At 45.5% G+C, this 72,089-nt stretch overlaps 1 long non-coding RNA gene across 1 annotated transcript; it reads right to left on the reverse strand.

Moving 5' to 3' along the window:
- Window positions 1-43,866: 43,866 nt before the first annotated feature.
- On the reverse strand, window positions 43,867-45,395 carry LOC146866085 (uncharacterized). Its single transcript, XR_014976758.1, has 2 exons — window positions 45,013-45,395; window positions 43,867-44,301 (listed from the first exon to the last, which is right to left on the reverse strand). It is a non-coding gene; the product is annotated as an uncharacterized LOC146866085 (long non-coding RNA).
- Window positions 45,396-72,089: the final 26,694 nt, after the last annotated feature.

Raw genomic sequence — 72,089 nt, forward strand, 5'->3', positions numbered from 1 at the left:
CTGGCGCTATCAAATAAGGAAGATCAGCTGTAGCAGACTAAGGCCTAGATAAGTTCCAGGCAAAAGGCATCCGATGTTCCAAAGATCCATGTCTTTAGTGCCTTTTTAAACTGCTCTTCCTGTTCCATTTGTCTGAGTTCATTCGGCATGCAATTCCAAGCCTTTGCCCCTAAAACCATGGCAGATTTCCCTCCTCTGGTTTTCAGTTTGAAACCTGGCCGTTCGAGCAGGTTTGCAGAGCTGGATCTAAGTGTCCTCAATGTCATGTATGACTTGAATCTTGTCGAGAGGTATACAGGGCCCAGTCGGCGAATTGCTCTGAAGGTCGTCAACAATAGTTTAAACAGAATTCTTTTATGAACCGGGAGCCAGTGAAGGGTCTTCAGGGCGGCAGAGACAGAAACTCTACGAGGGAGCCCTAGGACCAATCTGGCTACTGCATGCTGTACTACTTGTAGTCTCCTCAGGGTAGCTTTGTTAGTCCCTGCCAGAAGGCTATTACAGTAGTCCAGTCTAAGATCCACTGCCACTGTTTTCCTTGCAGCAAGCGGAATCAGGTCAAATACTTCTTTCAGAGTTTTAATAAGGCCAAAACATGTCCCTGTTACCTTTAAAACATGGGGTTTGAAAGAGAGGGAAGAGTCAAACCACACTCCCAGATTTTTTGCAACCTCCACCGTAGATGGGGTCGAATATGATGTAATCTTATAGATATTTTTATATATCAAAACCAGTAATGCCTTTTTCTTTCAGTTTTGAAAATGTTGTGTTGTATAGGTGACAATGCATACCCCTAAAAACCATAACTGGCCAACCCTTTCCCAGTCAAATGAGGTGTTATTCAACACACACCAGAATGCGCTACACTTTTCAATGTCCCCTAGGTCTCCTGAAACTGGGATTTTACTCCTGTAAGTACCCGACAGGTATATATAGGAACACAGAAACCAAAATATCGCCTGAAAGAAATATTGTCAGGGGCGGCACCTCCGCAAAGGCAGAGGAGAGTAGCCTCACTGGCTCAGAGCCAGCAGCGAAAAAATAAAATGATATTTCATTATTGTTTTATTTTGCAGTTAGCTCAGCCAGAATGTGCAGGGAGGTGCGGAGCAGGGGCATGGAAGCGGGGGGGGGGGGCGAAGGAGTACTATGTGCACTCTCTAAGTGCCCATGTGTGATTGGCTGGCTGTCTCAGGCTGGCCAAACACACATGCACACTTAGGTTTCTGTAACCCAGCTGTATTGAATAGCCAGGCTGGAGAAACCCCACAGACTCTTTGACCTGAGCGGAGCATCTTTTCAGTTTGCTCAGTCCAATCCCCGCACTGCTTGAGAACAGCGCTGGGATTGGACAGGGAGTCTGACGTAGTCCTAGTGTCTGCTAGGATAAGAACAAACCAACAAACAAGTGTGACACCAGAGGACGCCAGCAGCAGGTAAGTTTAACTTATTATTTTTTTCAATTATTGTTAAACTCACTCCCCCCCACGCTCTCCCTCCCGCGCTCCACCACTTTTTCTTTGTGGCGGCCACCGCTGAATATTGTGTCATAAATACTATTTCCATAAATATCGTCCGAATGTAGTTGCCAGTAGAAAATGTACACCAAATGGGACAATAAACTAGTAAACAATTTTTAAGGCACAATATTTCTGTCAGAAATTCTTTTCGCTAAAGATATTCTAAATTACAACCACCGGAAATGACACGTCATGTTGTAGTGCTGTCCTTCATGACATCCCACATTATGACAACGTGGCGAGTTTTCGCCTTAACTAACACTGCCATGCCTGATAGTGTGCAGACTGGTTTTGGAAGGGAGGGGAAGGAAGACAATAACTTCTTTCTCTGAAAGAACTACATTAAGTACTTTTGTGAATTCTTCGACACGTGTCCATAGTTATATTTTTTATTCAATTTCAATTATTGTGCATGGACATATTATTTCAAATGACATAAATAGTCCTATTTTTTTAGCACAGTTTGCGCAAACAACACGTTTCCTAAGTTGCACATCTTTTTTTTATTATTAGAAAACCACTAGTTTTGTTACAATAAATTAAAAAAAGATTGAAAAGAATCCTGCCTACAACACAGGCACCATTGTACCATTGTGTAAGGGAGCCTGTGTTGGCGCTAGGCTGCCTAAACGGCGCCAGCGGAAGGACAAAGGACAGGAGTGCCACAGATAAGGCACATTGCTACCCTTTCATTTTGACAAAGGGCAGCACAGAAAGGTGTTTTGCTGCACTACCGTTTGTTTAGGAAATTTTTCTCAGCTATTTTTTTCAAGAACAAACACGTTTTATATAGCCATAATCACTGACAAGTGAGAAGTTAAAAGTTGTTTTAATTAATAAATAAAGAATATATTTCTAAAGGATAATGTTGATCTTAATGTCAGTATAATGGCAAAAGGGTGCAGCAGACAGAATTTCAAGAAGTGCATGAAGTGCAAGAAAAGGGATCCTTAAAACAGACTTGACTTCGAAATCCATCTGGTAGGGTGACTCCCACGTGGGTGTGCTCCTTCATTAGTTCGGTATTAGACCATTGGACAGTACATGGCAGAAACCCTTAACAACTTTCCAAGTAGGATTTACCAGTACCAAGCTCATTAATATCGACTCAGGAATATTGTCGGACAATAATTTAGCTTCCAAAATGTTGTGGTATCCAGGAAATCATGCAACATAATATCAATAGTAAAAATAACGTTTTTTTTTAACTTTAAAACAAATATATTGTTGTTTATCACATTGTATTTAATCATTGAAAGTAATGTTGGTTTTTTGATTCATTGTTATACGTTTATTATTTGTTCAATTTCATTTTGTGTTATATTGTTTTTTATTATTTTAAGTATGTTTAATCCTTTTTAAAATTTACTTATCACTTTTAGTGTTATTTTTTAAATTACATATTATGTTATTTATTATTTTTATGCATTGTAGCTTATTAATTATTTTTCTTGCTGCATATATTTATGGAACTTTTTGCTCTAGTTGTCGAGCTTGTGGCAGTAGGAGGGAGGTAGAAGGCAGCTAAATTGGGTCTTTTGTTTTCAAATTTTAATTATTTTAAATGATTTTAAATGGGCTGTTAGGTTTTTTGGGGAATAAGGTGGAGGGATTTTTCAACAGTAAATTAGTGAAGTTTATATGTTAGTTATAATTTGATAGTTAGTTTGTTAATTATTTTGGTAAAGTCACTATTTAAGTTATTAATTTTATTTGATAATTTATGGGTTGTCATGGTTGTAAGGGAATAGGGTGGCAAGCACATAAATTAAAATAATATTTAAACTCTATCAACCGCTTCAACTCCAAGGTCCGGAATGATTTTTCTCAATTTCCACCAGATGAATCTTCTCAATCCTGTTAATACCAAAAAAGGTAGGTAAGTCTGCATTGTCATTCACGCATTTAATCAAAATGTCTGCCCACAGGATAAGCAATATAATTCTTTCTTATAGCACTAATTTCTCAAGAATTATTTTCCTAAGTAGAAAAATCATACATCACACTCCAAAATCTAAACACAGAAATCCGAACTACTTGTGATGAATTTGGAAATCATTTGGATATTCCCTGGGGCAATGAGTATTTGTTTTAGTTACTACTGTGACAGGCATTACAGCTCCCCCCAGTTGCAAAAGCCACTGGAGCTGTCAACCATGTTGTAAGTGTAGGCCCCTCAAAATGGCTGAGTAGTAAAACAACTTGTAAATCCTTGGTTTCTTTGATATGTCATGAACACATTTGGGCCTATCATAAGTCACAAAATGGAATACAATTTTAAAATATTCCAATGGTTATTCATGATATACGTCAAGTGCCTGATTTATTGTTGAAGTCTATAATGAATCTGATCACATTTTTCTCAGGGGTGTTCTCTTTTTCGTTCCTACTGAAAAGTAGATTATCATGTTTTTATTTACAACTTTGGTGGATGCCTCCCATTAAACCATGTTTGCATAACCTCTCTCCATGAACCTGCTGGGACCTGTTGTTCTTCCAAATAAGTCATTATAAGAGCAATTCTGTTTACATTAAAAACTCCTCATAGGGGATGCCCTATTTTAAGCTTCTAGATTAGTGAATATTAGCCTGTAGTAAGCTGTTCTTCGCTGTCTCCATGCAATGCAGTGTGGTAGTGAGGGTATCCTGTTTCACTTCCAAATGGTTATCTAGATATTCCATTCTTTCCCCTACTGATTTTGTAAGTGAAACTGAGATTCATCTCCAGATAAACTCCTCCACTTTCTCCCACTCTTAACCTTAAATAAAGAAGGGATCATCAATATACCACATCTATAAAATAATGTTTGAGATGTTTTGGTCATTCTCCTCTGTCCAGACCACTTGCTTCTCACACCAGCCCATAAAATGCTTTGTGAAGCTGGTGCGGAGCAGGTGCTCATTGCAACTCCCAATAGCAAGTGTAGTGTCTTGTAAATAAAAGAATGCTGGAACTCTTTTGGTTCCCACTGTATACCGTAGGCCTGTAATGTAAACGTTAGAGAGATGAGTTGAAGTCAGGCTTAGAGCGTTGCATTCTGACTTACACGCAGTGGAATAAAGAAGTGAATAATTACTCTCTGTGTGTGGCTGTTGACGAGTACCTGTGCTGGCAGGACTCTACAACAGGTGAAGAGATAGGGGATGTGAAGCCTGTACACTAAAAGCACTCTTCCAGATGGTTTGCTGTGGTCTAGTAAACTGCTTGGGCCCGATTCACAGAACTAACTTAAGACAAAATTCTAAACTTACTACCATTTTGGTATTCACAGAAGGCACTTACTCATTTTGGTATTCACAGAAGGCACTTACTCATTTCGGTATTCACAGAAGTTAGGAGTCCTAACTTTAGGACTCCTAAATGCCTTCTGTGAATACCGAAAGCCTTAAAATTAGGATTTTTTGCAGTTTAGTAGTAGTATAGTTAGGACTCCTAACTTTAGGACTCCTAAATGCCTTCTGTGAATACCGAAATTCTTAAAATTAGGATTTTTGCTCAATTTAGTAGTCCTAAGTTTAGGACTCCTAACTTTAGGACTCCTAAAAGCCTTCTGTGACTACCGAAAGCCTTAAAATTAGGATTTTTCTCAGTTTAGTAGTAGTATAGTTAGGACTCCTAACTTTAGGACTCCTAAATGCCTTCTGTGAATACCGAAAGTCTTAAAATTAGGATTTTTCTCAATTTAGTAGTCCTAAATCTAAATTTAGGACTACTAAATTGAGAAAAATCCTAATTTTAAGACTTTCGGTATTCACAGAAGGCATTTAGGAGTCCTAAAGTTAGGAGTCCTAACTATACCACTACTAAACTGCGAAAAATCCTAATTTTAAGACTTTCGGTATTCACAGAAGGCATTTAGGAGTCCTAAAGTTAGGACTCCTAACTTCTGTGAATACCGAAATGAGTAAGTGCCTTCTGTGAATACCAAAATGAGTAAGTGCCTTCTGTGAATACCAAAATGGTAGTAAGTTTAGGATTTTGTCGTAAGTTAGTTCTGTGAATCGGGCCCCTTGTGCTTGTCAAGTGTGCTGTAGATATAGTGCATAATCGCCATTGGCACCGGTGGAGTCTAAACGCAACGTCAGCCTATATAAAACACTTAAAGTTGAGGAAAGCAACATTGAAAGTCTATTTGTCAGTGGCCAGAAACTGAATGAAACAGCTGCAAATAAAAGGTACTGCGCCATTACCCAAATACTAATGTCATACACTATATGGAGTAATAACCCTAAAGGTGGATGCAACCAGGTTACAAAAGCAGAGCACTGCAATATTTCCTTACAAATCAAATTGAAATTCATGTGCTACGAACCCGAGGTTAACGCGGTGTTTGTGAAGAAACATTTTAGAATTAGCACAAAGCTGACCAATATAATCTGCTTTCATGGACTTGTAGTGTACAAAGTTTTATCTACTTACCGAAACCATTAACAATTCATTGTGCCACAATTTGCTGCATAGTAGCCCCAAAAGAAGGGTCAGAGGAGTTGTGCTTGTGGAGCTGTCCCCGGACAAAGCAGCCCACCACTGAAGCTGCCTCATATGAGCCCAGAATAACTCCACAGACTGCCATCAAGTCAAGAGCTCCATTGGAGAGCCAGGACGAAACCCAAGCTCCAAAAGTCATTAAGACTGACCTGAAGGCCAGCACATCAAGAGCAGCTAGCAAACCTCTGTTTGATCAAGTTTCACAAGAAGAGGCTGAGAGACCACCACAGTCCACCAATATATATACAGCTGCTGCATTCTTACAACCGCCAATTGCATTTGATACTGCCAAGAAACACAATATTGGCAATAGTTGGACTGCATGGATAGAGATATTTGAAGATTTCATAGATGCAATAGATGAAAAAGATGAAAAAAAGTTCATAAAGTAACTGAGAAACATGGCTGGTGAAGGAGGGAAAGATGCCATCAAAAAGATACCACAAGAAGGTGAAGTGACGTATGATAAAATCAAAACAGCCTTGAATGTCAAATTGAATCCAGTGCCAAATGTGGAATATGAAAGATACATATTCAGTCAAGAACATCAAAGACCAGGTTTGTTGAGAGACTTGATGTTCCGGTGAAGCACCGTAAATCCAATTAAATGAATGATTAGGAAGCTACCCGTCTCAGAAAATATCGATGGATGTCTGTCAGATTCCTTTTGATAATGAATGCTGAAAGAAACTCTGAGCTCAGAACGAGTCCTCAAGACTGCCCATGTTGAAGAGCGTGCTGGGAAGTGACTGGCATGGAGGCAGGAGGCACCCAAAGTGCGTTAGTCATGTACATGAAACGTAAGCTAAGATACAAGGCCAAGGGACGAGTTACAGATGTAGACAGTCATTTCCATATGAAGGTAAGTGTCCCACCTTTGGACAGATATGCATTGGATGTTTTAAAGTGAATCATTTTGTGACTACTTGCAAGGTGAAGAGAAAAGTAAGTGTGTCACAGTGTGAAGACAAAATGGCTGGCCAAATGCGACCTCAGTGACGTTGGACGCACTACCACAAGGCTAGGCGCTTACACCAACTGAGGCAAATTGACACTAAACAAAGTTGGTTGTTGTCTAAATCATTGACAAAGAGTTCCTCAATATCAGTTTCCAGTGAAAGTGACAATGGCAATTGTACAGTGTCAATGTGTACTTCAAAAGTGCATGCACATGTGGGACTAGGAAAACTCAAGGTAAAGAAAAATCGAAATGAAAAAGCACCAAAAGCATTCAAACATTGTCTGAAGATCACTCTAAAGATAAACAAGTGTTCAATACCATTCATAATTGACAGCAGTACGTAGATAAATATCATGCCTGAGAAGTACCAAGAATTATCTCTGCTACCACAACTTACGAAGTCAAAGACTAAAAAATACACATGGCCTGCCTTAACATCCTTAAAGAGTCAAGCCGTGATGAAACATAAGGAACCTGTGGCACAAGTGCCTATTCATGTACTTCAAGGAATAGCTTCAAGTGACTGTTTGCTGAGTTTCAACACTGCTATTGATATGGGACTGATATCAGTCAACTACAATATGAATGTTCATCATGAAATTGTCAGCCAATGACCTCTATTATTTCATGGGTTAGGAAAACTCAAAACAATTAAAGTAAAGTTACACATAAATGAGGATGTTCATCCTGTTGCTCAAAGACACAGATGAGTTGTGGTTCACTTGCAAGAAGCTGTTGAAAAGAAACTTAATTCATTGCTTAAATATGACATCATTGAACACTTCACTGGTCCGACACCATGGGTTTCTCCCATTGTAATCGTGCCTAAAATAGACCGTGAGGAAGCTGTACGCATATGCGCTAACATGCGTCAGGTAAACAAGGCAATTGAGCGAGAGAGACATTGCGGTCCGCATATTGCTGATATGATAACTCAATTGAATGGTACGAAATTCTTCTCTCTATTCAACCTACATAAAGGATATCTCCAATTGGAGCTTGAAGAAAAATCCAGGTACACTGCAACCTGTTCTAGACATATTGGTTTGTTTTACTTCAAGTGATTGACTTTTGGTATATCCTCTGCTGCAGAAATTTTCCAAGACATCATTCAATGTATCATACAGCCTGTAGTAAATGCATTTAACCATAGTGATGACATATTGGTTTTCGGAGCTACACAGAAAGAGCATGACGAAGCTCTCATGCAAGTATGTCATTTGCTGAATGATGCAGGCTTAACTCTGAATGCTGATAAATGCGCATTTCACAAGAAAAGCTTGACATTCTTTAGCCATGTATTTTCTAATGGGGATATGAAACCTTGATCCAGCTTAAATACAAGCGATGTCTACTGTAAATCCCCCACAAGACATTTCTATGTTACGATCATTTCTTGGAATGGCCTGCTACTATTCTAGATACATATGAGACTTTGCTATGGTAAGTGCACCGTTACGAATACCAATAAAAATAATGTGACTTTTCATTGGTCACAAGAATGTGAGAAGAGTTTCCAGGAGATCAAGAAAGCTGTTGAGAGTGCCACTGAAATAGCAACTGAAATAGCATACTTTGATTCCAAACTTCATATAGAGGTTGTAGTTTTCGCTAGCCCTGTTGGGCTAGATGTAATCCTTGCACAGCACAATGAACAGCCGAATGCCCGCAGATGTATTGTGGTATACGCAAATAAAAGCCTGTAAAAAACTGAATGTGTTTACTTACACCCTGAAAAAGAAATTTGGCAGTGGTCTGGGTTTGCGAATATTTCCATGTGTTTTTGTACAGAAAACCCTTCACAGTAATGGCTCCTAGAATTGAAAGCTGGGGTTTGAGTTTAAAAGAATGCAACTATACAATTCATCATTGTCCAGGGAAAGATCAGAATCCTGCTGATTATTTTTCAAGAGTGCCATTGCAATGGTCTAGTACCCCATCTAAGACAGCGGAGGATTACATCAATTTTATTGTGAAATTGAGTACTCCAATTGCCATGTCTTTAGAACAAATTGTCACTGTCGCGAGCCAAGATAGTCACATGTTAAAGTTAAAAGATATTATTGCTCATCAATCATGGAAACAGCACTCTAGACATCTCAGTACTGACAGTGAGTATTTGAAGTTCAAACATGTAAGAGATGAACTTTCAGTGACTCAAGAGGCCTCATTCTGAGACGTACGCAAATTGTTATTCCTGAGAGTCTTCAACAGCAAGTAATTGAAGAGGCCTATGATGGACATTGTGGAATAGTGCCACTAAGAGAGCTCTCCATGGCCGGGTCTGGTTTCCATATCTTGACGAAAGGGTCGAAAAGGAATTCAAGAATTGTCACATATGCAACTGTCTTTTGTCCGAAGTTATTCAGCATGCTTTGAACATGTCAGAATTGCCACGTCATGCTTGTGAGAAATTTGCTATTGATTTCTTCTGTCCTCTTGAGCATGTACATCATCTTCTAGTTATTGTTGATGAATACTCTTGTTTTCCTTTGGTAGAAGACCTTTCATCCACAACACATGAAAGGTTATTTAAATATTAGATGGCATCTTTGCAACATGGGGTGTACCTGCAATAGTCGAGAATTCAAAGACTTTCTAAATCACCTCAATATAAAGCATCAAAAAAGCACTCTTTATTGGCCCCAGACCAATGGTCTGGTAGAATGATTCATGAGTACTCTAAAGAAAGTTGTTCATCCTGCTGCTTTGGATAAGCTCGACCTCAATGTTGTTTTGAACACTACTCTTTGAGCTTACCATTCGACCCCTCAATCAACCACAGGGGAAAGCCCTACAACTCTATTGGTTGAGAGCGCCACGATGACCAAGCTGACGTCAGTGAGCAACCTCAGATCCAAGAATGAGGAGAAAACTCTAGCTACTGTGTTTGGTCGCAAACAGAAGATGAAAATATCTGCTGACATGTAAAAGATGTCACCTTTACAAGAGGAGATCGAGTGCTTATCAAACACCACAGAAAATAAAAGTCTGTTGTTCCTTTTGAGGCTCAACCCCTTGCCATCACTAACACCAAAGGACACAAGGTGACTGCCCTGCATCCTGGGAAGTATGAGATATTCCTCTTACTTTCGACATGTGTCCCATCACTCACCAAACATGGATGTCAACGTAGAGACTGGGTCCCGACAGACTGTTGGTGACTCTGTGTCTGCTGATAATTCCCCCTCACTTGTGCAGATCACTGACACTTTGTCTGCCAGTTCCCAGGTTCCAGTGACCCAATCAGGACGTGTGATTCAAGCACCACAATGCATAATTAAAGAATTATAATTGCCCGTATATCCATGATTATCTGTGTATTTATTTTTTATCTACTTATTTGTCTTTTTTGAAAAGTTGCTACTTTTTATTTAACAAAGTGGGAGATGTAGTGTTTTGTAAATAAAATAATGCTGGAAGTCATTTGGTTCCCACTGTACACCGTAGGCCATGATTCAAGTGTTGGAGAGATGAGTTAAAGGCAGGCTTAGAATGTCTGACTTAAATGCAGTGGAATAAAGCTATGTAAAATTACTCTCCGTATGTGGCATGGTTATTAGCAAGTACCTGGACTTCCAGGACGCTACAACAAGTATCACCAAAAATAAGATGTTCTCTTCACGGCAATACTTCCTTCATAATGAATCTCAACACATGGGTGTGATGTAAAGTCTTCCACCCTTATGCATCAAGCCAAAATCCAGTCGGTAAAATACCGATTCGGTAATAGCTCCCGGTATTGTGTTAAAAATACCCAATCCCAATGCATCAACCCAAAACCCGAGCAAATAACGAATCGCTAAATAAATAACCTCGGACATACCGAATCGCTAATACCCAAAATGCTAATTTACCGAATCGCTAAATACCGAATTCGCAATTACCGAAATCACTATTAGCTCCCGGAAATTGCCAATAGCAAATAACGAATCGCACCCCAATGCAACAAAACTCGCTAATAACGAAAATCCCAAAAATCGCTATTTTGCCAGAGCAAAATAAGGGGAATCAAAACCTGGAGGTAAAGTCACAAAAAAAAAAAAAAAAAAATATTCCTACATGTGCAAATGATTGAGGCAATCACTAAACCCTTAAATTTGGCCCAGGAGACCCTGTTGGCTCCCACAAAATGGCTGCTCTCTACGTGCTTGCAAGGAGGATGCGGATCAATGCAGCAGGACAGCGCAGGAGAAGGGTCCAGGAGCGAGTGTTCAGACTGCGCATAACCCTGCTCGGCCAGAATGAGGACGAGGTGTACCAGAAATATCGCCTCAATCGCGCTATGATCATGCGCCTGATTGCAGACCTGGAACCAATACTGCAGCACCAGACCCACCGGACAAATGCAATCCCTGCGCACGTTCAGGTACTATGCAGCCTGCACCTACTGGCCTCAGGGAGTTTCCAGGGGGTAATTGCGGTTGCCGGAGGTGTCTCGCAAAGCGCACTGTCACGCTTCTTCCAAAAATTCCTAGATGCCATGCTGACAATGCTCCACAGACACATCAGCTTCCCCACAACCCCACAGCAGTTGGACCGCACCAAACAGGCATTCTACCAGGTGGCACAATTTCCACATGTGATTGGATGCATCGACTGCACGCATATCCCCATATGCCCTCCGTCAGCAAATGAGTACCTTTTCAGGAACCGCAAGTCATACCACTCGATCAACGTGCAGGTTGTGTGCGATGCCAACAACATCATAACGGACCTAGTGGCACAATTCCCAGGGAGCACACACGACTCATACATCTTCCGCAACAGTGGAATGCACAGGCGACTACTCAATGGCGAATTTGGAGAGGGACTCCTGTTAGGTAAGTAGAACTACGCTTCCCCACACCAACACCACACATGTATGTACATCACCAATGCTAAGTCTATGCTTCTATCTTCTAGGTGACAGTGCTTACGCCCTGCGGGAATACATACTAACCCCATACCTAAATCCAGCAACCCCGCAGGAACATCGCTACAACGCTGCACACATCAGCACGAGGAATGTGATAGAGCGGACTTTTGGGATTCTCAAGAGCCGCTTCCGTATCCTCCACAAGACTGGCGGCGCAATGCTATACCAACCAGACACATGCTGTCGAATAATTGCTGTATGTGCAATGCTGCACAACATTGCCACCAGAAGGGGGATACCCATGGAGGTGGACAGGGATGACGACCCCCAGGCTGACCAACCACCCGCCCAACGACGACCGGCACACATCCCTAACACAGCAGAGGGCCATAGGAGGCGGACAGACATAACGCAAAATCATTTTTGACCCTGGGTAAAATGAGACATTACAAGTTGGTGTTGGGTGCAACTGTTTAATGCACAGTAGCACAGAGGATTGTGCAACAGAACTAGCATTGTGAATCATGCTCCGATTGCATAAATGTAAATAAAAGGTTCCTTAAAGTCAGGCCTGTGCAAACAGAATAATTGGATGGCCATGGTTGCTCCACCATGGACCTGCAGCATGTCCAAATTTCTAGTGCCGCTTGCCACGTACACCAAGCCTCCGCTCAGGTGCATCCAAACCCTCACCACGGCCTGTCCCCGTGGAGGCACGCGAACTTCGGCGCCTGGTGCTGGCCTCTGCCAGTGACACGCTGCTGACACTGGAGGCAGCCTCACTGGTGTCATCCCCTCCCAATGCTGCAGCACTGCATGTGCTGCTCTGCAGTTGTTCCACAGCAGTGGTGATGTGTCCCAGTGACTTGGCAACATCACCGCAGAAGTGCCCAAGGTCCACCTGCAGGGAGACTGTGCGGCGTGCCAACACAGCGGTGCAGTTGCTGTGCCGTTGTATGGCCTTGGTAGCGGCGGCAGAACGCAACATTAGCTGCCGGTTACTCCTCCTCTGGGACTCATGGCCCTCCCTGATGGCACGGGTGAGCTCACGTACCTCCTCCCTGAGCTGAGCATTGCCATCAGCAACCGCAGTGGTCTGGTCCCTGACCGCCGTGCCCATGTCCCTGACCGCGGAGCCCATGTCGGTGACTGCTGCAGTCATGGCGCGCATCTCCCTCGCTAGGCGCACGATGTTGCAGCTGATGCTAGCCACATGTCTTCCCTGCAGGTTCTGTGTGCGCAGCATCCTCTCCTCAATTGCAGAGGTTGTTGGGACATCCTGGTCAGCTGAGGAGACGGAACTGCGACGGGCCCTGTGACGCCGTGCGTGTCTTGAGCCTCCATGTGGTGCAGCAGGTGGTGTGGATGTGCGCTGCGTGGGTGCCAATTGCGGGGGGGGGGGTTGCCATCTCCTGCAAGGGCGCAACTTGGTGCCTGTGCCTCTGCGGTATTGTGGCTGCACTGGCTGCAGGCTGGCTTGCTGGTGCCGTTGCTTGTGGCGCAGGTGGTGGTGCCTTGGCTTGTGGCACTGGTGCTGGTGCCGATGATTGTGGCGCTGGTGGAGGTTGTGCTGGTGGGGTGGCAGGTGTTGGCGGTGCGTGCGCATCCTGCACAGTCTCCTGGTCTGACTCCACGGGTGTCTCAGATATGATCAGCTGGTCGCTGTCGTCAGAGTCCCCAGGTGATGCATCTGTGTGTGAAACAGTGCATGATTAGTGGGATGATTACACCTACATAGTGTTGTACCCATCAATGTCCCTCTGTGGTCCAACAAATGAACAGTCTACAGCCATGTACAAAATATGTGTTGTGTGAGGATTTACGCCTGTGCCTGCACTCTGGGCTGACTAGACTACAACTCCCAAGATGCAGTAGTGTCATGTGTGGAACTGTCTGTGCCAGAGCTGCAGACACAGTGAGATTGGGCTGGGGGCATGGGTATGGATTTACGCTATGCTGGGTGTGGCACAGGCATGCATCTTACCTTGGGCACTTGTGGCTGCGCCGGACGTGTCCATCTGGATCACCCCCACGACGGCTTCCCGCTCTATCGTCCCTTCCACAAGGTCCTCCAGGGCTGTGTTGGATGGTGCAGTGCTTGTTCCGCCTCCAGTCCTTCTTGCCTCCCGGAGCCTCTCAGCAATCCTCTCTTTTGCGCGCTTCCGGAGGTCATACCACCGTTTTTTGAGATCGTTGATGCTGCGGCTAGTGACGCCAACCGCATTGACCCTCTCACGGATGCGCTGCCAGATGCGCCGCTTCTCGGTCTCAGGCACCTTGAGGGACAGCTTGCCAAAGAGGCGGTCGTGTTTGCTGGCCACTCCCTCGATGAGGTACTCCAGCTCCCTGTCTGAAAACTTCTTCTTGCGCTTGCGTGCAGATTCAGCGCTGGATGGCACTTCCTGCGACATGATGGATGTGTGCTGTGACTGGCAGAATCTGTGTGGCCTCACTCTGCACAGCCTGTCCTTCTTTCCAGCTCCTGTCTGCTCCTCTGTCGAGGCTATGTGGGTGGGGCAGCAGTATTTCCTGGTTGGTGATGTCATCAGCCTGTTCCCGGTGCGACGCGGCAATTTGCGATTTCGCTATTACCGATTCGGTAATTGCTAATTCGGTATTACCGAACTCGCTATTAGCCAAATCGGTATTACCGAACTCGCTATTTGCTAGTGGGGCCATTTGCGTGCCCCGCTATTAAGGAATCGGTTAATTTAGCGATTTTTAAGGAATCGCTAAATTTTACCGAATCTGTTGATGCATGCCAATTACCGATTCCTTAATGGCGATTCCTTATTTTTCGCTATTAAGGAATCGGTATTACTTTGGTTGATGCATATGCCCCTTCATGATTTGCTTTTCAGAAAAAAAGGTGCAGGCATTAATTCCCTGATTGTGATCGATAGAAGTATACATGAAATTAACATCCACTATTTTCTTTTATTATATATTTTTTATTGAGCATAGGGAACAGACATAGTACATACACATTTGCAGACTCTCCAATCACATATAATAAATAGACAATAAGTTTAGCAAATTTCATAATCCAATAGTACATAATAAATATGATCCACAAAGTATACTAAGAGGCAGAAAAGATAAAACCTATTACATATTAAGTCTCATATTTAAAATGCATGGGAAAAAAAAACATAAATTCATGCTCTATTTTACATGATGTATAAAACCAGCATTCTAGATGACAAATCTATGATGACGTGTGACCCCTAACTTAAAAACCTATATAATTACACTCTACGCCTAAAAATTCCACAGTAATAAATCACATAGTATCATTTATTTGTGTAATTGCGACATAGCCCTTCCATGTGTTTCCAAATTTCCGCACCGCCCCTATCTCTTTGCGTAGGCCTCCTCGAATTTGTAAGTCCTCTCCATCTTTTGTAGCCACAGAGTCAGTATAGGTAGTTTCTGAGCTCTCCAATTTTGCAAAATTAAAGATGTGGCTACTGCTATGGCAAGGAACACAAAAAATTGCTTGTATAGTGAGAACTGATCAAATACGTAGGAGAAGCCAAATAGCACCAGCGAAGCAGATGGAAGGATATCTAATGAAACACATCTACTAATAAACCCAAAAACCTCTTCCCAAAAGTATTGTGATTTCAGACAAGTGAAAAATATATGTGTCCAGTCCCCTGCCTCCGGCAGATTACATCTAAAACAGTCATTCGGTAGTGTAGGGAACCATTAATGAAGCCTGGAGGGAGTGCAATAGGCCACCCATCTTGAAAGAAAGGACATTCTTTGAAAGTTAGCCGCTCTTAATGCCCTGTGGCCAAGCTCACAGACTCGTATCCATTCCTATCTACTAAACCTGCAGTTAGTTTCCTGAGCGATTTTTGGGAGCATTAGTTCAATGAGGTTCTTGTTCTTCTCCTGGCGCATTACCTTGTACCAATTGCCAATGCCCAATAAGTTTGATTCAAAAGCAGCTTTTAAAATTACTCTTGTATTCTCACTGATTCCTCTGAAATTAGTCCAGAGGAAGCATGAAATCTGCCTAAAACTTAGCCAGAGGTCACGGCTATGTGTTTCAAATTGTGTTACAAACGCCTCCCAGGTCATCTGATTAGCACCATTATAAAAATCACCCAATTTACAAAAGCCCAACAAAATATAAAGCTGTACCCCTTTCTGTGGGAGTTTGAGGCCCCATATCTCACCATCACAAAGAAAGGAGTATGCTTGGCATGATGGAATATTATAATTTTTATGTAAACTCTGAATGTGGTTTCATAGTGTATTCACCAGCCGCGGCCCGTGGAAGGTGTTCCGTGGGGCGGAAAGGCGGGGCGGGGGAGGCGCAGGGTGGGGGGTACTAAAAACCGGAATATGGATAATTGGAAGTAAGTAAACAATTAAATAAATAAAATGAATTTCGTAGCGCGCACTGCATCGCAATTTGCGATGCAGAGCGCGCTACGAAATTCGTTTTATTTATTTAATTGTTTACTTACCTCCAATTATCCATATTCCGGTTCCGGTTTATGCTTTTATAATGCATGCTGTTACCATGCATTGTTTATCTATTTAAAAACAATGAATTTGTAGGGGGAGACCACCCACACTCGCCAACGTATCCTAAATGTGTGGCAAAGGCATGCGTTGTAAAGACATACACATGAGAAAATCATGCTTGGTAAAAGGTGTGTGATAAAGGCACAACGTGGTAAAAACCATGTTGTAAAGGCTGTTTCCTGGACAGAAGGAGAGTCATTTCTCCAATACAGTTTTCTCAATGTCTGTCAACAAATATCTATATAGCTTGACAACAATTAGCTCACCCGTTTATTTTGTGCATCAATCTTTTTTTCTCCATATTTTGGTTACTTTTTTTGGTCCTCTGCCATCCTCCTCGTTTTCATAATCATCTGCTTCCTCCTCGTTCTTTCAGTATGACCCTCTTAAGGCTTTCATGGTCTCCCTTTAAAAGTCTGATCTCCTATAGAAAACTGAACAGCATTTGCAAATTACTAGATTTGCCAGGTGCGCCATCAGCCTCTGAGCTCCTATCTGAGCCAGATCCTGTTGCCAGTTCCTGAGATTTTTGTGTTGGAGAAATTATTAATTCTTTTAAAGTGCATCAACTCTTTTATTAAAAGTCAGTATCCTTCCCTCTGCGTTATCTTTCTTGTCCCTAAGGAACTTCCTGTGTTTCCTGATCCAGAGATTCTTGATTTCTATTTGCTCTTTTTACTGTTAGAATCTATTTTCAAGACTTGCTAAGAATGAATTTACTACAAGATCCTCTTTGGTTTTTTTCAATTGCTTATTTCAGTTTAGTTGAATTTTACTTAGTCACTATATTCACAATTTTCACATATTCCGCCAATCTTTCCAACATACCTTGACGAGTTTTAGCAATACATTGTGTCCATGCATGTAATAATTACAGGTGGAGTTCTCCTGTGTACGAATAGTAAACATTCTTAATCCTCTGTGAACTCTTTCTACATCAATATAATTTTCAAGGGATGTCACTTTCCACCACTTATTTAGTTCTTGTTTTGAGAGTTTCTCCAACTGTAGGAATGTCTGTTTGATGTAAGAGTCTGATGTTACAGCAATGCAGGGACTAGAGTCAATTAGATTCTTTAAGTTTTCATCAAATAGCAATTTAGCTATTAGTAAGATTTTAAATAAATAATATATGTAAATCTATATCTTTAGGTGGTTTATATGATTAAGATATTAGGTCCACTTTTATTGGGTTTTTACGTTAAAAAATAGAGAAAATGAATTAGTGTTATTATATGAGTAAAATGTTTATAAATGTACTCATTTATTCAAAACATTTTAAAATATTCACTTATTGTAATGTAGGTACATAATAGCACTTTTAAAATTAATAAACAATAATAATTTTAAAAAGTCCATTTACTAAGGAAGGAGTATGTTAAGTTCATAATAAATGTTACATTTGGGATCTTTTATTTAAGTGTATATGTTTGTAAAATCTAAATATATATATTTTAATATTTAGAGAAACAATAAGTACTTTTTAATTAAAAAAATGAAAAGAATCATACTTCCATAAGAAATAATTTCAAAGATAATTTTAACATATTTGTTATTTTAGTTATAGCAATATAAATGCTCTTTCAAAAAAGTATGTGAGGAAATGCTATTTATTAAATGTTGTGGTTCGGCGACCTCACCATTTAATAAACTTGTATACTAGTTTTGGGTCTCATCAGGCACATTTGTAAAACCTTAACTCAACCTTGGGTACCTGTGGATTTGTGCAGTCAGGTTTTAAAAGGAATAAGTGCAAATCATTTAGAAATACAAAATTTTGTTAATAAGAAATAAACAAGGTACAAAGAAATCTGACACAAATTTATAAAAATAGATCTTATTTCTAGGAGTTTGTAAACACCAAAATGAACAAAATCCACCAGAGGTTTCTGGAGATAAAAACTATAAAGAAAATCATAAATCACTGCTTTTTCACTCTAATTGTTACTTTGAAAACTTTGGAAAAACCTTTGTAAAGTTGTATTTGGTGACTCCAGCACACTTTGGGAGACCAACTCTAGCAAGGAGCAAGTCACAGGGGCTAGTAATGTTCAGCAGGACAATTACCTTACAGTCAAAGCAGTCTCTAGTCCAGTTCCAGGCTCTATGGGCAACCTGCCATACACCTCAATGGAGTGGTCCCGATGCATGGGATATAGGATGCTGATGATGCTGGGGATGATGTGGATGCTGATCTGGTTGATAGGGGCCTTCCTAGGGCCACCCCTTGTTCCACAAATACGGTGGGGTCACTTGGGCCACATGGAATGATGTCCTTCGAAGTCCAGGTGAAGTCTAGTCAAAGTCCATTGTCCGGTCAAGGAGAAACCAGCGGTTCCCTTTAATTCAGGCTAATGTCCATCTGGGGTGATCAAACTGCCCTCTGACGTCCCTCCAAGTCCAGTAGACTTAAGTGCAACTTTTGAGTGTCAGAACTCGGTCTCCCAGGATGCACTTCAGCAGTCAGTGGCAATTCAGCAATTGTGGCTACCATTTTGCGGCCCAGGTGTTGTAACGGGAGGTCAGCCAACTGAGTCTTGGAGTTTACTTCTTCTATCTGAGGCTTGAGAAGTACTTTTCTTGAGCAGGACACACAGGCCTCTCTTTGCTAGCCCAAGGATCAGCAGGTGCAGTGCAGTTGATGCAGCGCTGAATACAAAATCCCTCCCTACTGCCATGGACTAACAGATCTCATACATGCACACTATCCATACATTCGCTGGTGGGGCCCATAACACCAACACACACTTACCATTAGTCTGTGCGGGAGGAGATTATTCCTTCTAAGCGCTGGATAATAAGGGAGGAAGATACCACTTTACCCTAATGAGCAACAAACCTACAAACCCTTCTCATACTCATTAGGCCCTATATTCCACATTTGGTACTATCCCCCCAAACCGGGACGGATCTGTTAGTTGTAGTTTTAGTGAAATCCTAACTTTCTAATTAAACTATACATTAACACATTTCAATGAATAAACAACCCGACTCATTTCTGTAGATGTTCAATTCCAAATTTATATTAATATTGCAGATTAAATCATTCATTTGATCAAGTGGCCATTCATATTTACCTATTCTGGCTAAAGTCGCCCTCTATGTAAAATCTGGTAGTCTCGCAATTCTATGCCCATCAATTTAGCAGGTTAAGTTCATCAGGAATTTGGGCATTAATTCAGTCCGTCAGAGATTTAGGCTAACAGCTGTCCTGCACTGTCACCGTCCTCTCCGTCAGCATATCATCAGGAAATCGAAAAGCTCGTTCCGATGAATCTCTTTACCTCTCTATTCTACCATAATTTATAGTAAAATCACATTCCAAAAAGTATCGAATATTATTTTAGAATGTCTCTGATTGGTCAGTCCAATTTGTTCAACAGGGTTCCCATGCGCTAAATGTCTCTTTAGATGTAGTTCATAATTTTCCGGTCCAAAGTATCTTTTTATTGTTTCTTTCAGGGCATCTGGCTTGCAGCCCAGAGCGTCCTTGAGGGGCACAGTCGAGTTAGGGTCACAGGAAGGCCACTGTGTATCTTGTCAGCGCAGGCGCACTTCACCCAAGCCTTGTTCAGCGTTGGCAGTCGGGTTAGGCACCAAAGTCAGCCATCTTTTGGCAGGCCAAAATGGACAACTTAAGCAAAGAAACACAAAAACATAATTAATACATAGAAATGACTAATTAAATGTTATTCCCTCACTAATACCCATATGTGTGTGTATTTATCTAGCCAAAAGCAACACCCATTGCGGATTATACTTACAAAATAAAGCACGAATCACAATTACATCACTAAAGCAACATATATCACGCAATGTTCTATTTATCTATCATTAGTATGCGTACGAAATTTAGTTCATGTCATTAATTAGGCCATGCAGATGCAAATCCCACGTGTATTTCGGTCATTAATAAGGTTGGATAGTTATTTTCACATCACTCCAAACCATTAGTACGATTATAATTAATTAATTAATCTAATTAATAAAATGCAAAATGGGGTGGGTATAAACATTTTTGCATAACCCGCTCTAGCACAGTCTTTGGTTTAACCTCTCTTTGCTGAGTCCAGGAGATAGCAAGGCAGTCCTTCCTTGGTCCTCCAGTGTGGATGTGAACCGAGGTTTGGGTGCAAAGGGTGCCACTTTCATGCCCACAACTTGCCCTCAGGGATGCAGTAACTATCAAGTTCCCACCCATCTGATGACTTCCTGCAATGTGTGGCACCAGCTATCCCAGAATGCAATGTTCTGCCCACTTCTATGATGACAGAACCCTTCTCTTGGTGTGGAACTTGGTAGCCTACCCTACAGGTGTGGCTACCTAAGAGCTACACGCCCATGGGAAAATAGGCTCAGCAACTGTTACCCCCAACTGTACCCGATGCCAACTTTTCTACCAAAAACCGAAGAGCATCCCTTCTTGTGTGTGTCCACAATTTGTTCTTCACAGGCTTCCCTTTTGAAGCTAACCTCTTGGGCTCACACCCAGTTTCAGTTTCCTGCCAGGGAGAAGCAACACCTCTTCCGATGGCAGGCCATTATTGTGTCCTTGCCTAAGAGTCATTCACAGCTCTCCCCAGGTGGCCACCATCTGCAAATGACCACTGGAAAATGTGGGCAACAAAGTGACAACTATCTAATGTTGTCTTTGACTCAAAAGTTATATTTAATTTGATTTAGCATTGTTGAGTTTAATATAAAAATAATTTGATACCTTGAAGTACCAACTTTAGTTATCCCATTCAGGATTTACCACAGCTGAGTTGTCATTGTGTAACCCTGTACTTGCAAATGGGGCTACCAGCCTTTCCACAGAAAGTACAACAATTTGGGTTTTTTACTGTTAGGACATATAAAAACACATGTACTGCTTTTTAATATACAGCACCCTGTCTTAGTGCTCGACAGGCCTACCTTAGGAGTGACTTATACATAATAAAACAAGAGGTCTGGACTTTATAATTAGTTTAAATGGCAAAGTCAAATTAGCAGTTTTAAAACTGCTCTACCAGTCTGCAGTGGCAGGCTGGGAGACATGTTTTACTTTGTGATGCTCATGGCGGCACAATTACAGCCTGATTACTCTTCTGGTGGTCCAAGGACTGTACCTTTGGTGGTACGGCAGTGGGGGTCCAGCTACCGCGGGTGCGACTACCTGGAAGGGCAGTCAGAAGCTGCACTATGCTTGACGGGACCTTTGCTGTCCCGCCAAGCATATTACAAGTTTACTCTCCGGCGGCGGTGATATGGAGGTTCCTCCTCCACGTCAACCCTGGTGGAAAGGAAACAAAGTGTGCCTCCTCTGCTTGTTCATGTACACAGGAGGGGAATAACATGTGTCCCCCAGTGTGTATGCACAACAGGTCCTGCCATGCACAAACCTTGTGAGGCACTCCCATTGCGGTACCTTTTTCAAATGAACCACGGGCTTTGAAAGAGGCACCAGCCTGGGAGTGCCATGCCACCCACTCGCCAGACTACAAAAACATGTAAACTGGCGGATGGGTGGCAGTGAGTCTCGATGGTGCGGGGTCGTGGTGGTGGCGTACCGCCCGCCCTTGAGACGCGAAACTCGTAATCTGGCCCTAATTGCTGCAGTGTATGAGATATACTTTTACTTATAGGCTCTGGGTACCCTTGCTACCATGAACTATGGATGTATAAGTAAGTTAACTTATGCCAGATGTGTATACGCCAATTAAACATAGACTTTTAAGTGTCAGAGCATTGACACTGAGATCTGGTTAGCGTGCCTCAGTGCACTCTCAGACTCATCCAACCAGTACCTACTAGTCAGAAAGTGGGGCAACAAGAATGGGGGTGAGCCTGCAAAAAGCTATTTCCTCACAAAGCAGAAGTGAAAAACATGTTTACCTTAATAAACAATTTTTTAATAACTTTACATTAATTGCAATGTATAGAAAGTTTTTTATATTTTCAATTTTGCCGTTTTGTTTTTACTGAAACTTTATTTTCTAGCTTTTGTTTCATCAGTATGTAGCAGCAGTCCTCTTGAATAGTGTTTGTGTGAATGTGGCTCTGCTTTCCATGAAAGAGTATTTCTTTTATGATTTTCAAGTAATATTAGTAGGTCAAAATTAAGTTTAAGGTATTTTATTTTATTTAATTAAGGTGGTTTGATTAGCCAGGTTAAGGAAATAATTGTAGATAAGTTTAGTAAGTGCATTGGGCCTATGTTTGTTATTTTTTAATACATAGACTACTGTACCTACATTCTGTAGGACCTCTATGGATATTGAATTTTTGATTGTAGTAATTGTTTGGTTTGTTCGTGGGATGTATGTTCTCGTTTAAAGATAACATTGGTTACTCAAAAGAAGATGTTTTGATTGCATTTTTGTGTATTACAAAGTAAAAGGTTTTGCTATTTTTCTATTCAAATTTCTACTTTCCTTTCCCATATTTTTCCCCTTTTTCAGTTTTCCTCGAGCTTTTATTTTTCAACACATTTTTCAGATTTAAGAATTTGATATTAATATATGTCTATGTACCAGGCAAGGTCTAACCTGTCTCTCTTTTCATTTCTTTTAGATGAAGTACATCTATGAGCCATCCAGCCCTTTTCCACAAAGGTCAGGATATGAAGACAGTAAATAGATGACATTTTCATTATCTGGAAAAGAGAGAGAGGAAGCAACACTTCTTGTTAACTGGGTAAATGATAAAAAAAACTCACCTTAGAATCCTCCAATATATTGACTGTCATCAACATCCCATTTTAAACCTCCTCGTCAAGTCAGAGGACAGCAGGTTAATTAATGAAATATATCATATGATAACCAATATAAATGCATCGTTGCTATTTGATGGTCATCATCTGCATTTCCTGACAGAAAATCTTTCCTCCAGACAGTTCATGCCTAGTCACAGGAATTGTTTAAAAACAGAAGCGTTTAAGATGTAGACTTAGACCTGCCGAACATATTTTGGCTATAAAGTACCATGGAAGGTTATACAGAAATGTAGAAAAAGGGCACATAAAAGTGTCAGAGAGCTCTCCTAGAATGCATGAAAAAAGAAAACTTGAAAGAATCACTGTGTTTATGATTCACTCACCATTTTCCGATGGCATTAACACATCATTAATAGACAATGGGAAATTCTCAGAGTGGAGAGGAGTACTTAAAAAAACTATAAAATGTGTAAAAGATTGCATGATCACTGTTGCAGCCGAAGATCTACTACCACATTTTCACCTTATGTGTAGTAGTCCCACAAAAGATTTGTCTCTGCATGCTCTATAAATCATACGACCAAACTTGGTTCTCCTATGGACCTTGCTCGTTGCATCAAGGGGTAAGGACTCAGGATACCAACTATTGGTTACACAATGAGGACCAGGAATTGGTAAACAAAAATCTTTATTTTGGAGATCAAATTTATATACACTATTCTCAGAACAAGACAGTATATGTATAAAATACCTACAGGTAATCTGAACCTCCTGAAGAAGTTCAATTGGGCTAATATCATACAGACCACAAGTTCTGCTACTGCGGTATCAAATAACAAAAGCAAACCCTGCTGTTCTGAAAATAGATCTGAAAGATATGTACACATTCTCTGAGAGGATAAAATTAATGAAATTAGGGCCTCATTACGATGACGGTCAGAAGCATTCTGACCGACTCCTTGTCGGAATGGTTTTCAACCGACTCGGGTTCGAGGAGTCCGACCAACGGATTACGTTGATTCCGAACACCATTTGGTTGGACTCCCATTGACTTCAAGCGGAGCCTGTGTTTCAACTGACAACACAGGCTCCCATTGAATAAAGGGGTGGGTGTGGAAAACCTTGCACCCTGTGGCGGGCATCCCATGGTGCATGCCACCCTGTGCATGGTTAGAAAGAGGGCACCCATGGGCACCCCCACGGGCCCCAACCAGAGGCCCCCAGGTGAAAGGGGGCCTGCTGCAGCCCCCAAAGTCAGTGACCGACTCAGTGTCTCCGAATGCCGCTCAGACACGAGTCAGAACCGAGTTGGACAGTCCGAATGGTTTCCAACCATCGTAATCGGTTGGTTGGAAATGTTTCTGAGTCGTCGGAAACAAGGCTTCCGAGACAGATTCAGACGAACCGAATGCCCTTCGGAGCCTTTCCGCCGACATCGTAATCGGCCCCCAAGTAAATTATGATTTAAGTAGGTATTGTATTAAATTTAACCCTGGGCGTAGTTTGCGTAGTAGCGCTATGCTACGCTACGCGAAGTGCACTTCGCACAATGCAAGCTACGCGTAGCTGCACGAGCCGCGTAGTGCGGTAGGGAAAATGTTGTTCGCACTGATTGCACAGTGCCGGATGCTTGTCCGCACTGTGCATTCATTGCAAACTGTATCTTGCACAGTGCAAGCGGCCGTTTTCTGCCGCTCGAGTAGATTTGTACTCGAGCGGCAGTTTTCTCAACGCGGACTGGTAGTTTATCATCGCGAGCGGTCACGAGCATACGCGACCACTCGCAATGAGAAACCTGACCTCCCCGCGTTGAGAAACTCGCCGGGAGGTTTCTTTTCCACGCTCGCGATCGGCAACTTGATGTTTCAGGCACAGTGGAATCTATACACATCTGGCTGGGGGTGAATTTGGAGAAGGATACCTACTAGGTAAATGCATGTGACACACCCGGATGAATACCTTGGACGTATATGTTTTTGCCTGTGATTGATGTTTCATCCTTTCCCACTTAGGTGACTGTGCATATGCTGTGTGTGCATTCATACTCACCCCATTCCTCAACCCCCAAGTGAAAGGAGATACAATGCTGCCCATAAGTCGATGCGGAATGTGGTGGAGCAGACATTTTGACTCCTGAAGAGCAGGTTCCGCTGCCTCCACAAAAGTGGAGGTGCACGGCAGTACCACCCCTAAATATGTTGCAAAATCATTGCTACCTGTGCCATGCTAAACAACCTGGCCACAAAAAAGGGAACCCAGTTGAAATCTCTGATTCGGACTCAGAGGATGGGGAATGTCCACGGCCACATCACTGCGCAGCCGGTGTTGTAGGAGCGGCAGATGGGAGACACAGATGTGCTGAGATCACACGCAACTTTTTCTAAGTAAGTAATGACACCAAGCCGATACTGATAATTGTTTAACGGTGTTTTATTGTCGTAAGGCAATATGTATGCACACCGTCTCACCATACTGGTCTCTGTGTGCCTTGAGTTGCCCAGCGTGGCACGTCGACACTGCATGCACGTTGTCATCCACTCTCACTGGGTCACATGGGTTACCTCACCCATCAGCGAATGTCAGTGACAGCATGGACTTATTTCCTGTGCCCAAGCCCAGCAGTGCTTCGCTCAGAGTGCACACTTCCCTCCCTTGCGTACTGTTCTGCTGATGGCCCTTGCCTTGCACTACGCTGTCTGGGCTCAGCAACAGGTGGAGTTGTGCTGCTGCGGCTGGTGACCTCCTCACTGAATCCACCATCCCCAGATCCTGTGGCAGCTATGTTGGCTGTCTGGAGCAGACCTGCACCAACCCCCTAGCAACATCCTAGCTGCAGTGGGCCATTTCCAACAGCATGGCAACTGTGCGTCTACTCAGGACAGATGTAGCATTGCATAGGCGGCTGACCGCCTTTGTGTATCCCTCCAGGCTCTGTTTTTCCCTGCACCTTGCGCCACGTTCACTGTCCAATTTGCTGCATAACTGTCGTACTGCCTCAGTCAAGTCCCTCATGCACTCTGCATTGGCCCTATGGCTCTCAGTAACAGTGGTGTTCAGTCCATTGATGCCCTCCTTAATGTCCCTCATGTTCTTGTCCAGGGACACCAGCTGCCATTGCATTAATCGCATTGTCTTCATTTGCAGCTGCTGCACCTTCACCATGGTGCCCTCAAGAACTGCGAAGACACTGGCTTCCTCACCCTGCGCAGACGGACTGTGTGCCCTTGGTCTGCGTCGGAGACCACTGGTGTGGCTACGCTGCATGGATGACTGTGTTTCGGCAGACTGTGCTGGCTCTTCAGGCATGGTCTGTGGAGCTCCCGTGGTCTCCTTCTCTGCCCCATCCATCTCCTGTAGTGTTTCCACTGTGTACCTCCTAGGTCGGTGTGGTGGTGTAGGTGTGACATCTGTGGGTGTCTGGGACTCTTCCTCCAAAATATGTTGTTGCCCAGGTGCCTCATGTGTCTCTCTCTCTCTTCTGTCTGTGGCGCAGGTTCGCCTGTGGATACAAGATGTCCATTTACTGACTTTCCTTTCAGCATTTGTGTTACATTAAATTACATGAGTTGCTATTCACACTAACAGTCCCCCACTTGGTTATTGACTGATGTGAGGCCCCTGCAATTGTGTTCACAAATCTCACTGATTTGCTTCATGGGATTTGGGACTACATCTCCCATGATGCATTGCTGGTTGTTTGCAAAGTATGGACTGGAGTGGAATTCTAACTTGCTCATGGGGGATTGGGGATTGGGGAGGGGGGGTGCAGGCCATGCTGTGCATGCATCTTACCTTGTCTGGTATTGTCTCGGGCTGAGGTGCCCACGTCTCCTAGCCACTGAAGGTCTCAGGCTGGAGGATGGACTCCACCAAATCATCCGGGGTTTGGTTGCAGGCGCTGTGAATGGTCCGCCACCTGTCTTTTTTGCTTGTTTCAGCCTGTTAGCTACCCTCTCCTCCACCCTGGAGCGCAAGTCATACCAGCGCTTCTTCAGGTCATCGATTGAGCGCTGGGTGACCCAAATGGCATTGATCTTGCCTTGTATTTCCAGCCAGATCTTTCTCTTCTGGGATTCTGGTAGATGCAGGGATTTCTTGCCAAATAACTGGTCACGTGTCTTCACCACTTGTTCAAAAAGGACCTCCAACTCCTTCTCACTAAACTTGTGCTTTCTTTTCCTTTCTGCAGACTCCTTTCCCTTCTCCTGTGTATCCATCCTGTCAGTTGGTGTCTTCCTGAACACTCCTGTACAGCTCCCGGGTGTGAGCTCCTGCTCTCTGCCTCTCCCAGAGCCTCAGGCGCTCAGGAACAGCATGGGTGTGGCCACTTCCTGTTTGTGATTTCATCAGAATGCACCTGAATGGCAGATTCGCGAATTTGCAATTTTTTCATAATTGCGATTTTGCTATTTCCGAATCAGTAATACTGGGGGGGGGGTTGCGAGTTTTAGGGAATCGCAATTCATTTTAGATTTTTGTTCTCTACATAGCGGTTTGCGATTTCTTAATAGCGATTCGGTAAGAATCGCTATTATGAACTTGCAAAGATCATTTTACCTACATCTGCCCCTAAGACACCACCTTTGTGGAGGTTGCACTGTATGCAATCATACCACGTCCACCACGGAACTAGACTTGGGCTGCAGGTAAGGCATTTTATCCTATTTTTATCATAGTTTAACTTATTTTAAAATGAGGGCGGTCGGGAGGCGGGCAGCGGGTGGCGGGCAGCCCTGCTTCGCCCTGGCGTGTGCATTGCGCTGCCTGCTATGCCTACTTCGTAAACCGCGAAGCAGGCAGCGCTATGTACACTCCGTGGGCGGAGCGGAGCACTACGCCCGGGTTTACTTATAACATGCCAAAGCTGGCTTCAGTATGCTTGTATAATGAGAAAGATGGTCAATACAAGAATTTGTGAGCATCAGACTAGGGAAAATGACTTAAACTACTGAGACATTTACATGGACAAACAACACACGGCCAGAGTTAGATAACAGAATGTGCTGGAGAAAGTTCCAAATGGATACTCTAAGACTCTGCTTTGTTCTGTGCAATGTTGGGTACTTGGCCTCAAGAGCTAAATATTAGATATTAAGGACAACACTGAACAGAACCAATTATACTGTACATAGTAATTTCTAACTGCAGATTGTTGTCCATATTATGGTCACTTGCTCCCACATACATCATAGGTATGGCTACTACTTTACATAAACCTATCTATTAATGCCATGTGTTGATCAAGTGCCACCCCCGTTTGGGTATTGAATACATCACTGCAGCATAATTGGTAAGGGTGATCTACAATTTAAATCTTGTGTCTGGCAGTAAGGTTCAATGACATTTTCATAACAGGACAAAAGCTTTTTTAAGGACATGTAGGTTAGGAATAACTCACAAGCTTTTTATTAACTAGGGTATCTTGTGCTACATTTATCACAGATTAGTTTCACTACCCCATTATCGGCTTGACGCTGACAACATGGTGCAGAATACACAACGTTTAGGCAAAAGGCCACAGTGAACCTGTGCATGCGGAAACTTTCTAATGTCACTGCATAGCATATATAACTATTGTGTTTTATACTGAAACAATGACTACTGACCAAGGGCGACTCCACCGTTTGAGCAGAGGAGAGTCACCATACAAAGAAAAGCCCCATGTCAGAGCTGAAAAACAAAATGGTAATAAAGGTTTTTATAACCATTTTATTTTTAAACAACCAACCCTTCCCGAACTGAGTGTCAGGATGGGGTGGGGCAATTGCTGCCAAGTGGCAGCAGGGACCTGTGCGCTAAAGTTAAAATGTACATTCCTTGCGATGGACAGCCAGACATGCACATTTTAAATCTCTCTAACCCAGTTGTCTTAGACGGCTGGGTTAGAGAATGCGCAGGTCTCCAGTGCTCTTGAGAGCGCTGAGTGAGGCCGCTCCCTCCGATCCTGGTGCTGCTCTCATGCTGGTGAAAGCAGCACCAGGATTGGTTAGAGGAGCTGGCTGGCTCCCATGTTGGAGCTTTCATTGAAGAAAGAAGACAGAAGGAGAAGGACGTCGTATCGCGCACGAAGGTGACTGTATTTTTTTGATTGTTTCACCAGCCCCCCAACCCTCGGTACATGCCAGCCGCCACTGCTACTGGCATCATTATTTAATTCTAAGTGTACTTAATATTGTTTTATGACAGGTCACTATTTGGGACTTCACCAATATGCAAAGTTTAACCCTCTATTTCTCTTAGACCGGCTGGCTAAAATCACACTTACCCAGGATTTTAGGGTACTTTTCTTCCATCGGTATGATGCCTCTTACCTGATAAGGCCGTCCAGATCGGGCAGAAACATGTTGACAGAATCTAGATGACGCCATTTTACATGAGTATATCTCTTTTAACACCTCTTTTAACCATTTGATAGGGAGGGATTATTAAAGTTTATCGAAGTAACACCACTCCCGTACACATTTTAAACCAGGTCCTCTTCTGACTTCTGGCATGCATCAACAATACCTCTCAAAAAAGCTCCAGGAGGAGCCCACACTGTGTAACTTGCAGTCACTATCAGGAGGAGGTGCCCGATGATGAAGCATGCCACATCGGTAAGTGAATGTTTTTGCTCTTTTCAGGGAAGATCCTTAAAGCTGTTTCACGCTCATTGTGTTTGCTTCATAGCCCTAAATAGGAAGTTTGCTATGTTGCCATGACTCGAAGACAGGGATTTTGGTGATGCATATTATTGAGGCAGGATATACCTTTGCTATAGTACAGTAAAAAAAATCCCTTTCCCTCCACCTTCCTTGTGAAGCAGACAGGGAGCTGCCTAAAAATGTTTGCCTTCTTCTTGAGTCAGGCATAATAACGTTAGAGAACCTTTTTCTTTTCTAAAATCCTTTCTAGGTTTGCATGCGTGCTGTACTGTACAACACACTTACAAAATTATACAAGTGTTCAATTAAGTAAAGTCACAGGGGCTCATTTATAAGCCCCTGCGTCACTTTTGCGCCACCGGTGCGTCACTTTTTGTGACGCACCAGTGGCGTAAAACATGCGCAATGTTGCGCCATATTTACGAAGTGACGGATCTAGGTAGATGTGTCACTTCGTAAACCCCTGCGCTACATTATACCTGCGCCAGGTATAATGTATGCAGGGTGGGCGTACGCCCGGAAGAAAGGGTCGTAGGAGTGGCGCAGTGAAATCTATGAGATTTCGCTGCGCCACTACTAGGATGCCAATGTGTCAAATCCTTACGCCTGCCTCAAGGCAGGTGTAAGGGTGACGCAGGCCCTTTCACATGGGGCTTGCCCCATGTGAAAGTAACATTGCTGGAGTTGCGTCAGGCTTCCGACACAACTCCAGCAATGCGCCACTTTTTGCGCCGACAGATACGTCAGTTATACTAACGTATCTGTCCTTCCTTGCGACATGATGCGTCATATTATAAATATGACGCATCATTGGTGTCGCAAGGAGGGCGCACTGAGAAGAGACGCATCGCTGCTTTCACGCAGCGATGCGTCACTTCTCATAAATGAGGCCCACAGTATTTTGTACTGAAGAATTCCCTTCTAGTGTAAAACCTTTGCCTGACATCACCAACAGACCCTTGCCTTATGGTGCATGGGTATGTTTATTAATGCAAAGGACATTTGTTTAAACAAACCTCATTGTGGCCATGAGCAAAGGGAGTGCACCAAAGATGTGCTATAGTGCACAAGTATGGCGAGAGAGAAAAGTAGCAGATATGGCGCTGTTTTGTCCTCTCTATTTCATGCACTGCAGTGCACAAACAAACATGAGCTTTTTATGTTTGCCCCTATGTTTGCAAACTCAAGTGGTTGAAAAGCTTTTCCTACGGATGAGGAATTGTGCAAATAAATTTACACAGAATGTTCACTGTGTAGATCTAGAAGCAAGTCTAACATCCATGTTCTACAGCTTGAAAAATAAATGAACAGTTCAGTACTCTTAAATTTAAAGATTTGGTTATCTTTTTTGTGTAATACCGAAAAGGCAGTGGTGTCCCCACTTTCATTTTGAAGCCATGTCTATAGTACGCATTTGTGGTTTGATGCAGTCACTTTTTTAACTCTCTTAGTAATGCTATCAGCTGTAACATTAATATGTTGCTGAGTTTCTGCTGCAGAAAATATTACTTTGTTTTCTTTGATCCTTTGAGGTTGAGACAGACATTGTCTGGTGTCTTTCATCAGCATACTTCAGAGTACTTTAGGTAATGTTTTTTTGATTGCTTCATGCAGAGAGCTGGGAATGTATTCTTTTGATTTTATGAGGACTTTTTTCCACATTGAAAATACATCCAAATGTAAAAATGTTACAGTGAATAAGAAAGATGGTCAAAGTTTTTAAGTCATTGCTTCAAGAGAAGTATCCAGCCACGGATTCACAGAGAATTTCAAAGACAAGATTTGTTTAGAGGCATTCCCTGATAGTAATTGTGTGATACTGGGTTATTGATTGAGGAAGGTGAAACCCTACTCAAGCAGCAACCATAATCCCTGTCAGGGTGAGGCACAAGCCAACCTCAAATTAACCTGTGCTCAATTCTCTGGTAGCTTGGCACAGAGCTGTCAGGCTAAATTCAGAGGCAATGTGTGAAGTATTTGTGCAATACTTTAAACAGTAATAAAGTGAACAACATCACACCAGTTTGGAAAAATTTAATTATTTCTAATAAATAAAACAAGAACGAAAGGACCAAAATGCAATCACTAGAACTGGAGGCATGCATTTTTAAATATTTCAGTAAAACAGCACCAAAAAGAGCAGCGCACCAACTGTGCATAACTGTGCATATCTGGTCATGTCGGATCAGGGCAACGTAACAAGTTCAGGCCGACCATGATGGAATGCAGGCCAGTTAAAGGGACCCAGTTAGGCCCGCTGAAGAAAGTACCTTAAATCCTGGTTTGCGGATTGTTGTGAGGGTCCGCTTTGGAGTGCTTCATGCAGCTGAAGCAACGTGTCGGTTCCGAAATGTGGCAATGCTGTGCCGCAAGGTCCTCCATTGACATCATCAAGGATCCTGTCAATAAAGGCTTGTGATGCAAAGTACGGCATCGAGGATGCGTCTCGGAATCTGGGAGATGCATTGGTTCTGAGTAGCTGTGCGGCTGCAATGTGGAGTCTGGTGTCATTGACCAGGCTGCTGTTGGAGAGGGATGCGAGGGCCTGCACCAAGGGTGCATCGCACTGCAACAGTTTGACAGTGATTACAAAAAATGGGGTTTTCCCAAGAAAATCAGGGACCTGGGAATCGACTTAATACAACAAACAATGGTCCTGACTCAATACTTAGCGAATCAGCAGTATGTCATCCAGTTAGTTCTTTGTTAAATTTAGAGCTAAATAACATTTCGCAAAGCTCACAAAAACTCAATTTTGACACTTCATCATGAAGCGATACAACATCCACTATTTGATTGAGCGATATTTATTTGATTTTTTTACAACAATTTTTGATTATATAAAGTTCGGCGCATGGTTGCTCCAGAGGGAACGTGCATAAGATAAGGGTGCTGAGAAGTGAATGTGTAAGGAGAGAAATTTCAGAGAGCAATAAAGAATTAAGATAAGTAACAAAATACACGGTTTACAATTCACCGTACAAAGTGTCCTGGTCACGTGTCAACGAATACAGTCACAATTTTATGTACAGAATCCAATTCATATTTTAGCACGTTGGGTGAGGGACGTGTACCAGGCTCATTATTGAGGGGGTGTCGACGTTTCGACCCGTCTTGGGGTACAAAGGTAATTTGATGCCTTGACCATGCGGGTCTTCTTCAGGACAACAAGGGAAGAGGGGCAACCTGACGAAGTCCTCAGCTTGGCTTAAGGGTCTAGAAAGGGGGCAAAACAGATGATCAGGATGTTGCATCGCTGATGCAATTAACACCTGCCAATGCGGGTGTATGCTTACCTAGCGTGAATCCAGGGGTGGTTCAAACATGGATCGCTAGTGGCAATAATTCAATGACCATGCGTGTGGTCTGGTCGGATTATATTTCACAGACACTGGAACTGAAATTAGACAAAATGAACAGTGTGAGAGCCGAGCGGCAACCTGCTCGCTCTGATACGGAGATGGGGGCTTAAAAAGGTATAAAAACACCGTACCTGCAATGCGGACTCAATCCGTTCTGCAGTGTATCACAGGGAAAAGGACTTCAACTTAGGCTTCTCATTTCCAGGACACTGGCCGTTCTAAGGGACAAGGTGAGTGATATAAGTGCCAATTGGCCAGCGTTGTGAGCTAAAACACCAAGAAGGCCTGCCAGCGTTCTTACCTGCCTCTAGTGCAGAGCGTGCTTCTCGTGGCGTCTCAACCGGAGAGAATGCGGGCGCATGCGCTCTGGATATAAAGCGCACCGAGTAACTGTACACGTCGTGACGGTGCGTCGGTAAGAGTCAGAGTGGAAAGACTCACCGAAGCGTTAAGCCTGTAGTTCCAAAGGGGCCTGACGAGTTGCAATTACTGAAACCCTTCAGCGTGTGTGCCTTTTCGTGGTGTGTAAATGTATTGATTTCTTTGGTCAAAGGGCAGGCTTTGCAGGATCCACATTTATGGTGTCCCGTAACGGACGGAACACCCCATAAAGTGGTCTGACCGATATTGGGTGGCATAGGTAGTAGAGATTTAACCAAGTGATCTCGTATGTTTTTCCCTTTCTTGAATGCATGTAAGGGGATAGGTATGTTACCCAATACCTATACACGCTGAAGGGTTTCAGTAATTGCAACTCGTCAGGTGTCATATACGCAATTGTTTGCCCATGTGACTTTATGTATGTGGGGCAGACGACCCAAAAAGTTAAGTGTCGCATCCTCCAGCACTGCAGCCGTATACGCTGCAAAACAGTGGGAGCACCCTTGGTTGACCATTTTACGAAGTTTGATCATGCGGCTGACAGTTTAAAATGGTGGGTTCTTGAAAAGATCAAGCCAAACCCCAGGGGAGGGGACCTCAGTATTACACTTAACAGAAGGGAATGCAGATGGATAGATTCCTTGGACACTATCCATAGAGGATTGAACGAGTTGGAGGAGATTAATAGACAGATTTCCATTATGAGTACTGGTTAGTATGTTGGTGGTAACAATTCTCGCCACTGGCATATTGCCCATGGTTACAACTGATTAATACTGTGAAATGTGGCCCGGTCTGTCAATCTCTCGGTTGAGGTAGATTGCCCCAAATTACAACTGGTCAACACTGTATAATTTTGGCCTTTACATTGACAGCCTTTGGATGTTTAATTGTATTTAATTGTATGTATGTTTGAATTGTATATACGTTGGAACTATTGTTCTATTGTCTGTCGTCTTTGGTCTTTCATTCATTGTATTTTAAGAAATGATGTTCCTTCATGAACTGTATATCCATTTTAATGGATCCCTGATTGTCATAATTTCATTATTGCATGACAGAATTAAGAATTCCAGTGTGCCTATTGATTTTATTGAACCATGAGTTCTGCCATTATTTTTAAGTCACTATTCATAATTGTGTCCAGCCACTCCTGGTACTGTAGACTATGGTCCAAGCGCTGGCCCTCGTATAGACATCACAGGCCCCTTTGGAACTACAGGCTTAACGCTTCGGTGAGTCTTTCCACTCTGACTCTTACCGACGCACCGTCACGACGTGTACAGTTACTCGGTGCGCTTTATATCCAGAGCGCATGCGCCCGCATTCTCTCCGGTTGAGACGCCACGAGAAGCACGCTCTGCACTAGAGGCAGGTAAGAACGCTGGCAGGCCTTCTTGGTGTTTTAGCTCACAACGCTGGCCAATTGGCACTTATATCACTCACCTTGTCCCTTAGAACGGCCAGTGTCCTGGAAATGAGAAGCCTAAGTTGAAGTCCTTTTCCCTGTGATACACTGCAGAACGGATTGAGTCCGCATTGCAGGTACGGTGTTTTTATACCTTTTTAAGCCTCCATCTCCGTATCAGAGCGAGCAGGTTGCCGCTCGGCTCTCACACTGTTCATTTTGTCTAATTTCAGTTCCAGTGTCTGTGAAATATAATCCGACCAGACCACACGCATGGTCATTGAATTATTGCCACTAGCGATCCATGTTTGAACCACCCCTGGATTCACGCTAGGTAAGCATACACCCGCATTGGCAGGTGTTAATTGCATCAGCGATGCAACATCCTGATCATCTGTTTTGCCCCCTTTCTAGACCCTTAAGCCAAGCTGAGGACTTCGTCAGGTTGCCCCTCTTCCCTTGTTGTCCTGAAGAAGACCCGCATGGTCAAGGCATCAAATTACCTTTGTACCCCAAGACGGGTCGAAACGTCGACACCCCCTCAATAATGAGCCTGGTACACGTCCCTCACCCAACGTGCTAAAATATGAATTGGATTCTGTACATAAAATTGTGACTGTATTCGTTGACACGTGACCAGGACACTTTGTACGGTGAATTGTAAACCGTGTATTTTGTTACTTATCTTAATTCTTTATTGCTCTCTGAAATTTCTCTCCTTACACATTCACTTCTCAGCACCCTTATCTTATGCACGTTCCCTCTGGAGCAACCATGCGCCGAACTTTATATAATCAAAAATTGTTGTAAAAAAATCAAATAAATATCGCTCAATCAAATAGTGGATGTTGTATCGCTTCATGATGAAGTGTCAAAATTGAGTTTTTGTGAGCTTTGCGAAATGTTATTAAAGAACTAACTGGATGACATACTGCTGATTCGCTAAGTATTGAGTCAGGACCATTGTTTGATGAGACAGTGGGCTGCGATGTGGTCTTTGTGATGGCAAAATTGCACACAGCGACAGCCATGCATCGGTTCTGCGCAGGGCTGTGCCGCACAGCAGAGGAAATGCGTCAGTTTTTCTGGATCTGTAGAGGCTGGCAGGGCACCTTAGGCTCACTTCCAAGGTTCCAGGACTGGGATGGCACCACTTGGCAGGGTAGACCCACAGATGAAAGTTGTTGGAGCCTTCTGTCCCTCAAATGAGGAGGCTAGCCTACTAGACCTTGGAGTCACTCTGGGGTCATAGGTTCAATAGATGCAGGTCCAGTCCTTCCTACTAAGGCAAGAGTGCAGCAGGCAGAGGTCAGCAGAGCAGGGCAGCTGTCCTGCAGAGCAGCAGTTCATCAGAGTGGAAGTCCTTTCAGCACCACAGAAGTCCTTCTTCCTGGCAAAGTATCCATAGGTCCAGAAGTGCACTGAAGAGTTTGTGTCTGAGATCCAATATTTATACCCAGAAGTGGGGAGAATCTTCTAAAGGTTTTCTTTGTAGTGCCTTCCCTTTCCTGGCTCCAGACTAACTGCAGGCGGTATGCAGCCCTCTGTGTGGAGGCAGGGCACAGACTATTCAAGTGTAAGTAGGGTTGTGCCTAACTCTGCCCTCTCATCCTGCCAGTGAGGGCCCATCCAGACACACCTAAGCTCTCTATTGTGTGCGGCTGTCTAGAAGGAATGCACAAAGCCCAATTGCACCAAGTCACCCAGAGACAGACTTCAGGCACCACATGGCTAAGGCAGGAAAATCCCAAAATGAGAAATTAAAATCCAACTTCACCAGCAGTTAGGAATGTTCATCACAATTCCACAGACACCAAACACGAACTGGCTACCTGCTCCCATTTGGAAATTACAGCTTATTAAATGTAATAAGGTAACTCCAATGTTATCCTATGGAAGACATAGGTCTTGCAGTAGTGAAAAATGAATTTAAGAGCTTTTCACTACCAGGACATGTAAAATTAAAATATACATGACCCAATTTTCAAATGCACTACACCCTGCCCTGCGGCTGTTTAGGCCTACCTTAGGGGTGACTTATATGTATTAAAAAGGAAGTTTTGGGTCAGGCAAGAGGTTTATTTTGTCAGGTCAAAAGAGCAGTACAAAACTGCACACACAGGCTGCAATTTAAGACCTGAGGCATATTTAAAGTGCTACTTAAGTGAGTGGCACAATCAGTGCTGCAGGCCCACTAGTATCATTTAATTCACAGGCCCTTGGTACAGGCAGTGCCACTTTACTCTGGACTTACAAGTAAATTAAATATGCAAGTTGGGTATGAGCCAATTCTATCATGTTTTAAGGAGAGAGCACACACTTTATCACTGGTTAGCAGTGGTAAAGTGCAGATTCCTAAGGCCAACACAAACGGGTTCTGAAAACAAGAGGGTGATGGCAAAACGTTTGAGGGGAAACTACATCAAGGGTGCCATGTCCAACAGTAATGTTGGTAAATTTAATTCAGGACCTATGTATGGGGGTTCTCCTGAGGATAAAATGCCTGATGAGAACATGTACAATGACAGCTGACTACTAACAAACCTGCGAACGGCATGAAAGTCCTAGAAGATAGGTAATTTGAGCGCCATATATAGGTTAAGCCTTCTAAATCAGGATGTCATTAATCATAGACAAATTTGACAACTATACCTATGGCGGGATAGCACATCTTTGGTGCACTTCCTATGAAAGAGGATCAGGGATTTCTTATGCTTATGGGTGTAATGAGGTTTATTTAAACAAATTGCCATTGTCTTCTGGAGCTAGTTAGAATGGTATAGCAACATATGTATACTGATGCTGGCCGCAAGCCAAGAATATCCTGGTAACCAGCATGTATTCTATCTGTACAGCCGCTTCCATATAAATCACACAAGCATGGTGCATTTTTCATAGAGCATGAGTTCCCCAACGCTTATATATCAAAGTGTAGATATAGAACACTCACATAAATTGTACTGAGAGCATTCTGATTTCTCAGAAGATAGTCAGTAATCCCTAATGGACTGCTTTGAAATCTCTCTTAAAGCAATGCAGTATACGTCAAACTTTGGCAATGAGCACAAGATAAACTTATACTGGAAGTCAAAAAGGCGAAGGAAACAGGTGTTGGGAAAGAATAGGGTGAGGATGCTATACATTCTGGTACTAAAAAACATTGTTGGGGCTGGAGACGTCATTCGGCATTGTCCCATATTACTTGAATGTTCATTCCACTTTGACTCAGGCCTGTAATTTAGATCTTGGCAAATAACTAGTAATTTTCATTTGACTTCATGGTCCATAATGCATACTACAAATGTCCTAATTCGCCTCTATAGCTTTCTTCAAGGCTGTTTGATGTTTTGACAGCTGAAATCTTCTGGGGAAACAACAGAGGCCTGCAGTAACTCTGCAGACCTCATAATTCTTCATGGGCTCAGTAACAGGGTTATCAATCCCATCTGTTATAACTGAACACTCAAACATAAGGTCCAAGTGATGTTTTCTTATGGGGAGTATTTTGTTAGCCTAGTCAACCATGCAGGGTCTGATTCATGAAGATGTGTGACTCATGAATATTCATGTGTATGGTTTGGATAAGGCAGAAGTATGTGTCAACCCTCTTTGTGATTTGGCCCCATCATTCATACATCCAATGCAATTTAAGAGTAGTGCACCAGTGATGCCAGGAAAAATGAAACTATGAAATTATGCACTCTTTTTCTTCTGATTGCCTGTGTCAAGCTGGTTACAGATCAAGTTTATGTGTTCACTCTTAAGTGATGTCAACATGCTACCCTGGTTTGGTCACAAGGTTAGGAGCTCCTTGTCACCAATATGTCAATTCCATTGTTAATTGTCTAATATCAGTATTCATTTAATCATCTTGTACTGTTCTCAGACTTTTTATAAAAATGTAGTATAGTATTGGAAAATAATATCGAGAAATACTATATTGATTAATTATTCTTATTACTTTGTGTCATAATGTTTTCTAAATGAGCGTAGCAGATAGACTGGATGAGGCTCAGATTTGGAGCCCAAGATCTCTGTGCCACAGGAACGCCACATGTACCTCACTAATAAAGCCAACCAATGTCTAAATATGTTTGATTTTGCTTCTGTTTGCATGGCGAGAAAACATTGCAGTTTGGGATGCGAAAAAGTCTGATTTTCATAAGGGTAATCCTTATTTTTAGTGACACAAACAAGGTAACACTGGTGAAATGTAATGCTACCGAGAGAGATGTTTGGATGTTAAAATGAACTCAAGATTTTTCATCCATCACTTTTATCTAATTACATCCCGGACTGCCTAACTCAAACCCAGAAATGCATGCTAAGCAGGCCTACAAACAAAACAGATGAAGATTGGGTTGCTGAGTAAACATACACATTCATTTCTTCCAGGGATACAACATTTATGAGGATCAAAATCCCAACAACTTAGAAGTCAGTTTTGATGTACATCTACTCTTCATGACTGAAATGAATTGAATGTTGTAGTCAAAAGTGCTTTTTTTACCATTGTATGGGCTTGATATACAAAGATTGCATTTGCAAAATGTGTTTTTTGCAAATGCAAGCAGATGTTTCAAAGTACCGAAGTACAATTAAGTTGTTTCCCAAAATACAGAATCACCTGCCTAATTAATATTAATTAGGCAGGTAGGACTTTATGACACCTTGTGATTGGCTACAATAACAGGAATGGTAGCCTGCAAGAGGCAGCAGACCACAGTCGCTTTGACCGCTTTCTATAACAGAACCCTAAGTTCCTTTAAGGGACCAGGGTTGATTTAAAAAGAAAAAGAAAACATGTTTTGCTTTGGAAAACTTCTGTGAGAGCAGATAGTGAACTCCTGTGCCATTACCAACCCACCCACCCCCAAAAGCTGCTACTCCAATTTCCAAAGAAGAAGATTTCCAAATATGAGCACCTTGCCCTTTGGGAATCAGTTACCACCATAGCTTGGCAGTTGTTAACAGATAAATTGTTTGCAAACTGATATCCGGTCTGAAACCATTTATAGATGACTAGTAGTCTGGATGGGATGTATGTCGTTACAACGCACACTTTTACAACGCATGCACTTACAACGCATTTTTTACAATGCAACATCCACTACAACGCATTCCATTACATAGCATGACACTACAACGCATTTTTAAAAACTACCTTTACAACGCATTCCATTACATCGCATACTACCTTTACAACGCATACCATTACAACGCATAATATTAAATTGCATTTAAGGTAAGTATTGGATAGTATAGGGGTAAAAATTACTATTCTAACTCCAGGGGGTGCAACAGTAGGGTAAGTGTTGGATAGTATAGGGGTAAAAATTACTATTCTGACTCCAGGGGGTGCAACAGTAGGGTAAGTGTTGGATAGTATAGGGTTAAAAATTACTATTCTAACTCCAGGGGGTGCAACAGTAGGGTAAGTGTTGGACAGTATAGGGGTAAAAATTGCTATTCTAACTCCAGGGGGTGCAACAGTAGGGTAAGTGTTGGATAGTATAGGGGTAAAAATTACTATTCTAACTCCAGGGGGTGCAACAGTAGGGTAAGTGTTGGATAGTATAGGGTTAAAAATTACTATTCTAACTCCAGGGGGTGCAACAGTAGGGTAAGTGTTGGATAGTATAGGGGTAAAAATTACTAATCTAACTCCAGGGGGTGCAACAGTAGGGTAAGTGTTGGATAGTATAGGGGTAAAAATTACTATTCTAACTCCAGGGGGTGCAACAGTAGGGTAAGTGTTGGATAGTATAGGGGTAAAAATTACTAATCTAACTCCAGGGGGTGCAACAGTAGGGTAAGTGTTGGATAGTGTAGTGTAATATTATGCGTTATAATGGTTTGCGTTGTAAAGGTAGTATGCGATGTAATGGAATGCATTGTAAAGGTAGTTTTTAAAAATGCGTTGTAGTGTCATGCTATGTAATGGAATGCGTTGTAGTGGATGTTGCGTTGTAAAAAATGCGTTGTAAGTGTAGTGCGTTGTAAAAGTTGCGTTGTAAAGGTTGTTCCCCGTCTGGATGGAATGCCTTTAACACGCCCCTTCCAATTGTTTCTAAAAATCAGTTTGTGGTTTGGAAATAGTTCTCCCAATATCAAAATGAGGTTAATACATCAGAAAAGTTCATTTAGCGGTCCCAAACCCTGGAATTCAAGGATTGTGACCGCTACTTCTCTTTGTACATTAGCCCTAAAAGCCCTCCCTACCGAACTGCTGAAGTGATTGCGGTGATTATGCCCCAACAGGTACTCCCCTGGATAGCTTTTAAAAGGTGTTTTGAGAAAGTAGAGTGCATACAGAATGATGTTTGACTTTCTTATGGGAATGTGTTTGTCCGATGCATAATACCCCACTCATGGCTTTGCCTCCGTTCACAGTACCTATGAGCTCAGCAGAAATCTTCAGCCCTCTTTGTAACAAAGATCTCTCTGCAATGCAAGGCAAGTGAAGATGTGTACAAGGAAAATTCCTTCACTTGTATTATTTCAAGATCTTGAATTATTTCACATAAACAAACCGAGTTCCACAAATATATAGAACGTATTGATAACATACCGTTTCTGCTTTCAAAGGATTGCAACAATTTCCAGGGAATTCTTTTGGACCTAATTTATTTCATTTATTTATTTTATTTTATTTAGTGTTTAATAGAGCACAAATGTGACCCCGTAGGGTATCAGAGCGCCTTACAAGGCTAAACAAGATGTTTACAAAAATTCAGAATGGACGAATCATGATATTGCAATGAGAGGGAATAGGCGAACATTGGTGCAATTTAAGAGAGAAACAAACATTAGCGGGAGTAGAGGCAGACTGCACAGCACCAGTCTCTGCCCCATAAAGTGCCAGTGAAGTATGAATGGAGCCAAGGGAAATAGCAACAACAATAATACAAGACACTGCGTAGGCTACATCAAGGAAATCCAGATTGGCATACACTGGTAGAGGTCAAGAAGAGAGCATATCGCTAGGCATTACGTAAAAAATACTGCCAGTGATAAATTACAGATCCGTCAAGATTAATGCTCACTGGTAATATTATATTGTGTATTACTGCCAGCAGAATTAAGTTACTCCCAGAGGTAGAAAGAGACAGGTTAAGTACCATCAAGGAAACATACATTTCAACACATAACAACAAATACATTTCAATTTTCGGGGCTGTTGATAGGCTCCTTTAGCAAAAATTAAAAAACACTAATTTTCACAGTCTGAGGTTTAGTTATTAAATATAGCCAAACCCTCATGCTGTAAAATCTGGTTTTGGACATTTTTGACCATTTCAGAGTAGATCTTTTTTTGGGTGATAAATTATGTAACTTCTGAGCAGATATTGCCTGCAATCAGAATAGCGGCCTGATTTATATGTTGGCAGGAAGGGAACTCGGTCACAGAGGTGATGGAATTCCCTCCCTGCCAACATAGTGTCTGCCCGCCAGATCAATGTGCGGGCATACCTTAAGTTTGGCCACAGCGAGCACAGCTGAGACTACTCTGGCTTCACCATTGCCAAACATCTCCAACAGCCCTGCGGAGTTAGGGCTGTCAGGGAAATGGCTACATGTCCGCGCACCCTATACAACTTGGTGGATACAGGTCATTGTTTACTGTCTTTGACTGCCAAGCAAATCCTGGAGGTGAGGGTCAGTAAAATGCAAATAATGCTCCCCACCATGGGATATGACCCCCATGGCGAGGAGAGCCTTACTTTTTTATTTGCAAAAAAGAAAATCCAGATTCAGGATTTTCTTTTTGTGAAGAAAAAAATAATAATCTTTGCTTCAGGGCTGCATCCTGGTGATGCAGCCCTGTAACAAAGAGTAAAATGCATTGAAAGGAACCACCGTAGCAGGGCTCCTGCCAATGCTTGTATTAGATGACCAACTTCTTGACGGTCATTTTCAAATTAAGCTGACATTCCCTCCGTCACACAGACGGAGTAATTTCCTCCATCGCCATGGCGTAACAGCAGGCCGTCCGCCTAGATTTAAATCAGGCCCTTACAGGCACATGCATCAAAAAGAGAGTTTGCGAGTCCTTATTTGCGAATTTTAAGGAATCGCAAATAAAGACTCGCAAAACACGATGCAACAAAAACATTGCGAGAATATTGCGAATCGCTAAAAATCGCTAAATAAATTGCGATTTCGGCATTTGCGAACTCGCTATTAGCGATTTCGCAATTAGCGAAATCGCTAATACCGAAGTCGCTTTTTGATGCATCCTGATGACATCACAACCAGGAAGTGAGCAGCTCCAGCCTCATTTCCAGTGCACAGTGTCAGGGAGAGGAGGGAGCTGGCTCTGGGAGCAGAACAGGAGTGTGACAGAGACAGAAGAAAAACTTGTGATATCAAATGGAAGCCTCACAAACAGCAGAGGAGAGCCAAACAGGCAGGAAACGCAAAATTAAATTTGCAGAAAAAGAAATTGACACCCTCATTGAGGGAGTAGTCCACAGCCATGACAAGCTGTTTGGAAAGGCATCATTGAAAGTGGCAGAGCAGGAGAAAAGGAAAATCTGGCTCCGGATCCAAAACAGGGTCAATGCCATTGGGGTGACACACCGCACCATTGAAGAACTCAAAAAACGATGGTACCACTTGCGCAGTCGGGCTAAGGTGCGCATAGCTGACCGCCTGAAGGAGGCAAAGAAGACAGGAGGGGGAACACCAACAGACACTGGGAACACTCCCATGGAGGACTTGATTGAATCCACCATCCAGCCAGAAGCTGTTGTTGGTGTGACCCAGCTGGACACGTCCGGAGCAGCAAACACATCTGAAGGTAAGATGAATGTATGTTTTCTTAGTGTTACAAAATGTAAAGGTAGAACTCGACCACAGTACAGCCCAAGTGCAGACCCTGAACATCCAGTACACAATGCATTCAGTAGGTGAGGGGCATTATGGGAGATGTAGTCAGGTCAAGCAGTTAAAATGTCAAATCTCAGAGTAACAACCCAAAAAAGCTTAATAGAGTATAAAATCATTTACAAAGGCAGAAATTTATTACTGTGCAATTAATATCACAGACATGAAATAATACAGTGTTGCACTGTTTCACCTCACAGATGCACAACGTGTAGAAGATGTGGATAGCGATTCCCCAGACATGCAGGACACCAGCGCAGGTGAACAGATGGACACACCTGTGGTGCAAATAAATCCCTCACGTCCAACAAAGTCACGCAGGGCTACTGTTCCATCCCTAGTCACCATGGAGTGTGAAGATGATGAGGCTGATGCAACACCAGGTGGCAGCCATGGCCAGACAACTTCCATCACACAAACACAACCACAGGTCCCCAGAACTAATCACAGAGCCCGGCGTAGGAGAGGAAGAGCACTCAGGACACAGCAGGAGGAGCAACCAAGTGATGTCTGGGGTGGTCTTGAGGGACAGATGCTCCGTATGCAGCGCCTGCAGACAAAAAACACACGATTAGTACAATTGCAAGTTGGCAAGATGGCTAGCAACATAGCAGTACTGTCAGAAAGTGTGCAGCAACTGAGCAAGGTGATGCATGAGGGAAATGTATCCCAGAAGAGACAGCATCGTCAACTAATGCTGCAATTGAAAATGTTTGCTAAATCAAACAATAGATTGGCCACGACAACTGCACTGCTAGCACGTAGGTCTGTGACCATGCAAACTGAAATGTGCCATTGGAGCGGCGATGTGGCTAAAGCACTGGACCAGGTCACCAATGCAGTTGATTTGCTAAATGCTTCCACAATTGCGGCCAACAATTCCACGCCCGAAGAGGGTAGTGAGGGTGGCTCAAGCCTAAGTAGTGTGGCAGTTCCAGTCCGCACTGCAGGAAGACGCAACACACGCAGCAGTACCCCCGCCGCTTCCAACATAACGGATGACAATGCTGGGTCTGACAGGCGTCTGGGTGTTCGTGGGAAAAAGCGCTAGACTGGGATGTACAAGTGCATTCCACTATGGTGACGTAACCATTTATTTGGATTTGACTTTTCACAGAGTGACAAGTGAATTGACATTTGCAAACCACTTATGTCCATTGCACTGGTCAGATTACAAGTGTGCTTGAACACTCATGGCAATTTTATTTAATTAAAGAATACTCTGATAGCAATAGTCAGTTTCTGTGTCATCATTACTCACCTCAGAAATAATTTTGTGTGATGTCAAATCTTCTCCTACGCCCTTCTGCTGCGCCTGCCCCTTGTGCTGCATGGTGTTGTGGCACTTGCTGGTTCCCATCCTCCGAATCGCTGTCAGACACCTCGATGTCCATTCCTCCCCTTGTCGCTATGTTGTGCAGCATGGCACATGCCGCTACTATCTTGCAGCATTGTTCAGGGTTGTACTTCAGTGCTCCACCGGTCTTATGTAGACATCTGAATCGGCTCTTCAACAGCCCAAATGTGCGCTCTATGATGTTCCTTGTCGAAATATGTGCTGCATTGTACCTCTGTTGATTGGCAGTTGTGGGATTGAGGTAAGGCGTCATTAGGTAATTACGCAAGGCGTATGCGCTGTCACCTACATGTAATGGAGCAAAGAGTCAGTGGCAGCTTCACATTGACATACGTACAATGACAGTGATAAACTATAACACATATTTACCAAGCAGATGTCCCTCTCCAAATTCTCCCCTGACAAGACGGGTGTGTATGCCACTTTGCCTGAAGATATAAGAGTCATGTGCACTCCCTGGAAATTGCGCAACAATGTCAGTGATAATGTTTTTGGCATTGCAAACAACCTGAATATTGAGGGAATGGTAAGATTTCCTATTTCTATATATATATTCCTGTGTTGCAGGGGGACATATTGCAACGTGGGTGCAATCAATACAACCCAAAACATGTGGGAAACGAGCTATCTGGTAGAACTCCTGTTTGGTTTTTGCAAGGTCAAGCGCGGTGGTAGGGAACTTGATATGAGACCCGATCACGGCCATCATGGCATCAAGGAATGCTTTCAATATTCTTGAAAGTGCGCTTTGTGACACACCTCCCGCAACAGCAATGACCCCCTGAAAACTGCCTGACGCCAGAAGGTGTAGGCAACATAGGACCTGCACATGCGTTGGGATGGCATTGGTCCTACGTGTCTGTCGTTGCATTATGGGGTCCAATTCATTGATTAGGTCATGGATCATTGCTGCATTGAGCCTATACTTGTCGTATATCTCATCCTCTTGCTGGCCTAGCAAAGTTATGCGGACTCTGAAGATGCGCTCATTCATTCGCCTCCGTCTCTGTGCGGCAGCCTGCAGCCTCATCCTCCTCGCCATCAGGTAAATCCCTGCCATTGTGAACAGTGCTGGCTCATTCTGGGTGTGTTTAAATGGGTTTCAGTTGGTTTTCACCTGTCTGTGATTTGCACTCATGATTACCACCTGGTTGTGATCCTTCTTATTTAGCGATCGCTAATTTGCGATTTTCATGGAAATCGCTATTTGCGATTTGTCATGCATACATTTTGCGATTCGTTGTTTGCGATTCGGTAATTGGGACACGCTAATACCGATTCGCTATTTGATTCGCAGAATGTTTTGCGATTCCTTATATTTGCGAAAAAATGGATTTTCGCAAATATACAGTTGATGCATTTCAACACTGACTTTTGCGATCGCAAACGGCCTATTTTTGCGATTCGCACCCTTTGCGATCGCAAAAAGGTTTGATGCATGTGCCTGTTAGTGTCTTTCATGCATTTACCACCAGGGCCGGACTGGGAACCAAAACCGACCCTGGCAAAGTGCTCGGCCAGCCTCCCCCCCAGGGGGGTTGGGGGTGCACCAGAGCTGTTTACCAGGGCCGGTTTCGGACAATTTTGTTACAGGGCCGATATAGCAGTTATGCTGCAAAAACGTCCCTGTAAGAGAAACGGCCCCCAGGGGCCCAAATCCGGCCCCCACACTGTCGGCCCACCGGGGAAACGCCCGGTGCCCGCTACGGCCAGTCCGGGCCTGTTTACCACCTATTACATTTAACCTTGCTGGTAACCTAAAGGAGTGAATTTTACAATGGTATGACATGTTCTTCTTCACTTCAGGCTCTCTAATAAAATAAAATGGGCCTGATTACGAATGGCACAATCCCCCAGTAACACTTGCACCCTGAATTTTGATGTCCCTAGTATTGCCCGGTATTGGCGATCATATAAAAGCCCCCTTAATCTGGGCCACTTGTAATAGGGCCTTTAATGGTGTTTTCTCTATTTGCTAACCTCACTCTTTCTGTCCCAGTGTGCACATTGTGCTATTTGTGATAACATGCTTTAAAAAATAAAAAGCAAACTAAAATAAATAAACATTGTTAAACCAATAGCTACATAATTAAACAATTGACTCCATATAAATTCTGACAATTCACAGATTACTTACATTGTAGATATAGTTAAATAAAAAATACAGTAGCCTCTCACCCTTGACTGCCATTGGTATCCCTTGCTAGCCAAGACCAAGATGCAGAGATAGCCCCATTCACCAGTCTCACCTGTGTTTCATGCATCCTCTGCCCTAGTGTCTGTCTGTTATGCTTCTCTGCTGTCTGTTTACCTGATTGAACTCTTCCATGTGCTCTGATGGGCGCATCTCCCATGACGAACAGCGCTATTTGAAAGACAGATAAAGAAAGGCCTGTCCTAAAAAAGTCAGGTGGAGACACCCGCCTCAGGAGTTCGAGGAGGATCATTGTCACTTGACAAGTTTAACAAATACAGACTGAACCCTGCATGGCTCACTGGATAAGGTACCCCTTTAGATGGGTTATGAATAATGGATCAATGACTTGAGCTGTCTCCTTCCTGCCTTGATATTAATGGGATACGCAGCATGGGGGACGAGGTTTTGGATAGATGCATCTTTCGCTTTCAAGCAGGGCATCAAAATATGAACGAAATTATTTATTAAGAGATCTTTGTCACTGAAAGAGAAGTTGAGCTCAGCTGCCTCAACACATCTTTGTGATGCATGCGTTTGTCAGATCAGTCAACCCGGGCAAATAAACATCAGTGCTTGGCCACCTCCACCCCCTTGCCACATACTTGAATGTATAAAGGGTTGGAAGAAAATGTCATGCAATAAAATGGGCTATTTTCCTGCTCATAAAGGGTAAAGAAAATAATCACAGATCATAAGAACCCATAGATTTTAATCTGTTAAACATTTCGCTATTGTACAAGGGAATTAAAAAAACATGATTAAAAAAAAGTAAAGCGTAATAATATTCCAGAACATTTGTGTTTATACAGGTCTCAGAAGTAATTTTATTATTCAGTCTTTAAGTCGACAGGCAGAAGAGCACACCACCACTCAAATTAATTTCATATTTCACTATATTAATTCACCACTAATCCTTTATGGGTTCCAGAGTAGCGTGGTATTTGCCAAAAAAGCGCTTCAACACCTCCTCAGTGGTAGCAAGCGCTATATAAATGCAAACCTTTTTCCCTCTTCTATCCCTCCACTATCCTTCTCAATCCAAATAACTGACTAACTTATCCTCCACTTAAATTACTTTCATATTTCACCGTACTAGTTCACCACTAATCTTTTATTGGTTCCAGAGTAGCATGCTACCCGCCGAAAATGCGCTTTGACGCCTGTCATGGGTAATAAGCGCTATATAAATGCAATTACAATATATTACAATACATAAAGTAGCAGCATAATAAAACTAATAGCAACAATAATATAAATTAATTACAACATTGACAAAATGCTTTATGACGATTTATGAAGTTTAGAATTTTCTATATAATGCAGTTAAAAAGGAATATAGGTTCAGAAACTGAATAAAAATAAATGCACAATTCATTACTTCTTAATTCACGGGTTGCCTGATTAGAAAGCTCTATGAATGCCAACTTCAGGCTTATATTCCTGTTTTCAAAGCAACATGTATGACCCCAAAAAAAAGATAATGAAGAGCTCTATTCATAAACCTTTTTGTACACATAGGTGCCGATTCCGATCGGGTAAAATTTTACCCGTACGACTCGTATCTGTATTTTTTTACGTACGAGTCGTACAAGTCCCATTCAAACAGCAAAGTACGATTCGTACTGTAAAAATACATACAAATTGCTTCGGGAAAAGTCTATGAGACGTCCCCGGACAGATTTACGTACGAGTCGTAAAACTTAAGTCCGAGCGCACAAGTCCGATCCGTACCTGCGTCCCGAATACACAAGTGTATGGAAAACGTCTTGTATGGAGCAAACTTTGTACGACCACTACCCCGGGTACACTTGGGCCCGGGGTATGAGTCGTACGGCCCCCCCACCCCACCCGCGCATGTACGCGCCGTACCCCAGCACCCGCGTATGTACGCACCGGACCCCCCCACCCCAGCACCCGCGCTTGTACGCGCCGTACCCCAGCACCCGCGTATGTACGGGTTGTACCCCCCCACTCCAGCACCCGCGCATGTACGCGCCGTACCCCAGCACCCGCGTATGTACGTGCCGTACCCCCCACCCCCGCACCCATGCATGTACGCGCTGTACCCCCCACGCCAGCACCCGCGTATGTACGCGCCATACCCCAGCACCCACGTATGTCCGTGCCGTACCCCCCACCCTAGCACCCGCATATGTACGTGCCATACCCCAGCACACGCGTATGTACGCGCCGTACCCCCCCACCCCAGCACCCGCGGATGTACGCGCCGTACCCCAGCACACGCGTTTGTAAGCGCCGTACTCCCCACTACAGCACCCATGTATGTACGCCCCGTACCCCCACCCCAGCCCCGTACTTGGACGCACCGTACCCCAACACCGTACCCCAGCATCGCGTATGTACGATTTGTACAACACCATTGCATATGTGATCACTGTACAACAACATAGCCATGGGCGCACCTTACATTCGCGAAAGAGACTCGTACTGAACCAGGACACTGTAAAACAGCACAAGGACCGTCAATTCGACTCGCACAACACCACAAAACACGTCTACAGGACAAAAAACAACTAAAAGACTGACCTGGCACATCCAAACAGTCAAACAGAGGCCCAAACTCACAACCACCTCTTATAACACACCCACCAAAAGTTCAAACAAAGCCACACCCACAAATGGACCAATAAAAAGGGCCCACAATCAGAAACCATGAGCCTTTGCAACGGACCCACTGCTGAGAGACATCACACACAAACAACTGCACCCATACACCTTAACTTACACACCTTCACACAACCTCCTTCAGACAGACCCCCTCTACACATACACACACACCTACACATTCACACCCACACACCCACAACCATCCACACCCACACCCCACACCATGCCCACAGACAAGAATCCAAAGTTCACAAGGGAGGAGCTGGACATCCTTGTCAACGAAATCATCAGAGTCGAGCCACAGCTCTTTGGAAGATTGGTCAGACAGACCAGCATATCCCAAAAACTAGCCTGTGGCAGAGGATCATCGATCGGGTGAATGCTGTTGCGCCCATCAGAAGGACACAGAATGAATGTCAAGCCAGGTGGTACGATCTGCGCAGGGCAGTCAAGCGCAAAATGAACGAGGAATACGCCCAGAGTAACATCACAGGAGGTGGGCTGCCCCGCAGACCGGTACATTACCATCCCTGGGAGGAGAAGGTGATGGCCCTGCTTCCGCCGGTGGGAGTACACGGTGTCGAAGGAGTTCGAGAGCCTGGTGAGTACACAAACAACTCATGTAACATGGGGGGAATGGCATCCACACCCCAACTACAACAAATGCACTCACCTACCCCCAAGCCCTCACCTGACACAACCACACTCTAAACAACGCTCAGGCCACTAACATGAGTATGCCCCATTCACATAGCAAGGCCATGCCATGTCCCAGCCTACACAAACCACAAACCCAAGACAGGATGTCCGGAATGCTGGGAGGGTGGGGATCACTAAACATATTGTACAACTCAGAAACAGACACAATTGCCCTCAGCCCATATGGCCCAGGTACATACCCATGCACCATGCAAAATGCACAGGGACTGGCAAAGTACTGACAAGGTAGCTGACACTTGGCCCTGCTGTAGGCAGCACAAGGCCCTCCTGTGACAACTGCAAACTCGAACACAAACACAACAAGCTCAGAAATCTAGGGCAGGAACTCACACACACTGACATGGCATCATGCGCCATGGTAGGACAGATACATCACCTGGGAGACCAACTGCCACATCACATCACACCCACCAGCAGGCAGCGTCAATCAATCAACAATCGATCATGGTACTTGTAAGGCGTGCAATTTATCTGTCAGGGTCTCAAGGTGCAGAGGGGGGGGGGGGTTACACCAATGCTCAAAGAGCCAGGTCTTGAGGAGTCTCCTGAAGGCAAGTAGGTCTTGGGTCAGTCGTAGGTGGGTTGGGAGGATCTTCCAGGTCTTGGCGGCGAGGTAGGAGAAGGATCTGCTGCAGGCGGGCGTACGTTGGATGCGGGGGGACAGCTGCGAGGGCGAGGATGCCGGAGCGGAGCTGGCGGGTGGGGGTGTTGAAGCTGAGTCTGATGTGCAGGTAGGCTTGTCCGGCGGTGTGGAGTGCCTTGTGTGCGTGGCTGAGGAGCCTACAGGTGATCCTCTTGTCGATGTGGAGCCAGTGCAGGTCTCTCAGGAGGGGGGTGATGTGGCTGTGGTGGGGGGCGTTGATGATCAGTTGTGCCGAGGTGTTTCAGAAGCGTTGTAGCCACCGTTGGTGTGTGGATGGGAGTCCTGCATAGAGTGCAGTGGCGTAGTCCAGTCAGCTGCTGACGAGGGCCTGTGTCACTGTTCTACTTGTTTAAGTCGGGATCCACCAGTAGATCTGGCGGAGCGTGCGTAGGGTGTCGTAGCAGGAGGAGGAGACAACGTTGACCTGCTTGGACATGGAGAGGGAGGATGCGAGGATCAATCCTAGGTTGTGTGCGTGTTTGGTGGGTGTCGGTGATGTCCCCAGAGCGATCGGCCACCAGGAGTCGTCCCAGGGTGAGGGTGTGGGTCCCAGGATGAGGAGCTCCGTCTTGTCCGAGTTCAGTTTCAGATGGCCACTCCGCATCCAGTCGGCGATGGCCCTCAGACCCTCGTGGATGTTTGTCTTGGCGGTGTGAGGGTCCTTGGTGAGGGAGAGGATGAGCTGAGTGTCGTCGGCGTAGGAGATGTCTTTGAGGTTGTGGTGGCGGGCCACTTGTTTGAGGGGGCCATGTGGATGTTGAACAGCGTCAACACCCCTCACACCCCCGGGGCAGCCAATGGAGTCACACACTCTCACAATGGACATGTGACACAACAAGATCAAGCCACAGCCAAAAAAGCATCCAAGGCCAAATGCGACATGTCAAAGACCCTGGATAACATTTCAATCAGTCCCCTGCAACATACCCATCCACAAGTGAACATTGATGTGAATGGTAGGCACATACAACTACCTTGAGGAACTGTGGCAACCAGAACATGTATGTAACATGGATGTCGCATGAAACAGCATTAACATTGTCTCTCTCTCACACACAGGGAAACGTCATAGATCTCCCCCCAACACTGGGGGGGAACAATCACAGGCCCAGGCTCGGCAGAAAGATGATCCCACCGGCAGCGACGACTCTCAGCACTCTATGGATGACCCCAACCAACCTCGACCCTCTGGTGCCCAAGGCCCTGCAGCACCCGCGTCAGGTACATCTGTGCCAACCACCACCCCCATTCTTGCCTAATCCCAGGAGACACCCAGGAGCCCTGCCCGCACAGAACAACTGATCCAGTCTGACCTGGAGGGACAAGGTTCTCCGGCCACCCAGGAGGAGGCAGACAACCCTGCAAATGCCATCCCTCAGGGGTCCCGTAGACCCGATGTGCCCACAACAGCAGGCCAGGCTCGTGTGGGCTGGGGTGGTGGCAGTGGAGGCAGGCAGAGGCGCGAACCTGACCAGCCAGCTGAGGGAACAGGTATGTCACACATACGCCACATCTTGGAGACATACCGGCGTGACACCAGGGGCATCAGCCAGGTAGTGGGGACCCTCAACGAGATTAAGAACCAGCAGGCCGAGCAACACGCCAGTCAACAACAACACCAAGGACGGATGGAGGCAAGACTGGCTGAGCTCCTGGTGGTGCAAACGGACATAAGCCGTTCACTCCGTCGGATCGCTGACAACATGGCCAACCCTCCCTGTGCCACCAGGTGAAGACCAGCACCAGCCACACGGAGGGAGGAGGAGGAGGATTCGTCCGACGGAGCGTCCCAAGCATCGTCAAGGCCTGCATCTGAGGGTCCCTCAAGGAAGGTGGGTCGTCCACGGAAAAGACTGTGAGAGGCAGCGGACCATCCACATCTCCCAGGTCACCTGGCCTGGCACCTGGCCCTCATTCGCAACAGCAGCACCTCATCCAATGACATTCTCTGCCACATGGACTTGCTGGTCACAGTCTGACCAATGATAACCAACACTGTGGTCTGGACTCTGATGACTCCAACTGACAAGGAACTTTGGATTCCATGCACACTGTATAGCACCTATTTGTCCACACTAAACAGGCCCCCCACCGAGAATAAATCTTATTTTCTACAATTACATGTTGCATTCATTTTGCATGAGTACACAACCTACGTGTGGGGAAATGTCAAACTATGCATGAGTGTTGAACTAACTCCAGCCATCCATACCCTGGAATCTGAGTCTGGGACAGGACACACATGGGTCACAATGTATCATACTATACAGACATGGAGCACAATACTCAGCCGTGATGGCCTCAAGCTGCTGAGGGGGGGGGGCATGCATTACTGTGCGGACAGACCAATTGGGAAGAGTATCCTGAAGGCGTAGAGGTCATGGCTCATGTGGATTTTGCCAGGGAGGGAGTAGCAGGTATGTCTTGCCAGGTGGGAGAACTATGTCCTGCATGCTGGAGTACGATGGATGTGAAAAATGGTGGCCAGGGCAAGGTTGGATGCACGGAGTTGGCACAACGGGGTCTCGGATAACAGACGGCCAAGGTTGGTTTGGGGTCTGGGGTTGTGGCCTGCCTCCTGAGTGTGGGTGAGGAGTCTGAAGGTCATTTTGCAGCACACAGTGATCCATTGCAGCTATCTCTGGTGGACGGTGATGTGGCTGGGGCGCGGGATGTTGAAGCTGAGGTGTGCACATGCAGCCTGGATGTGGACAAGTTTCCCGGGAGTTAGGATGTACTTGCTCCGTAAAGGGCGAGGCAGTAGTTGACACGGCTGGTGTCGTGGGCCTGGGGCATGGTCTGTCTTTCCCTGGAGGGGATCTATCTGTGGATCATGTGCATCATGCAGAGGGTGTTGAACCCTGAGGTACAGATGCTGGTGATTAGCATGGCAAAAGTGAGTGACAAATCCATGATTCACACCATCTTGTGTGTGTGGGCACTGGGTGCATGTGCAGGGCTCTTGCGGGTGGGACACAAGCAGTTGACTCACCTGTAAGGGGACAATCCTCAAATGATTACCTCAGTCCTGTACAAGTCCAGCCTCAGGTGGCTGATGTTCAGCCATTCATCAATGGATCTCATGCCTTCTTGAATGTTGGAACTGCCAATGGCTGCGTCTTTGGTGAGGGTGAGGAGCACCTGGCTGTCAATGGCATACGAGCTGATGATGAGGTGCTGTGCGCATTTGATGCCGGTGAGGGGGACCTGGACACATTGAAGATTGACACGCTGAGAGATGATACCTGGGCCATGTGCCAGATGTTGCCACTATACTACATGCTGAAGGCTTGAGTCCCACTCCCATGGCCTTGCTGGTGTACGGAGCCGGTGGGGAGTAGGAGGGACATGACCCGGTTGGTGTGACAGGGCCTGGAAGGCGGGGCAGTGCTGTGTAGGCAGTTGAAGTTGCACACTCATCATGCAAATGTGTTGTGTGTGCGCCTAGGGTATGCCTGAGAGCAGGCGGTAGCTCCTTGGATGGACAATGCTTGGAGGGTGGCTGCAACATCAGACTGTAGTGTGATGTGGGTCATGTAAGGACATGAGTGTCGTGCAATGTGCATGTTGCATGCGTTGACGGTCCAGCCTTTGGCACCGTGTGGGCGCAGCAGTAGCACAGACAAGCTGATGCCAGCCAAATGAATGGGTGGAGGGAGGAAGGGAGGAGCATCTTTGAGGTGTGTGTGTTGCCGAATCTGTAAACTTTGTGTGCCCTTGCTGCAGGGGCCGCAGCAGCAGACGGCATGTCCTGGAAACTATGCCACTAGTTGCACACAAAGACAAGGATGTCAGAAAGGACTACTGCAACAGGCGTATGTAAAGGAAGGAGTGTCCGGTTTCCCATGGCACACCCAGAGACAATGGATGCACAATCACCAAAGATGACTGACACCGGATCATGAAACTGAAGGACGTGCTGCGCACAGGATACACACCCTAAGCAGGTGTTGACGGCCTGTTGTGGTCACCAATATGCCCAAATACATACACAACCATGGACATCATGCACAATGGATATTCAAATCCCTGAAGAACTGCATGCATGTTGCTAAACTACACATAGACTCATATGCACAATCTTTGACAACTATGCCAGAGATGCCGCATGCAAAGTGGCAAGAGACCTGCATTGACAGCGATGAGGCACCTTGGAGGGTCAGGTTCACACCTAGGGAAATGCATCAATATGAACAGACTCACAGGTCATTTGGCGGAACATGTGGGACCTACACTGGACACCCCCTTCACAACACAGATGCTGTAAATCCATTGAACTGGCACACAAGTGAAGGGTGTGAGCCAAACACCCCCTGCTGCACACGGAGGGGCTGAAACTCCCCATTTATCCTCTCATGGGGATGTCCCACACTATGTCCACCCGTAGCATCCCGTATGTTTCAGAGGGAAGTTGTACACACATTGATGCCTTCATCAGAATCCACAGTTCCATCACAGATGACTGTTACGAAGGGTGACTACCAATACATGGGAGTCATGCAACATGTTATGTGCCCCATGGTGAGTCAACATGTATGTATAGTAACACAACATGCACAGGAGCAGTGCCCACACATTCCAAACACCTACCAACACCAAAATGCCGTGCAGCAATCCTTAACCAAAAAGACTTTTCACCATGTCCTTGCATGGGACGCTGATTCAGCACACGTTGCAATACTCATGAGGAATAGCGGGAGGCCAACGATGACACGAGCAGACAGCATGCAAAACGACCTGGGGATGACAGACACACAAGAAGTCAGGGAAAAGATTGTCATCAGCATGCATGGTCATTTAGTCTACAGGAATAAGTGTGTCACCATGCTATATTAAAATTGAGTGTCTAAGCTAAAATGTGTGGAAGGACATCATCACTTGAGTGACACATCTGAACACACATCTAAGTCACTTAGCATACAGTCAGCTGGACACACACATTGCACTGCATGCCACACAAGGCTCTAGGCGTGTACACTCAGACCCATGGACTCACCATTATGAGAAGAAGTTGCGTATGAGCTGACTCCGGATGTCATCCTCCTCCTCCTCTTCATCCTCACTTGCCTCGTGACCAAGCCCTTCATCCTCCACAGGTGGATGTTCCTGCTCATCCGGATCCAGGATGAGTGGCACAGCCTTCTCCACTGCCATGTTGTGCAGCATGCAGCACACGAGGAAGATCTTGCAGGCCTTCACCAGTGCATATGGGAAGGACCCGCCTGTCTTGTGAAGGCACCGGAATCTGCTCTTCAGGAGGCCAAACGTCCTCTCAATCACTCGCCTGGTCTGCCCATGTGCATTGTTGTAACGGTGATCTGCTGTTCTGGGGTTGCGGAGAGGCGTCATCAGCCATGGCATGTTGGGATAGCCAGAGTCCCCTACATGGAAACATCATGTAAAGAAGTGGGTCAGGAGATGCCGTAAGATACAAAAATAGTGCTAAACAAAGGACAAACAGAGTATACCCACCAACAAGACATGCTCGTTCGTTGTGCAGCCCCAGCATCATTTCTGGCACCCTGCTACGCCTCATGATGTAGGCATCGTGTGCTGACCCTGGAAAACGTGCACAGACATGGGAAATCAGCATGTTAGCAAGACACACCACAAGGGCATTTATAGAGTGGTAATGTTTACGGTTGCGATAGGCGACCTCCTGTGCCTGTGGTGGTACCAAAGCCACATGTGTCCCATCAATAGACCCAATTACATGGGGCATCCCTCCCAGGGCATAGAACTCACCCTTGACACCTGTCAACTGCTCACGAGTTGGAAAATGGATGAATTCATCCAGGTGCTCCAACATGGCTTCTAAAAAATCATGCAGGACACGTCTGAACATGGTCTGTGACATGCCACCCACATCAGCTATGGTGAATTGAAACGTACCGGTGGCAAAAAAAATTTAGGGCTGCCATCACCTTCATCTTGGGGGTCAGCGCAGTAGGATACCTGTGTCATGGTTGGAGGTGTTGTTCAAGCTTTGTGGTCAAGTTCTCAATCAATTGTTACGAGAAGCGGTAACGTCTTATGCAGCCACGTTCCCTCATCGCACCCAAGTCTGGCATTGGTCGGGGGAGAGGCGGTGCCGTGCAGAAAATTGGAAGGAATAACGAAGAGTGAGTACATAACAACATCAATGTTAATGAACTGAGCACATGCTCAACTGCTACTACACATCTGCTAAATACAGAGTCAGGTCTGTGCAATACATCCAGGACACGTATGCCAGCCAGGTGATACTCCTACGACAAGCCAGTTACACCCGTTGATAGTCAAGTTCAACATGACATGCCCCGAAACTAGCTGTGGGCCAGTGTAAGTGAACAGCCAGAGACATCACAGGAGTGACATACATCCACATATCTGCATTTGAAGGATGTCATCTCATAAAGACTGCTGGCGGCAAGCTAGACGCACAGGTCACATGTAATTGGAAATGTACAGATCACACACATAGCGATGAAGGGGTACACGTGAAAAACGAAAACACAGACATGGATACGGCGCAGATATGTCCTCATGTCAAAAAATCATCTTTGAAGCATACAGACACACGTAACGTGTGAATCCACATGTGGCATGGTGTGCGTATATGTGTGCCATGCCCATCTACACACCCATCTACACACAGACACATGTTGGATGCAGCAACAGCAGGTGCAGTTGACGGAACACCAACAGCAAGCTCATGGGAACACATGACACACACAGGACATAGTCACATCAGGGCACGCTGGTACTTAGATGTCAGGTGTTAGTGTCCCTGTCCCTGGCATCAGGGGACATTTGCGGGTGTTGGTGACTGTGCCATAGCAGTGATGCAGTGCTTGACACGTTTGTACTACATGCACACATGTGCAAAGTGGGAAGGGGAAGTTTGCCACATACTGCCCCATCACACATGACATGTGTACACAGGTCATCACACATTTATTGTGCTAAAACATGAGGAGACATGTGCCATATCACTGCCTGACACACCTAGGCCCTACACATGAAGGACTGCAATGACAATGACCTGATGTACAGCCGTGCACGAGTCTGACACCTCCATTCGATTTGTGTGCGCCTCCTATCACCTGTGTAAGCTGTGAAACGCCCCGTACACACGCTCTGAGGGCATGTGAACGGTCCGTATAATCACATTGGTGTTCCCGCCGGAGTACGGGTGTGTGTACGGACCGTACACACGCACATGAACTACCAGTGAGTACACGTACGTGTACGACCAGTGTGGACACGTACGTGTACGACCAGTGTGTACACGTACGTGTACGACCAGTGTGGACACTGCCTTAGTACACGTAGGTGTACACACTGGTCGTACACGTACGTGTACGACCGTAGTACACGTACGTGTACACACTGCTCGTACACGTACATGTACGACCGTAGTACACGTACGTGTACACACTGGTCGTACACGTACGTGTACACACTGGTCGTACACATACGTGTCCACACTGCTCGTACACGTACGTGTACGACCAGTGTGTACACTGCCGTAGTACATGTACGTGTACACACTGGTCGTATATGTACGTGTACGACCGTAGTACACGTACGTGTACACACTGGTCGTACACGTACGTGTCCACACTGATCGTACATGTACGTGTACGACCAGTGTGTACACTGCCGTAGTACACGTACGTGTATACACTGGTCGTACACGTACGTGTACACACTGGTCGTACACGTACGTTTCCACACTGGTCGTACACGTACGTATCAAATGCACTGTGCAACTGGTGCCGTAGGGGTACGTGTGTGTGGATAGCTAAGTTACATAGGGACACATGAGGGACAAGTATTAGGGCCTAAATGCATGCTGGTTGTCATGGATACCGATTTTCAAGTTCAAATTTTCCATCATGTGGCCTGTAAAAGGCAGTTGGCAACTAAATACAATGTTGCAAAGTGGTTGTTGACTTAACATTATGCTCAAATTTTGAACCATGCAAAGGCACTCACTGGTATATGTTTAAAGGGATTGGAGGAAACGTAGGATGCAAAGGAGACTGACCAATCACTCTGTACTCCTGTAAATGAAACAGCCCAGCAAGGCAGATATAAGTCAGCCAGAACCCATGAGAGGGCACTTGCCTGCACTACCTTTCACTCGACACCACTGCTGCTGCCTGTGCTTCCTCTGGCACCATGTCAAAGTCTGTGGAGAGGGCCCAGCCATTCACCCATGAGGAGAATGAGGCATTGCTGGATGTCATCCTCCCACAGTACACCAGCCTGTATGGGAGACCAGGGGAGCAGGTGAGTGCTGACTCCACTACCTTTGACTGTGCACCTTTTTTTTTTTGTCCTCATTTTGCCCTTGGAGAGTCGCATAGAAACTCTAGGAGAGAAAAAATGATAGAATACACTGTCACAGATAAACTGGTAGTGCTCTCACATACTAGGATAGCACTCAGTGTTATTCAGAGACTCTCCAGAGTAAACACCGCGAAATGTTAATCCATATAGGGGCAATGTTGCTGCTGTTAAATAGCCATATCTGGGTATATCCATATCTAGGAGGGAGAGCAGACCAAGCAGCGTTAATCATCGGACAATGTGGGAAAAAAAAAAAACCCCCAAGCACACACTTAGGACCAATTCAGGAGGTGCCAAAAGTCTCGTTTTTCGGGATTACCCGATCTTACTAGGTCTATTTTTGATGTACGCAATACTGATAAGCGCCAGTCCAGCAAGGTGGGAGGCAGTGGATCCTTCCATTTCCTACATATCTCTCTTCTTGCAAGTAGGATACAATAAAACAAAAGTTTTTTAACCGAACCGCGAACTTCCAGTGATGTTCCAAAAATTACGAACAGTGCATTAATTGAAATTTGATGTCCCACAGATGTTGTCAACAGTGTGCTAGTGGCGTCCCAAAAAGGTAACACCAAAGGGCATTCATAAAACATATGTAGATCCGAGGCTGCTAACAATCCGCATTTAGGGCATGCCACAATGGATTCATTAGAAAATTTAGATAGCCGCTGTGGGGAGTAATAAGCCCTGTGTAAAGTAAAAATATGGTTCCTACATAACCATGATGGCTTCACTGTATCCCATAAGATTTTACAAGAGGAATACCAGATGTTCTCAAGGTCTTCCCCTGGGAAAGAGGAACTCCATAATGTCTCAGCTAAGGCAAACTCCCCGTCAACTTCATCTAGTAACAAGTTATACCAAAACGAAAACTCTTTAGGTGCAGGAGGTCTATCCATCAACAGGGTCACTATACTACTCTCACCACCTATTTCGAACCTGCCTCTGACGGAGCTCTGCATACGGGCCCAGCTTGCTATCTGTAGATATTTAAATTTAGAGAGACCTAACCCCACTCTAGCTAGTATGTGGTCTCAAGATAGCAAAACTCCATCGAAAAAAAGATCTCCCCGAATTTCCAGACCTGCCTCTCTCAGAGGTACTGCCAAGCTGTCAAGAAGCCACACCGGGGAACCGGGAGAGTTCCATAATGGTGACCTACCTGAGAAATAACCCACCTTTATTGCACCTCTTATTTTGACCCATGTTCTTATGAAACCCAACAGAATCTTCAACTTAATCTTTTTTAAAAACTTAGGATCCCCAAATTTAAACAAAAAACCATTCTGGTCTACTCCCCCTCCTCTCAATAATGCAGCAAACATGCTTCCTATACCCCCATTTATTGGCATCTTAAGCAGCATCCTGGCATGGGAAAGTTGGAAAGCCCAAGCATATAGCTGTAAATCAGGTGCTGCTAATCCCCCCTTTTCTCTGCGGTGCCTAATCTTTTTCCATGCTATCCGAGGAGTATGCTCGTTCCAGATAAACGAGCTAATATAACCTTGCAGTTTTTGTAAAATAGAAGGTTCAAAATACAATGGTATACTGTTGAACAGAAAAGAAATTTTAGGTAAAATAAACATCTTTACCAAATTAGCTCTACCCAAGATGGAAAGGGAGAGCGAAGACCACGACCTCATAAACTTTCTACAATCTCTTGTCACTATGTCTAGATTCAGCGGTACAATTTTGTCTATATCTCTAACGATGGTAAGTCCGAGATACCGCATGGAACAGTTGGGCTGGACCCCTACCACTGGCTCAGCCTCATTCCATATCATCATCTCTGTTTTGGATGCATTAATCTGGTATCCTTACAACAAACAAATGATGGACGGAATGCTGACAATGCAGACATTCTCCCCCAGTCAAGAGATCTGGGTTAAATCCATCGTTCTTTTGCCCACTACACCACCCCAGTTTAGACATGGCCATATGCAAATCAGTCTTGACCCTGTGCCTCATGGGAACAGTCCAGCCCGAACTGCCAAGCCATGTCTTCCCTGGACCGGAATCAAGCATCCTAGGACCGGTTTCTGGCTATCAGCCGTCATCAGCCAGGATAGCTTGACTCCAGTGGCGTAGTGAGCACGGGTCCCACGTCTGGGAATACCCATCCCACTTAGGGCGAAAAGCGTTACAACAAACAAATGATGGACGGAATGCTGACAATGCAGACATTCTCCCCCAGTCAAGAGATCTGGGTTAAATCCATCGTTCTTTTGCCCACTACACCACCCCAGTTTAGACATGGCCATATGCAAATCAGTCTTGACCCTGTGCCTCATGGGAACAGTCCAGCCCGAACTGCCAAGCCATGTCTTCCCTGGACCGGAATCAAGCATCCTAGGACCGGTTTCTGGCTTTCAGCCGTCATCAGCCAGGATAGCTTGACTCCAGTGGCGTAGTGAGCACGGGTCCCACGTCTGGGAATACCCATCCCACTTAGGGCGAAAAGCGTTACAACAAACAAATGATGGACGGAATGCTGACAATGCAGACATTCTCCCCCAGTCAAGAGATCTGGGTTAAATCCATCGTTCTTTTGGCCACTACACCACCCCAGTTTAGACATGCCATATGCAAATCAGTCTTGACCCTGTGCCTCATGGGAACAGTCCAGCCCGAACTGCCAAGCCATGTCTTCCCTGGACCGGAATCAAGCATCCTAGGACCGGTTTCTGGCTATCAGCCGTCATCAGCCAGGATAGCTTGACTCCAGTGGCGTAGTGAGCACGGGTCCCACGTCTGGGAATACCCATCCCACTTAGGGCGAAAAGCGTTACAACAAACAAATGATGGACGGAATGCTGACAATGCAGACATTCTCCCCCAGTCAAGAGATCTGGGTTAAATCCATTGTTCTTTTGCCCACTACACCACCCCAGTTTAGACATGGCCATGTGCAAATCAGTCTTGACCCTGTGCCTCATGGGAACAGTCCAGCCCGAACTGCCAAGCCATGTCTTCCCTGGACCGGAATCAAGCATCCTAGGACCGGTTTCTGGCTATCAGCCGTCATCAGCCAGGATAGCTTGACTCCAGTGGCGTAGTGAGCACGGGTCCCACGTCTGGGAATACCCATCCCACTTAGGGCGAAAAGCGTTACAACAAACAAATGATGGACGGAATGCTGACAATGCAGACATTCTCCCCCAGTCAAGAGATCTGGGTTAAATCCATCATTCTTTTGCCCACTACACCACCCCAGTTTAGACATGGCCATATGCAAATCAGTCTTGACCCTGTGCCTCATGGGAACAGTCCAGCCCGAACTGCCAAGCCATGTCTTCCCTGGACCAGAATCAAGCATCCTAGGACCGGTTTCTGGCTATCAGCCGTCATCAGCCAGGATAGCTTGACTCCAGTGGCGTAGTGAGCACGGGTCCCACGTCTGGGAATACCCATCCCACTTAGGGCAAAAAGCGTTACAACAAACAAATGATGGACGGAATGCTGACAATGCAGACATTCTCCCCCAGTCAAGAGATCTGGGTTAAATCCATCGTTCTTTTGCCCACTACACCACCCCAGTTTAGACATGGCCATATGCAAATCAGTCTTGGCCCTGTGCCTCATGGGAACAGTCCAGCCCGAACTGCCAAGCCATGTCTTCCCTGGACCAGAATCAAGCATCCTAGGACCGGTTTCTGGCTATCAGCCATCATCAGCCAGGATAGCTTGACTCCAGTGGCGTAGTGAGCACGGGTCCCACGTCTGGGAATACCCATCCCACTTAGGGCGAAAAGCGTTACAACAAACAAATGATGGACGAAATGCTGACAATGCAGACATTCTCCCCCAGTCAAGAGATCTGGGTTAAATCCATTGTTCTTTTTCCCACTACACCACCCCAGTTTAGACATGGCCATATGCAAATCAGTCTTGACCCTGTGCCTCATGGGAACAGTCCAGCCCGAACTGCCAAGCCATGTCTTCCCTGGACCGGAATCAAGCATCCTAGGACCGGTTTCTGGCTTTCAGCCGTCATCAGCCAGGATAGCTTGACTCCAGTGGCGTAGTGAGCACGGGTCCCACGTCTGGGAATACCCATCCCACTTAGGGCGAAAAGCGTTACAACAAACAAATGATGGACGGAATGCTGACAATGCAGACATTCTCCCCCAGTCAAGAGATCTGGGTTAAATCCATCGTTCTTTTGCCCACTACACCACCCCAGTTTAGACATGGCCATATGCAAATCAGTCTTGACCCTGTGCCTCATGGGAACAGTCCAGCCCGAACTGCCAAGCCATGTCTTCCTTGGACCGGAATCAAGCATCCTAGGACCGGTTTCTGGCTATCAGCCGTCATCAGCCAGGATAGCTTGACTCCAGTGGCGTAGTGAGCACGGGTCCCACGTCTGGGAATACCCATCCCACTTAGGGCGAAAAGCGTTACAACAAACAAATGATGGACGGAATGCTGACAATGCAGACATTCTCCCCCAGTCAAGAGATCTGGGTTAAATCCCTTGTTCTTTTGCCCACTACACCACCCCAGTTTAGACATGGCCATATGCAAATCAGTCTTGACCCTGTGCCTCATGGGAACAGTCCAGCCCGAACTGCCAAGCCATGTCTTCCCTGTACCGGAATCAAGCATCCTAGGACCGGTTTCTGGCTATCAGCCGTCATCAGCCAGGATAGCTTGACTCCAGTGGCGTAGTGAGCACAGGTCCCACGTCTGGGAATACCCATCCCACTTAGGGCGAAAAGCGTTACAACAAACAAATGATGGACGGAATGCTGACAATGCAGACATTCTCCCCCAGTCAAGAGATCTGGGTTAAATCCATCGTTCTTTTGCCCACTACACCACCCCAGTTTAGACATGGCCATATGCAAATCAGTCATGACCCTGTGCCTCATGGGAACAGTCCAGCCCGAACTGCCAAGCCATGTCTTCCCTGGACCGGAATCAAGCATCCTAGGACCGGTTTCTGGCTATCAGCCGTCATCAGCCAGGATAGCTTGACTCCAGTGGCGTAGTGAGCACGGGTCCCACGTCTGGGAATACCCATCCCACTTAGGGCGAAAAGCGTTACAACAAACAAATGATGGACGGAATGCTGACAATGCAGACATTCTCCCCCAGTCAAGAGATCTGGGTTAAATCCATCGTTCTTTTGCCCACTACACCACCCCAGTTTAGACATGGCCATATGCAAATCAGTCTTGACCCTGTGCCTCATGGTAACAGTCCAGCCCGAACTGCCAAGCCATGTCTTCCCTGGACCGGAATCAAGCATCCTAGGACCGGTTTCTGGCTATCAGCCGTCATCAGCCAGGATAGCTTGACTCCAGTGGCGTAGTGAGCACGGGTCCCACGTCTGGGAATATCCATCCCACTTAGGGCGAAAAGCGTTACAACAAACAAATGATGGACGGAATTCTGACAATGCAGACATTCTCCCCCAGTCAAGAGATCTGGGTTAAATCCATCGTTCTTTTGCCCACTACACCACCCCAGTTTAGACATGGCCATATGCAAATCAGTCTTGACCCAGTGCCTCATGGGAACAGTCCAGCCCGAACTGCCAAGCCATGTCTTCCCTGGACCGGAATCAAGCATCCTAGGACCGGTTTCTGGCTATCAGCCGTCATCAGCCAGGATAGCTTGACTCCAGTGGCGTAGTGAGCACGGGTCCCACATCTGATAATACCCTGGAATGGCATGGTGAGCAAAAAAACGATGGATTTAGGCCCAGATCTCTGTACTGGGGTGAATGTATGACATTGTTCTGCATTCTGTCCATCAATTGTTGTTTTTGCATTTGTCACCCCGAGTGGGAAGGATATGCTCAGACGTGAGTCCCTTGCTCTCCATGCCACTGGAATCAGGCTATCCTGGCTGACGAGGGCTGAAAGCCCGAAACCGGTCCTAGGATGCTTGTTTACAGTCCAGGGAGGACCTGGCTTGGCAGTTCGGGCTGGACTGTTCCCATGGGGCACAGGGTCAAGACTGATTTGCATATGGCTGGGTTCAAACTGGAATGGCATGGTGAGCAAAAAAACGATGGATTTAGGCCCAGATCTCTGTACTGGGGTGAATGTATGACATTGCTCTGCATTCTGTCCATCAATTGTTGTTTTTGCATTTGTCACCCCGAGTGGGAAGGGTATGCTCAGACGTGAGTCCCTTGCTCTCCATGCCCCTGGAATCAGGCTATCCTGGCTGACGAGGGCTGAAAGCCCGAAACCGGTCCTAGGATGCTTGTTTCCAGTCCAGGGAGGATCTGGCTTGGCAGTTCGGGCTGGACTGTTCCCATGGGGCACAGGGTCAAGACTGATTTGCATATGGCTGGGTTCAAACTGGAATGGCATGGTGAGCAAAAAAACGATGGATTTAGGCCCAGATCCCTGTACTGGGGTGAATGTATGACATTGTTCTGCATTCTGTCCATCAATTGTTGTTTTTGCATTTGTCACCCCGAGTGGGAAGGGTATGCTCACATGTGAGTCCCTTGCTCTCCATGCCACTGGAATCAGGCTATCCTGGCTGACGAGGGCTGAAAGCCCGAAACCAGTCCTAGGATGCTTGTTTCCAGTCCAGGGAGGACCTGGCTTGGCAGTTCGGGCTGGACTGTTCCCATGGGGCACAGGGTCAAGACTGATTTGCATATGGCTGGGTTCATACTGTAATGGCATGGTGAGCAAAAAAACGATGGATTTAGGCCCAGATCTCTGTACTGGGGTGAATGTATGACATTGTTTTGCATTCTGTCCATCAATAGTTGTTGCTTTTGCATTTGTCACCCCGAGTGGGAAGGGAATGCTCAGACGTGAGTCCCTTGCTCTCCATGCCACTGGAATCAGGTTATCCTGGCTGACGAGGGCTGAAAGCCCGAAACCGATCCTAGGATGCTTGTTTCCAGTCCAGGGAGGACCTGGCTTGGCAGTACGGGCTGGACTGTTCCCATGGGGCACAGGGTCAAGACTGATTTGCATATGGCTGGGTTCAAACTGGAATGGCATGGTGAGCAAAAAAACGATGGATTTAGGCCCAGATCTCTTTACTGGGGTGAATGTATGACATTGTTCTGCATTCTGTCCATCAATTGTTGTTTTTGCATTTCTCACCCCGAGTGGGAAGGGTATGCTCAGACGTGAGTCCCTTGCTCTCCATGCCACTGGAATCAGGCTATCCTGGCTGATGAGGGCTGAAAGCCCGAAACCGGTCCTAGGATTCTTGTTTCCAGTCCAGGGAGGACCTGGCTTGGCAGTTCGGGCTGGACTGTTCCCATGGGGCACAGGGTCAAGACTGATTTGCATATGGCTGGGTTCAAACTGGAATGGCATGGTGAGCAAAAAAACGATGGATTTAGGCCCAGATCTCTGTACTGGGGTGAATGTATGACATTGTTCTGCATTCTGTCCATCAATTGTTGTTTTTGCATTTCTCACCCCGAGTGGGAAGGGTATGCTCAGACGTGAGTCCCTTGCTCTCCATGCCACTGGAATCAGGCTATCCTGGCTGATGAGGGCTGAAAGCCCGAAACCGGTCCTAGGATGCTTGTTTCCAGTCCAGGGATAACCTGGCTTGGCAGTTCGGGCTGGACTGTTCCCATGGGGCACAGGGTCAAGACTGATTTGCATATGGCTGGGTTCAAACTGGAATGGCATGGTGAGAAAAAAAACGATGGATTTAGGCCCAGATCTCTGTACTGGGGTGAATGTATGACATTGTTCTGCATTCTGTCCATCAATTGTTTTTGCATTTGTCACCCCGAGTGGGAAGGGTATGCTCAGACGTGAGTCCCTTGCTCTCCATGCCACTGGAATCAGGCTATCCTGGCTGACGAGGGCTGAAAGCCCGAAACCGGTCCTAGGATGCTTGTTTCCAGTCCAGGGAGGACCTGGCTTGGCAGTTCGGGCTGGACTGTTCCCATGGGGCACAGGGTCAAGACTGATTTGCATATGGCTGGGTTCAAACTGGAATGGCATGGTGAGCAAAAAAACGATGGATTTAGGCCCAGATCTCTGTACTGGGGTGAATGTATGACATTGTTCTGCATTCTGTCCATCAATTGTTGTTTTTGCATTTGTCACCCCGAGTGGGAAGGGTATGCTCAGACGTGAGTCCCTTGCTCTCCATGCCACTGGAATCAGGCTATCCTGGCTGACGAGGGCTGAAAGCCCGAAACCGGTCCTAGGATGCTTGTTTCCAGTCCAGGGAGGACCTGGCTTGGCAGTTCGGGCTGGACTGTTCCCATGGGGCACAGGGTCAAGACTGATTTGCATATGGCTGGATTCAAACTGGAATGACATGGTGAGCAAAAAAACGATGGATTTAGGCCCAGATCTCTGTACTGGGGTGTATTTATGACATTGTTCTGCATTCTGTCCATCAATTGTTGTTTTTGCATTTGTCACCCCGAGTGGGAAGGGTATGCTCAGACGTGAGTCCCTTGCTCTCCATGCCACTGGAATCAGGCTATCCTGGCTGACGAGGGCTGAAAGCCCGAAACCGGTCCTAGGATGCTTGTTTCCAGTCCAGGGAGGACCTGGCTTGGCAGTTCGGGCTGGACTGTTCCCATGGGGCACAGGGTCAAGACTGATTTGCATATGGCTGGGTTCAAACTGGAATGGCATGGTGAGCAAAAAAACGATGGATTTAGGCCCAGATCTCTGTACTGGGGTTAATGTATGACATTGTTCTGCATTCTGTCCATCAATTGTTGTTTTTGCATTTGTCACCCCGAGTGGGAAGGGTATGCTCAGACGTGAGTCCCTTGCTCTCCATGCCACTGGAATCAGGCTATCCTGGCTGACGAGGGCTGAAAGCCCGAAACCGGTCCTAGGATGCTTGTTTCCAGTCCAGGGAGGACCTGGCTTGGCAGTTCGGGCTGGACTGTTCCCATGGGGCACAGGGTCAAGACTGATTTGCATATGGCTGGATTCAAACTGGAATGACATGGTGAGCAAAAAAACGATGGATTTAGGCCCAGATCTCTGTACTGGGGTGTATTTATGACATTGTTCTGCATCCTGTCCATCAATTGTTGTTTTTGCATTTGTCACCCCGAGTGGGAAGGGTATGCTCAGACGTGAGTCCCTTGCTCTCCATGCCACTGGAATCAGGCTATCCTGGCTGACAAGGGCTGAAAGCCCGAAACCGGTCCTAGGATGCTTGTTTCCAGTCCAGGGAGGACCTGGCTTGGCAGTTCGGGCTGGACTGTTCCCATGGGGCACAGGGTCAAGACTGATTTGCATATGGCTGGGTTCAAACTGGAATGGCATGGTGAGCAAAAAAACGATGGATTTAGGCCCAGATCTCTGTACTGGGGTTAATGTATGACATTGTTCTGCATTCTGTCCATCAATTGTTGTTTTTGCATTTGTCGCCCCGAGTGGGAAGGGTATGCTCAGACGTGAGTCCCTTGCTCTCCATGCCACTGGAATCAGGCTATCCTGGCTGACGAGGGCTGAAAGCCCGAAACCGGTCCTAGGATGCTTGTTTCCAGTCCAGGGAGGACCTGGCTTGGCAGTTCGGGCTGGACTGTTCCCATGGGGCACAGGGTCAAGACTGATTTGCATATGGCTGGGTTCAAACTGGAATGGCATGGTGAGCAAAAAAACGATGGATTTAGGCCCAGATCTCTGTACTGGGGTGAATGTATGACATTGTTCTGCATTCTGTCCATCAATTGTTGTTTTTGCATTTGTCACCCCGAGTGGGAAGGGTATGCTCAGACGTGAGTCCCTTGCTCTCCATGCCACTGGAATCAGGCTATCCTGGCTGACGAGGGCTGAAAGCCCGAAACCGGTCCTAGGATGCTTGTTTCCAGTCCAGGGAGGACCTGGCTTGGCAGTTCGGGCTGGACTGTTCCCATGGGGCACAGGGTCAAGACTGATTTGCATATGGCTGGGTTCAAACTGAAATGGCATGGTGAGCAAAAAAACGATGGATTTAGGCCCAGATCTCTGTACTGGGGTGAATGTATGACATTGTTCTGCATTCTGTCCATCAATTGTTGTTTTTGCATTTGTCACCCCGAGTGGGAAGGGTATGCTCAGACATGAGTCCCTTGCTCTCCATGCCACTGGAATCAGGCTATCCTGGCTGACGAGGGCTGAAAGCCCGAAACCGGTCCTAGGATGCTTGTTTCCAGTCCAGGGAGGACCTGGCTTGGCAGTTCGGGCTGGACTGTTCCCATGGGGCACAGGGTCAAGACTGATTTGCATATGGCTGGGTTCAAACTGGAATGGCATGGTGAGTAAAAAAACGATGGATTTAGGCCCAGATCTCTGTAATGGGGTGAATGTATGACATTGTTCTGCATTCTGTCCATCAATTGTTGTTTTTGCATTTGTCACCCCGAGTGGGAAGGGTATGCTCAGACGTGAGTCCCTTGCTCTCCATGCCACTGGAATCAGGCTATCCTGGCTGACGAGGGCTGAAAGCCCGAAACCGGTCCTAGGATGCTTGTTTCCAGTCCAGGGAGGACCTGGCTTGGCAGTTCGGGCTGGACTGTTCCCATGGGGCACAGGGTCAAGACTGATTTGCATATGGCTGGGTTCAAACTGAAATGGCATGGTGAGCAAAAAAACGATGGATTTAGGCCCAGATCTCTGTACTGGGGTGAATGTATGACATTGTTCTGCATTCTGTCCATCAATTGTTGTTTTTGCATTTGTCACCCCGAGTGGGAAGGGTATGCTCAGACATGAGTCCCTTGCTCTCCATGCCACTGGAATCAGGCTATCCTGGCTGACGAGGGCTGAAAGCCCGAAACCGGTCCTAGGATGCTTGTTTCCAGTCCAGGGAGGACCTGGCTTGGCAGTTCGGGCTGGACTGTTCCCATGGGGCACAGGGTCAAGACTGATTTGCATATGGCTGGGTTCAAACTGGAATGGCATGGTGAGTAAAAAAACGATGGATTTAGGCCCAGATCTCTGTAATGGGGTGAATGTATGACATTGTTCTGCATTCTGTCCATCAATTGTTGTTTTTGCATTTGTCACCCCGAGTGGGAAGGGTATGCTCAGACGTGAGTCCCTTGCTCTCCATGCCACTGGAATCAGGCTATCCTGGCTGACGAGGGCTGAAAGCCCGAAACCGGTCCTAGGATGCTTGTTTCCAGTCCAGGGAGGACCTGGCTTGGCAGTTTGGGCTGGACTGTTCCCATGGGGCACAGGGTCAAGACTGATTTGCATATGGCTGGGTTCAAACTGGAATGGCATGGTGAGCAAAAAAAACGATGGATTTAGGCCCAGATCTCTGTACTGGGGTGAATGTATGACATTGTTCTGCATTCTGTCCATCAATTGTTGTTTTTGCATTTGTCACCCCGAGTGGGAAGGGTATGCTCAGACGTGAGTCCCTTGCTCTCCATGCCACTGGAATCAGGCTATCCTGGCTGACGAGGGCTGAAAGCCCGAAACCGGTCCTAGGATGCTTGTTTCCAGTCCAGGGAGGACCTGGCTTGGCAGATCGGGCTGGACTGTTCCCATGGGGCACAGGGTCAAGACAAATTTGCATATGGCTGGGTTCAAACTGGAATGGCAGGATGAGCAAAAAAACAATGGATTTAGGCCCAGATCTCTGTACTGGGGTGAATGTATGACATTGTTCTGCATTCTGTCCATCAATTGTTGTTTTTGCATTTGTCACCCCGAGTGGGAAGGGTATGCTCAGACGTGAGTCCCTTGCTCTCCATGCCACTGGAATCAGGCTATCCTGGCTGACGAGGGCTGAAAGCCGGAAACCGGTCCTAGGATGCTTGTTTCCAGTCCAGGGAGGACCTGGCTTGGCAGTTCGGGCTGGACTGTTCCCATGGGGCACAGGGTCAAGACTGATTTGCATATGGCTGGGTTCAAACCGGAATGGCATGGTGAGCAAAGAAACGATGGATTTAGGCCCAGATCTCTGTACTGGGGTGAATGTATGACATTGTTCTGCATTCTGTCCATCAATTGTTGTTTTTGCATTAATCTGGTATCCTGACATCTCACCATAGTCATTGGCCTGTGCAATGATCACGGGTAATGCTGTACTCAAGTCGGAAGAAAAAATGAGAATGTCATCCGCATACAGGGCTACCTTCCTCTCCCATCCCCTATAGATAAAGGGCTTGATATTAACATCATCCCTCAATCGTTGGGCAAAGGGCTCGATGTATAAATCAAATAGGAGAGGGGAGAGTGGGCAGCCCTGCCTGGTACCCCGAGTGATATTAAAGGGATCTGACAATTCACCATTGACTAATAAGGAAGCTGTTGGATTCCGATACAGCAAACCGACCGCTCCACGGAAACCCTCGCCAATATTGAATTTCGCCAAGACCCCCGACAGGAATGTCCAATTCACCCTGTCGAAGGCCTTGGCGGCATCCAACGTGATAACAGCTAAGGGCAAGGAGTCCGTAGTCGCCATGTCGATAGCACCCATCAGATCATAGGTCAACTCAAGGAGCTGGCGACCCTTCACAAAGCCCCGCTGATCCTGATG

The sequence above is a fragment of the Triturus cristatus genome, chromosome 2_1 (genome assembly GCF_964204655.1).
Source record: "Triturus cristatus chromosome 2_1, aTriCri1.1, whole genome shotgun sequence".
Lineage (NCBI taxonomy): Eukaryota > Metazoa > Chordata > Amphibia > Caudata > Salamandridae > Triturus > Triturus cristatus.